A 65,215-nucleotide genomic window follows, 5' to 3' on the forward strand; every position below is an offset into this window, starting at 1 on the left:
TCTTCTATTTCTTCTTCTGTATCTTCTTTTCTGTTTTTCTCCTCCTCCTCTTCTTCTTTTCCTTCTCCTCTTTCTCCTTCTCCGCCTTCTCCTCCTCTTCTTCTGTTTCTTCTTCTTTTCTGTTTTTCTTCTCTTCTCCTCCTCTTCTTCTTCTTCTTTTCCTTCTCCTTCTCCTTCTCCGCCTTCTCCTCCTCTTCTTCTGTTTCTTCTTCTTTCTGTTTTTCTTCCTCCTTCTCCTTCTCCTCCTCTTCTTCTGTTTCTTCTTCTCCTCCCCTCCCCTCCTGCTTCTACTCCTCCTCCTCTTCTTCTCGTTCTTTCTCCTTCTCCTTCTCCTGCTCTTCTTCTTCTGTTTCTTCTTCTTCTCCTCCCCTCCTCCTCCCCTCCTCCTCCTGCTTCTGCCCTCCTCCTCTTCTATTTCTTCTTCTGTATCTTCTTTTCTGTTTTTCCTCCTCCTCTTCTTCTTTTCCTTCTCCTCTTTCTCCTTCTCCGCCTTCTCCTCCTCTTCTTCTGTTTCTTCTTCTTCTTCTTTTCTGTTTTTCTTCTCTTCTCCTCCTCCTCTTCTTCTGTTTCTTCTTCTCCTCCCTCCTCCTCCTCTTCCTCCTCCTCATGCTTCTGCTCCTCCTCTTCTTCTTTTCTGTTTTTCTCCTCCTCCTCCTCTTCTTCTGTTTCTTCTTCTTTCTGTTTTTCTCCTCCTTCTCCTTCTTCTCCTCCTCTTCTTCTGTTTCTTCTTCTTCTCCTCCCCTCCCCTCCTGCTTCTACTCCTCCTCCTCTTCTTCTCGTTCTTTCTCCTTCTCCTTCTCCTGCTCTTCTTCTTCTGTTTCTTCTTCTTCTCCTCCCCTCCTCCTCCCCTCCTCCTCCTGCTTCTGCTCCTCCTCCTCTTCTATTTCTTCTTCTGTATCTTCTTTTCTGTTTTTCTCCTCCTCTTCTTCTTTTCCTTCTCCTCTTTCTCCTTCTCCGCCTTCTCCTCCTCTTCTTCTGTTTCTTCTTCTTTTCTGTTTTTTCTTCTCCTCTTCTCCTCCTTCTCCTTCTCCTCCTCCTCTTCTTCTGTTTCTTCTTCTTCTCCTCCCCCTCCTCCTCCTCTTCCTCCTCCTCATGCTTCTGCTCCTCCTCCTCTTCTTCTCGTTCTTTCTCCTTCTCCTCCTCCTCCTCCTCTTCTGTTTCTTCTCCTCCTCCTCCCCCACTCCTCCTTCTCCCTCTCCCGGGGCAGCGGATCCGGCAAGCGGGAGGCTTGATTAAAAAAAAAAAGAAACCGGCCAAGCGATTTGTCTCCAATGCTGTAGTAGGCTCTCCTGCTTGAGCAGGGAGGGGTTGGACTAGAAGACCTCCAAGGTCCCTTCCCAACTCTTGGTTTATTTCATTCTTCTCTAGAGGTCCCCCCGCCTTCCCAGCCCATCCGCCCGGCTCGGGGGAGGAGCCAAAACCCTTTCCCCCACCCCCGCCCCTGCGCAACGCCCTCCCGGGCCCCGCCCGCCGTCTGCCGTAGCCTCCCCTCCCTCCCCTTTTCCCTCCCTCCCCTTTCCCCTCCCGCTCGGCTGTCACTCACGTTGGAGCCCCGGCCGCCGCCGCTGCTGCTGCTGCTGCTGCCAGCTCTGGCTCTGGATCACCTGCCCGGCGGCGGCGGCGGCAGCGGCAGCGGCGGGGAAGGGGAAAGGGCTTCCTGGGCTCCCCGCCGGTGGTGCCAGCCCGGCCGCCTTCCTCTTCTGCCTCTTCTTCCTCGGCCGCCAGCGCCGCCAGCCGCGGGTATATGGAGAGGAGCTCGCTGCGGCAGCTCATCCAGGAGCAGGTGAGCCCGCGCAACGGGACCACAGGGGTGCCACAGGATTGCCTGGCAATCGGAGGGGCCGGGGGTTGGGGTGGGCTGCCTGGGGCTGAGTCGGGGGCGCCCCTCCCCGGCCCCCCTCCCAAAGACAACGGGGGGTGCCCGGTGCGGCTCTCCATCCCGTGCTAAAAAAATGCGTGCCAACCTTCATCCGAAAGGGATGGCGGGGGAGCTCCGACTTCTCTTACCTTGCTGCGCGGATCCAGGATGGGATGCGCGCAGCCGGGTAGGGAAGACGGACCCCCCCTCCCCTCTCTCACCCACCCCAATCCGGCTGAGGGTTGGCCGCGGCAGGCATTTAGGATCAGGTGGCTCGATCGAAGTCCAGCTGGAGGCGGCTGGATCGGGCGCATCAAGAGAGGGGGGAGCCACGCATGTAGGCTTACCGTTGCTCCCAATGGTCGGGTTGGAGGGGTTTTTTTGTGGCGGGGAAGGGGGTGCCCTCCGAACCTGGGGAGCCGGTGCCAAGGGAGAAGCGCCGGGGCTGCAACTCGCTGCCCTTCAGGATCAGGTTTGGAGGATGGTGGCTATGCGCGGGGCAACGTGCAGCACAGCAGTGCCACGCCGTGCCCGTCACCCCGCATCTTTGTAGCCTAAGTCATTAAGTGTTGTATCATTAAGTGTTAAATTTGTAGCCTATGACTATCATTAAGGGTTGTAAGTGTTGTACCTTGATGAAGGCATCTTTTATGTACACTGAGAGTTTATGCACCAAGACAAATTCCTTGTGTGTCCAATCACACTTGGCCAATAAAGAATTCTATTCTATTCTAGTCTAGTCTAGTCTAGTCTAGTCTATTCCTATTCCTATTCCTATTCCTATTCCTATTCCTATTCCTATTCCTATCCTATTCCTATTCCTATTCCTATTCCTATTCGTGTTTTCTTCTCTTCTCTTCTCTTCTCTTCTCTTCTCTTCTCTTCTCTTCTCTTCTCTTCTCTTCTCTTCTCTTCTCTTCTCTCCTTCTCTCCTAGTCCTAGTCCTATCTTATCCTATTCTTGGCACGCTTGGCCTGAATCCAAAATAACAGATGCAAGAGTTTGAGATGGGGACAGGGACTGGGGGGCGAACTCCGGGCTGGGGGTGATGCCACAGGCTTCCAAGAATGAGCTTGGGAGTCCCCAGTAATGCATTAACCAAATGCCACCCCTGCCTGGCAGAATCGGACCGCCAGGTTGGGCTGCCTTCACCATGACGCTCAGAGCATCTCTCTGCTGGTTGAGAGCCATTTCCTCTGGATTTGGCACCGACCAGAAAGAGGGAGAATTTGCCCAGTCTTCGGATTGCCAGCCTGGGGAGAAGAGGTTCGGGTGAACCCTGGCTGGTACCCTTTTCCCCTTGAAACTGGCATCTGATGGTAGAAACCATCAAACAAGAAATGCTTTTTCAGAATTTCAGGGATAGGCGAGGAAGTGAATGTCATAGTCTGCGGTCCAATTTTATTTCCCACTGGGCTCCTTTGGGGCAATCTTGGACCACCCTGTTCTTAACTGGGAATAACCATGCCAGCCTGCTCTGCAGGGCTGTGGGACAGACTTCAGTTATTTATCTACTTATCAAGTTGATCTAGCCGCCCGTCTCACAAATGTGACTCCGGGGGGGGGGGGGGCAATACAATTACAGGTTGTAATTGTAATTGGTTAACAACAGTTCATTTAGTGACGGTTGAAAGTTAGCACAGCACTGAAACAAGTGACTTATGACCGTTTTTCACACTTATGACCGTTGCAGCATCCCCGTGGCCAGGTGATCAAAATTCAGATGCTTGGCGGCTGACTCATATTTATGACGATTGCGGTCGGTCGCGTAAATCCGCTTTTGCGACCTTCTGACCAGCAAAGTCAGCGGGGGAAACCAAATTCATTGAACAACTTAACCATCCATTTAACTGTGGCAAAGAAGGTCATAAAAGGGGGCAAAAACTCAACAAATGTTCCGCTTAGCAACATAAATTTTGGGGCTCAATTGCGTTCGTAACTCGAGGATTGCTTATAACACAAAACGAGCAAAAAACACGTCTGAAATAGCCATCGGAAGCCAGGAAATTATAAACAAAATCACGAGGGAGGGTTTTGAAGGCTCACCCGTCGTGAAACCATCTTGTGGGCTCCCCTTTTTTGAGGTCTGCTGGGAAAAAACCACATTTAGAGAGATTTCCAAAAGGTTAGTACAGTTCCTGCCGAGCTGTAAGGAATCCTTGAAGCTCTTACTTAGTTAGTGACTGAATTCTTGGACCGAAGCGCAGAGGAAGGCACAGCTTTGAGTGAGGTGGCTGAATCCACGCAACACAAAATTAGTCCAGTGGCAACTTTTACGATGTGGCTGGGAGCTGGTCCGCACTTGGTCTTAAAAAAAAACCAAAGGTGCTTTTTCGCGAGGCAACGGGACTTTTTTATTTTTCCGTAAAGGCGTCTCGCTTCTCATCCAAGAAGCTTCTTCAGATCTTCTTCAGAAGCACCTTTGAGACAACCCTGTCTTGAGAATTTCCACAGAGCAGGGATGTCAAACTCAAGGCCCGTGGACCGGATCTGGCCCATAGGGTGCTTAAATCCAGTCCATGAGGCTGGCCTGGAAATATCAAAGGACCAGTGTGCGATGCCTCTGCCGGCCAAAATGGGCCGCATGCTGGGGTGGGGGGCTGCGGCCCGTTTGCAGCTGGCAGAGTGCTGCTGGAGGCCCGAAAGGCCGGAAACGGGCCATGTGGGGGGCTCGGGAAGCCTCTGCGCAGCTTGTTTTCGTCCGGCAGACTGCTGCTGGAGGCCCGAAAGGCCGGAAACGGGCCATGCGGGGGGCTCAGGAAGCCTCTGTGCAGCTTGTTTTCGTCCGCAGACTGCTGCTGAAGCCCGAAAGGCGGAACGGGCCATGTGGGGGGCTCGGGAAGCCTCTGCGCAGCTTGTTTTCGTCCGGCAGACTGCTGCTGGAGGCCCGAAAGGCCGGAAACGGGCCATGCGGGGGGCTCAGGAAGCCTCTGTGCAGCTTGTTTTCGTCCGGCAGACTGCTGCTGGAAGCCCGAAAGGCCGGAAACGGGCCATGCGGGGGGCTCGGGAAGCCTCTGCGCAGCTTGTTTTCGTCCGGCAGACTGCTGCTGGAGGCCTGAAAGGCCGGAAACGGGCCATGCAGGGGGCTCGGGAAGCCTCTGTGCAGCTTGTTTTCGTCCAGCAGACTGCTGCTGGAAGCCCGAACGGCCGGAAACGGGCCATGCGGGGGGCTCGGGAAGCCTCTGCGCAGCCCGTTTTCAGCCGGCAGACTGCTGCTGGAGGCCCAAAAGGCCGAAAACGGGGCAGAGGGAACTGCGCGTGGCTCCCTATGCCCCATACTGCAGGAGGGGTCCGTCCTGTCTCCCCCACCCCCACCCCGGCCTGCGGAGGAGAACTACAGTGCTGATCCGGCCCTCAAAGAAATCCAGTTTGACATCCCTGCCATAGACGCACATTTTAAAAGTTGCCACGGTTGAGAAACTCTGCATTAATCTAACCAACATTGGAGAGGAATGGGTGGTAGCTCAGCCTGTTCCTTTATCGTGGTATAGTGTATGAATCGGGATGTCTTGGATAATTTCTGACTTTGAACTGTGTCAACTTAGCACTTGTTTATGCTGTTTATCAGGGTTTAGAGCTTGTGTGAACTCGGCCACGAGGTGCTGATAGCTAGAGAGCACTCTTGATGGCTTCAGAGCAGATCTGTGAAAAGTAAACAATTGCAACAGGCGTAAGTCCAAAACTTGGAAGAAGTTTGAATTGAGAGAAATCTCAATTCTTTGTTGGTTTTTGCTGCAATCCTGTTTATATTTACTCAGCGGCGAACTTCTCCGCTGGATAATTCAATAAAGGGAGTGAATCCGTTTGCCTTTACTTAGAAATTAATCCCTTCAGACTTAGTTGAGTTTATTTTCTTGTAAGCATACTCAGCTTCCCAAACCAGACATGTAGGTTTTTAGGAAGTCCATAGAGTATCAGTCTTTACATTCCCTTCAGTGAAATGGGTAGAGGAGTAACATTTTTCTTGAGTCAAGACAGCCTCGTTGAGTTCAAAATTCAGCTCTGGAAATTCACATTTGCTTGTAAATTAGCTCAGCTAATCAAAACCCTCTTAATTCCTGGCAAATAGATTTATTTATAATTTTTATTTATAATTTAATTTCTATACCGCCCTTCTCCCGAAGGACTCAGGGCGGTTCACAGCCATATTAAAACACAGAATATACAAAGTACACATCACAAATTTAAAACAAATTTAAAACGAAATATTTAATAGGCCTAATTAACTAAAACGGTCAACGTGGTGCTCCCTCAATTACCCGCGCAGCCGCATTCTGGACTAGCTGGAGCCTCCTGGTGCTCTTCAAGGGGAGCCCCATGTAGATGGGGAAGAAAGGGAGGTAGAGACAGATTTTATTTTCCTGAAGCCAAGAAATTAAAAGACATTTGCTCCTGGGGAGGAAAGCTATGGCAAAACTAAACAGCATACTAAAAAGCAGAGACATCACCCTGCCAACGAAAGTGCGCATAGTCAAGGCTATGGTTTTCCCAGTTGCAATGGATGGCTGTGAAAGTTGGTCCTTAAGGAAGGCTGAGCATCAAAGAATTGAGGTCTTTGAACTCTGGTGCTGGAGAAGACTCCTGAGAGTCCCTTGGACTGCAAAGTGATTCAACCGGTCAGTCCTAGAGGAGATCAACCCTGACAGTCTTTAGAAGGCCAGATTCTGAAGAGGAAACTCAAATATTTTGGCCACCTAATGAGAAGGAAGGACTCCCTGGAGAAGAGCCTAATGCTGGGAACGATGGAGGGCAAAAGAAGAAGGGGACGACAGAGAACGAGGTGGCTGGATGGAGTCACTGAAGCAGTCGGCATGAGTTGAAATGGACTCCAGAGGATGTTAGAGGACAGGAAGGCCTGGAGGAACGTTGTCCATGGGGTCGTGATGGGTCGGACACGACTTCGCAGCTAGCAACAACAACAACAAATCAGAACCATAATGTACCTGGTGAGCCCATAATGCAGCTTGGCTCTCTTGCTAGAGAAGCCAGCGATGAATGGGATTCTTTGGCATCGCGTCCTGCGTGCTACTTTTGTGACGAGAGACTTCGATTTGCACTGAAGGAAAAAACTGGCATGGGCATTTGTTCTCCTTAAAATAACGCAACTGTATCTTGCCCATTTTGTTGCACGCATCAGAACAGAAGTGTGTACACTGCGTCAGGTTTTTGCACATGTAAAGAGCAGGGTGTTTAACAAATGCCTGCTTCGTGTTGTTGCTAGGGCAGCAACAGATACTATATTTTCCGATGCTTACGTGTAGACGTAAACCTAAGAAATGAGCTAGCAAGGAGGAGTTGGTGGTTCCCTGGCTAGGAAGACCTGCGCTCCCCTCAAAAATAGCCAAGGATCTGTTGGCACTGAGTTGTAGAAGGAAACAGCCTCACATTTAAACTCTGGAGCGCAAACCTTAGTGGACAGCCAGCTAAATATGAGCCAGCAGTGTGCAGCGGCAGCCAAAAAAGCCAATGCAATCCTAAACTGCATGAACAGAGGGATACAATTGGGTGGGCATCAAAAACTTTAGCAAGGGATTCTCTGCCCGGTTGTTTGGTGGGCATGGCCTGGTCAGCCTCCTGCACCACGGCGGGTGGGGGCACGGTTTTTGTCCTCCCCGGGCTCCGGAGGCTTTCCTCGAGCCTCCAGGAGGACGAAAACGCCCACCCCAGGCTCCGGAAGCTCTCTAGAAGACGGAAACAGGTCCATTTCCAGCCTTCTTGAACTTCCAATAGGCCTGTATTTTGCTCTCCCAGAGCCTCCAACTGCACCCTGCACTTACCTGCATCCAAAACGGGCCGCGAGGGGACTCCTGGGAGGGGAGGGGCAGGGTGGCCAGGGCCAGCCAGGTGTGGGATTTGGGGTTTCTCCGAACTGCACAGAATCTTAGCTAGAGGTTCTCCCGAACCCCTGCGAACCCACAGCAGCCCACCCCTGGCTACAATCAAGATCAAGTGAGGTACTAATACCACTCTATAAAGCCTTAGTAAGGCCACACCTAGAATACTGCGCCCAGTTTTGGTCACCACACTATAAAAAAGATGTTGAGACTCTAGAAAAAGTGCAAAGAGCAACCAGGATGATTTGGGGACTGGAGGCTAAAACATATGATGAACGGTTGCAAGAACTGGGCATGGCTGGTCTAGGGAAGAGAAGGACCAGGGGAGACAGGATAGCAGTCTTCCAATATCTGAGGGGCTGCCACAGAGAGGAGGGGGGTCAGGCTATTCTCTAAAGCACCCGAAGGCCAGACAAGGAATAACAGATGGAAACTGAACAAGGAGAGATTCAACGTGGAAAGAAGGAGGAATTTCCTGACAGTGAGAACTATCAATCAGTGGAGCAGAATTGCCTTCTGAAGTTGTGGGAGCTTCATCATTGGAGGCTTTCAAGAAGAGACTGAACTGCCATCTGTCAGAAATGGTGTAGGGTCTCCTGCTTGGGCGGTGGGTTGGACTAGATGTCCTACAAGGTCCCTTCCAACTCTGTTAATCTGTATCTGTAAAACTGGTCCAAAAGTTTTAACATCTGGATTCTACAGTGGACAGATATCCTATGTATATGATTCCCTTTGTCTCTGCAAGAGAGAGGCGTATTGGTATGAGATTTTTGCCAGGTGAGCCACTTTCTGAATAAGAATCTAAGTTTTATTTGAGGAGCCTGTTTGGTGCAGTGGTGAAGAAGCTGGTCTAGAAACCAGGAGATTGTGAGTTCTAGTCTCACCTTAGGTCTGAAAACTAGCTGGCTGAGTTGGCCCAATCACCAGGAGACAGTGAGTTCTAATCCTTCCTTAGGCATAAAAGCTGACTGGGGGACTTTGAGTCAATCGCCAGGAGACTGGGAATTCTAGTTCCAATTTAGGCATGAAAGCTAGTTGACTGACTTGGGCCAATCGCCAGGAAGCCGTGAGTTCTAGTCCCGCCTTAGCCATGAAAGCTGGCTGAGTGACTTTGGGCCAATGATCCTCTCTCTCAGTCCAACTGCCTCACGGGGCAGCTGTTGTGGGGAAAATAAGAGGAGGAAGAAATCTTAGATATGTGCACCACTTTGAATTATTTATTTAAACTATAAAAGCTGGATCAAAATTGAATAAATAAATTTCAGCCCAGCTGAGATTTGCAGCTGGGCTGGTGAGAAGAGTGCAAGAAATGCATTGGACCATAAATGCATCCGTAATGCTTTGACGCATGCAAGACCGCAGGTCACACTTCCCAAAAGGTTGTGTTGTTGTTGTTTTTTGCCTCTTCTTGCCTCGTGTTCATTGGACTGTTTGAGAGAGAGGGACCAGGTTGGGCAGAACAGGTATCCTCTTTGTCTCCAAGCAGAAGAACAGAGTTGGAAGGGACCGTGGAGGTCTTCTAGTCCACCCCTCTGCTCAAGAAGGAGAGCTTACTCCATTTCAGACAAACGGCTGCCCCATCTCTTCTTAAAAACCTCCACCCACAACTACTGCATCCAGTTTTGGTCACCACACTATAAAAAAAGAGACTGTAGATAGAGTGTAGAGAAGAGCAACCAGGATGATTAGGGGACTGGAGGCTAAAACATAAGAAGAACAGTTGCACGAACTAGCCACTTTCTGTGAAGAGTGAAGAGTGAAGAGAAGGACCAGGGGAGACATGATAGCAGTCTTCCAATATTTGAGGGGCTGCCACAGAGAGGAGGGGGGTCAGGCTATTCTCTAAAGCACCCGAAGGCCAGACAAGGAATAACAGATGGAAACTGAACAAGGAGAGATTCAACGTGGAAAGAAGGAGGAATTTCCTGACAGTGAGAACTATTAATCAGTGGAACAGAAGTTGCCTTCAGAAGTTGTGGGAGCTTCATCACTGGAAGCTTTCAAGAAGAGTCTGGACTGCCACCTGAATGGTGTAGGGTCTCCTGCTTGGGCGGTGGGTTGGACTAGATGTCCTACAAGGTCCCTTCCAACTCTGTTAATCTGTATCTGTAAAACTGGTCCAAAAGTTTTAACATCTGGATTCTACAGTGGACAGATATCCTATGTATATGATTCCCTTTGTCTCTGCAAGAGAGAGGCGTATTGGTATGAGTTTTTTGCCAGGTGAGCCACTTTCTGAATAAGAATCTAAGTTTTATTTGAGGAGCCTGTTTGGTGCAGTGGTGAAGAAGCTGGTCTAGAAACCAGGAGATTGTGAGTTCTAGTCTCACCTTAGGTCTGAAAACTAGCTGGCTGAGTTGGCCCAATCACCAGGAGACAGTGAGTTCTAATCCTTCCTTAGGCATAAAAGCTGACTGGGGGACTTTGAGTCAATCGCCAGGAGACTGGGAATTCTAGTTCCAATTTAGGCATGAAAGCTAGTTGACTGACTTGGGCCAATCGCCAGGAAGCCGTGAGTTCTAGTCCCGCCTTAGCCATGAAAGCTGGCTGAGTGACTTTGGGCCAATGATCCTCTCTCTCAGTCCAATCCGCCTCACGGGGCAGCTGTTGTGGGAAAAATAAGAGGAGGAAGAAATCTTAGATATGTGCACCACTTTGAATTATTTATTTAAACTATAAAAGCTGGATCAAAATTGAATAAATAAATTTCAGCCCAGCTGAGATTTGCAGCTGGGCTGGTGAGAAGAGTGCAAGAAATGCATTGGACCATAAATGCATCCGTAATGCTTTGACGCATGCAAGACCGCAGGTCACACTTCCCAAAAGGTTGTGGTGTTGTTGTTTTTTGCCTCTTCTTGCCTCGTGTTCATTGGACTGTTTGAGAGAGAGGGACCAGGTTGGGCAGAACAGGTATCCTCTTTGTCTCCAAGCAGAAGAACAGAGTTGGAAGGGACCTTGGAGGTCTTCTAGTCCACCCCTCTGCTCAAGAAGGAGAGCTTACTCCATTTCAGACAAACGGCTGTCCCATCTCTTCTTAAAAACCTCCACCCACAACTACTGCATCCAGTTTTGGTCACCACACTATAAAAAAGATGTGGAGACTCTAGAAAGAGTGCAGAGAAGAGCAACCAGGATGATTAGGGGACTGGAGGCTAAAACATATGAAGAACGGTTGCACGAACTAGCCACTTTCTGTGAAGAGTGAAGAGTGAAGAGAAGGACCAGGGGAGACAGGAGGCAGCCTTCCAATATTTGAAGGGCTGCCACAGAGAGGAGGGGGACAAGCGATTCTCCAAAGCACCCGAAGGCCAGACAACGAATAGTGGATGGAAACTGATCAAGGAGAGATTCAACTTGGAAATAAGGAGGAATTTTCTGACAGTGAGAGCAATCATCCAATGGAACAGAAGTTGCCTTCAGGAGTTGTGGGAGCTTCATCCCTGGAGGCTTTCAAGAAGAGACTGGACTGCCCTCTGTCAGAAATGGTGTAGGGTCTCCTGCTTGGGCGGGGGGTTGGAATAGATGACCTACAAGGTCCCTTCCAACTCTGTTAACGTGTGTTAGTAGATGAAGAGAAATCAGGCTTCTGAAGCCAAGCAGTACCTCTCATAAATTGTTCTCACTGTCAGGAAATTTCTCCTTACTTCTAGATTGCATCTCTCCCAAGCAATGCAGCCCAAGGGAGAAAACCCAGTTCTCCCATTGTTTCCCATGTCATGTGCCGAGCATCTGTGCTGGTAAATGGGCTTGCCTTTTCCTATCGTTCCCCTGCCTGGTCCTTGACGCACGTTTGAGGCTGCGCTGGTGTTGGGCAAGAACTCACATAAGAATCCACTTCTGTAAATGTGCGACCTAAATAATCCACGGGAAAAGCTTTGCTTCTCTCCCACCGACTTGCCGAGGGAGAGATAAAGAGCAGCTGCGCGGAGAAGTGAAGCTTTAATTGTAATCCTTCTGGTATTTACAAAGGGAGGGCTGCACCCACGTCTGCCAACACCCAAGTTTTTGGGTTTTCACTTCTTTGCTAAATCAGGTTCTATGAAGTCTGGAGCTCCCAAATGTTGCACGTTTTATACTGTGATGAAGAGAAGAGAAGAGAAGAGAAGAGAAGAGAAGAGAAGAGAAGAGAAGAGAATATGGAATAAGAATAGAGTAGAACAGAACAGAACAGAACAGAACAGAATAGAATAGAATAGAATTCTTTATTGGCCAAGTGTGATTGGACACACAAGGAATTTGTCTTTGGTGCATATGCTCTCAGTGTACATAAAAGAAAAGATACATTCATCAAGAATCATAAGGTACAACACTTAATGATAGTCATAGGGAACAAATAAGCAATCAGGAAATAATATCAATATAAATTGTAAGGCTACAAGCCACAAAGTTACAGTCATGCAGTCATAAGTGGAAGGAGATGGGTGATGGGAACCTGTATACTGTGATACAGGTGTAGTATATATGTAGTATAATATAGGTGTAGTGGGACGCGGTGGCTCAGTGGCTAAGACGCTGAGCTTGTCGATCGAAAGGTTGGCAGTCCAGTGGTTCGAATCCCTAGTGCCGCGTAACGGGGTGAGTTCCCGTTACTTGTCCCAGCTTCTGCCAACCTAGCAGTTCGAAAGCACGTAAAAAAATGCGAGTAGAAAAACAGGGACCACCTTTGGTGGGAATGGAACAGCGTTCCGTGCGCCTTTGGTGTTTAGTCATGCCAGCCACATGACCACGGAGATGTCTTCGGACAGCGCTGGCTCTTCGGCTTAGAAACAGAGATGAGCACTGTCCCCTAGAGTCGGGAACGACTAGCACATATAGAATAGAATAGAACAGAATAGAATAGAATAGAATAGAATAGAATAGAATAGAATAGAATAGAATAGAATAGAATAGAATAGAATAGAATAGAATAGAATTTATTGGTCAAGTGTGATTGGACACAAGGAATTTGTCTTGGTGCATATGCTCTCAGTGTACATAAAAGAAAAGATACGTTCATCAAGGTACAACATTTACAACACAATTGATGATCAATATATCAATATAAATCATAAGGATTGCCAGCAACAAGTTATAGTCATACAGTCATAAGTGGAAAGAGATTGGTGATGGGAACTATGAAACGATTAATAGTAGTGCAGATTCAGTAAATAGTCTGACAGTGTTGGGGGAATTATTTGTTTAGCAGAGTGATGGCCTTCGGGAAAAAACTGTTCTTGTGTCTAGTTGTTCTGGTGTGCAGTGCTCTATAGCGTCGTTTTGAGGGTAGGAGTTGAAACAGTTTATGTCCAGGATGCGAGGGGTCTGCAAATATTTTCACATGTGCGAGAGGAACCTTTACCTTTACCTTACAGGTGTAGTCCTCAACATACGACCACAATTGAGCTCAGAATTTAGGGTCAATTGCTAAGCAAGACAGTGGTTGAGTTTTGCCCCATTTTGCAACCTTTCTTTCTCACCACAGTTGTTGAGTCCCCTGCGGTTGTTAAATTAGTAACTTGGTTATTAAACGAATCTGGCCTCCCCATTGCTTTGTCAGAAGGTCACAAAAGGGGATCACATGACCCTGGGATATCGCAACTGTCATAAATATGAGTCGGTTGCCAACTGTCTAAATTTTGACCACATGACCCTGAAGATGCTGCAATGGTCGTCAGTGTGAAAAATAGTCATAAGTCACTTTTTTCAGGGACATTGTAACAGTCACTAAATGAAGTGTTATAAGTTTTTTTTTTTATTTGCATTTATATCCCGCCCTTCTCCGAAGACTCAGGGCGGCTTACACTGTGTTAAGCAATAGTCTTCATCCATTTGTATATTATATACAAAGTCAACTTATTGCCCCCAACAATCTGGATCCTCATTTTACCTACCTTATAAAGGATGGAAGGCTGAGTCAACCCTGGGCCTGGTGGGATTAGAACCTGCAGTAATTGCAAGCAGCTGCTGTTAATAACAGACTGCATTAGTCTGTTGAGCCACCAGAGGCCCTAAGTTGATATTTCCTGTATGTTGCCATAGTTCCCAACCCTGCTCTAGCTTACTAATTCCCTTAAGACCATGTTCCTCAACTTTGGCCGCTGGAAGATGGGTGAACTTCAACTCTCACAATTTTCCAGTGGCTAGGTGGCTCAGTGGCTAAATAATAATAATAATAATAATAATAATAATAATAATAATAATAATAATAATAATAATAATAATAATAATAATAATAATAATAATAATAATAATAATAATAATATATTTTAATTTTTATACCGCCCTTCTCCCGAAGGACTCAGGGCAGTTAACAGCCAGCTAAAATACAGTACAATACAATACAATAAAATCACTATTAAAAAACTTATTCGATATGGCCAATAAATTTATAAAATACATAATATAATATAAAACGCCATTTAAAATCCAATTTAAAAACCCATTTTATGCCAGTCCTGCTCAGAAGAATAAATACTTCAGCTCGCGGCGAAAGGTCCGGAGGTCAGGAAGTTGTTGAAGTCCTGGGTGAAGCTCATTCCAGAGGGTAGGTGCCCCCACAGAGAAGGCTCTCCCCCTGGGGGTCGCCAGCCGACATTGTTTGGCTGACGGCACCCTGAGGAGACCCTCTCTATGGGAGTGCACCGGTTGGTGGGAGGCATGTGGTAACAGAAGGCGGTCCCAAAGACCGCTGAGCTTGTCAATCAGAAAGCTTGGCAGTTTGGTGGTTTGAATCCCTAGTCTCCTGCGTGAGCAGGGGGTTAGACTAAATGACCTCCAAGGTCCGTTCCAACTCAGTTACTCTTATTATTATAATTATAACTCGGAGTCCGCAAGGATTGAGGAGACAGATGCATGTATAGATTTATACCAACCTTTCAACCTTGGCCAACTTTGAAATACCTGGACTTCAACTCTCAGAATTCATGGTGGCCGGGGAATTCTGGGAGTTGAAGTCTAGACACCGTAACGTTGCTTGGGTTGAGAAACAAGCTGGAAAACACGCATTTTGTTCCAGCCAATACCTTGTTTTATTGCCTTTCTCTTTATTAAGGTAAAGGTAAAGGTTCCCCTCGCACATACTTGCTAGTCGTTGCTGACTCTAGGGGGCGGTGCTCATCTCCGTTTCAAAGCCGAAGAGCCAGCGCTGTCCGAAGACGTCTCCATGGTCATGTGGCCGGCATGACTCAACGCCAAAGACGCACAGAACGGTGTTATCTTCCCACCAAAGGTGGCCCCTATTTTTTCTACTTGCATTTTTACATGCTTTCGAAACTGCTAGGTTGGCAGAAGCTGGGACAAGTAACGGGAGCTCACCCCATGACATGGCAGCACTAGGGATTCAAACCGCTGAGCTGCCGACCTTTCGATCGACAAGCTCAACGTCCTAGCCCCTGAGCCACCGCGTCCCCTTCTCTTTATTATGTTTAGTTATTTTTACGAGACCACCAGCAAAATGATTACGACTCGTTGAAGGCTCCAGTGAGGCTTAACGCTTTTTAGCAATAAAGCATTTTTTACTTAAGACAGGTCTGTTGTTGTTGTTTTTTAAAGCACAATGCTATTGCACGCTTTAATAGACTACAGTATAACATACCCGTCATTTTTATATGCACTGCGAAATCAAAACATTTGTCTGCCTCACTTTATTGCAATATTTGCTTTATTGCATCGGTCCAGAACCAGCAACGTCTTTGACATAGGCCTGTAATTTTGTCCTTGTTGCAGTTGGAGGATTAATGCTAGACTAAGATGAGCTGTTCGCTTGGTCCAGCTCTTATGTTCTTAAATACGAGGGTAATACGATTGAAGAAGGAATGCTGCCAATAAGATAATAAGGACACATGTGGAAAGGGGTGGGGTTTTTTTTATTTGTAATTAAAAAAAATAGAGTGTTTACAATGCTGTCTTTAGTCAGGGGTCTTCAAAAGATCTAAGTCCCAGAACTCACTGTAACATCATTGCAAAAAAGGCATTAAGAGTTGTCATTCTTATTTTACGAAGTTTTCGCTCTGGTAAATGCTATACTTCAAACTAGGGCATATTAAAAACCTTTGCAAGACCTATCCTTGAATGCTGTTCACCTGCCTGGAATCCTCACTGTATTTCAGACTTCAATACATTAGAGCGGGTCCAGAGCTATTTTACTAGAAGAATTCTCAAATCTTCTGCTTTAAATAAAATTCACTATACCACCAGGCTTGAAATTTTAGGTCTGGATAGTCTCAAACTACGCTGTCTACGTTCCGACCTAAGCTTAGTTCATAAGATTATTTATCAAAACATTCTACCTGTAAATGAGTACTTTAATTTCAACCGCAATAACACAAGGGCTATGAATAGATTCAAACTCAATGTAATTCTCTCTAATCTTGATTGCAGGAAATGTGACTTCTGCAATAGAGTAGTAAATGTCTGGAACGCTCTACCTGATCCTGTTGTTAATCTCTTTAATCCCCAGACCTTTTATCGTAAACTGTCTACTGTGGACCTTTCATGTTTCTTAAGAGGTCCCTAAGGGGCCGTGCATAAGCGCACCAGTCCCTGTCCTACTGTCCCCAATTATATGTAATCATTCTACGTGGCTATGTTTTGCCTATTTATATCCTTTTATTTGGGCCAATTTTTTTCATATGTCCATGTCTATGTCAATACTGTCACTTGTTTCCTTGTACTTGTTGATAGATAGATAGATAGATAGATAGATAGATAGATAGATAGATAGATAGATAGATAGATAGATGATAGATAGATAGATTTATTTATTTATTTATTTATTTATTATTTAAATTTTTATACCGCCCTTCTCCCGAAGGACTCAGGGCGGTTCACAGCCTGGTAAAAATACAAAATAATACAATATACATACGATTAAAATATAATTAAAAAACTTATTGAATTGGCCACCGTTAAAAATTTAGAATAAAACCCATTAAAAAACCCATAAGTTTAAAAACTAACCCAGTCCAGCGCAGATGAATAGATGAGTTTTAAGCTCGCGACGAAAGGTTCGGAGGTCCGGAAGTTGACGGAGTCCTGGGGGGAGTTCATTCCAGAGGGCGGGAGCCCCACCAGGGAAGGCCCTTCCTGGGCGCCGCCAGACGACACTGTCGCTACCGACGGCACCCTGAGGAGTCCCTCTGTGAGAGCGCACGGGTCGGTGAGAGGTATTCGGTAGCAGCAGGCGGTCCCGTAGATAGCCCGGCCCTATGCCATGGAGCGCTTTAAAGACGTTCACCAACACCTTGAAGCGCACCCGGAAGGCCACAGGTAGCCAGTGCAGCCTGCGCAGGATAGGTGTCACATGGGAGCCACGAGGGGCTCCCTCTATCACCCGCGCAGCTGCATTCTGGACCAACTGCAGCCTCCGGATGCCCTTCAAGGGGAGCCCCATGTAGAGAGCATTGCAGTAATCCAGACGAGACGTCACAAGGGCGTGAGTGACTGTGCATAAGGCATCCCGGTCTAGAAAGGGGCGCAGCTGGCGCACCAGGCGAACCTGGTGGAAAGCTCTCCTGGAGACGGCCGTCAGGTGGTCTTCAAAAGACAGCCGTTCATCCAGGAGAACGCCCAAGTTGCGCACCCTCTCCATCGGGGCCAATGACTCCCTCCCAACAGTCAGCCGTGGACTCAGCTGACTGTACCGGGATGCCGGCATCCACAGCCACTCCGTCTTGGAGGGATTGAGCTTGAGCCTGTTTCTCCCCATCCAGACCCGTACGGCTTCCAGACACCGGGACAGCACTTCGATAGCTTCATTGGGGTGGCCCGTGTGAAAAGTACAGCTGGGTGTCATCAGCGCACAGCTGGTACCTCACACGAAGCCACTGATGATCTCACCCAGCGGCTTCATGTAGATGTTGAACAGAAGGGCGAGAGAATCGACCCCGCGGCACCCCACAAGTGAGGCGCCTGCGACCGGTCGGAGAGATAGGAGGAGAACCACCGATAAACGGTGCCTCTCACTCCCAATCCTCCAACCGGCGCAGCAGGATACCATGGTCGATGGTATCGAAAGCCGCTGAGAGGTCTAATAGGACCAGGGCAGAGGAACAACCCTATCCCTGGCCCTCCAGAGATCATCCACCAACGCGACCAAAGCCGCCTCAGTGCTGTAACCGGGCCGGAAGCCGGACTGAACGGGTCTAGATAGACAGTTTCCTCCAGGTGCAGGGGAAACTGATATGCCACCATATTTCTACAACCTTCGCCGCGAAGGTTGGAGACCGGACGATAATTACCCAAAACAGCCGGGTCCAGGAAGGCTTCTTGAGGAGGGGCCTCACCACCGCCTCTTTCAAGGCGGCCGGAAAGACTCCTCCAACAAGGAAGCGCCAGAATCCCCTGAGCCACGCGTCCCTTCTCTTTATTATGTTTAGTTATTTTTACGAGACCACCAGCAAAATGATTACGACTCATTGAAGGCTCCAGTGAGGCTTAACGCTTTTTAGCAATAAAGCATTTTTTACTTAAGACAGGTCTGTTGTTGTTTTTTTTTAAAGCACAATGCTATTGCACGCTTTAATAGACTACAGTATAACATACCCGTCATTTTTATATGCACTGCGAAATCAAAACATTTGTCTGCCTCACTTTATTGCAATATTTGCTTTATTGCATCGGTCCAGAACCAGCAACGTCTTTGACATAGGCCTGTAATTTTGTCCTTGTTGCAGTTGGAGGATTAATGCTAGACTAAGATGAGCTGTTCGCTTGGTCCAGCTCTTATGTTCTTAAATACGAGGGTAATACGATTGAAGAAGGAATGCTGCCAATAAGATAATAAGGACACATGTGGAAAGGGGTGGGGTTTTTTTTATTTGTAATTAAAAAAAATAGAGTGTTTACAATGCTGTCTTTAGTCAGGGGTCTTCAAAAGATCTAAGTCTCAGAACTCACTGTAACATCATTGCAAAAAAGGCATTAAGAGTTGTCATTCTTATTTTACGAAGTTTTCACTCTGGTAAATGCTATACTTCAAACTAGGGCATATTAAAAACCTTTGCAAGACCTATCCTTGAATGCTGTTCACCTGCCTGGAACCCTCACTGTATTTCAGACTTCAATACATTAGAGCGGGTCCAGAGCTATTTTACTAGAAGAATTCTCAAATCTTCTGCTTTAAATAAAATTCACTATACCACCAGGCTTGAAATTTTAGGTCTGATAGATAGATAGATAGATAGATGATAGATAGATAGATGAATAGATAGATAGATAGATGATAGATAGATAGATGATAGATAGATGATAGATAGATAGATGATAGATAGATAAATAGATAGATAAATAGATAGATAGATGATAGATAGATGATAGATAGATGATAGATAGATGATAGATAGATAAATAGATAGATAGATAGATAGATAGATAGATGATAGATAGATAAATAGATAGATAGATGATAGATAGATGATAGATAGATAAATAGATAGATAGATAAATAGATAGATAGATGAATAGATAGATAAATAGATAGATAGATGAATAGATAGATAGATGATAGATAGATGAATAGATAGATAAATAGATAGATAGATGAATAGATAGATAAATAGATAGATAGATGATAGATAGATGATAGATAGATGATAGATAGATAGATAGATGATAGATAGATAGATGATAGATAGATGATAGATAGATGATAGATAGATAGATAGATAGATGATAGATAGATGAATAGATAGATAAATAGATAGATAGAAAGATGATAGATAGATAAATAGATAGATAGATGATAGATAGATAAATAGATAGATAGATGATAGATAGAGAGGTGATAGACAGACAGACAGATAGATAAACAGATAGATAAATAGATAGATAAATAGATAAATAGATGATAGATAGATGAATAGATAGATAGATGATAGATAGATGATAGATAGATGATAGATAGATAAATAGATAGATAGATAAATAGATAGATAAATAGATAGATAGATGAATAGATAGATAGATGAATAGATAGATAGATGAATAGATAGATAAATAGATAGATAGATGAATAGATAGATAGATAAATGATAGATGATAGATAAATAGATAGATAGATGATAGATAGATGATAGATAGATAAACAGATAGATAAATAGATAGATAAATAGATAAATAGATAGATGATAGATAGATGATAGATAGATAAATAGATAGATAGATGATAGATGGATAGATAGATGATAGATAGATGATAGATAGATAGATGATAGATAGATAAATAGATAGATAAATAGATAGATAAATAGATAGATAAATAGATAGATAGATGAATAGATAGATAAATAGATAGATAAATAGATAAATAGATATATAGATGAATAGATAGATAGACAGTTTCCTCCAGGTGCAGGGGAAACTGATATGCCACCATATTTCTACAACCTTCGCCGCGAAGGTTGGAGACCGACGATAATTACCCAAAACAGCCGGGTCCAGGAAGGCTTCTTGAGGAGGGGCCTCACCACCGCCTCTTTCAAGGCGGCCGGAAAGACTCCTCCAACAAGGAAGCGCCAGAATCCCTGAGCCAGCCTCGTGTCACCTCCTGAGTGGCCAGCACCAGCCAGGAGGGGCACGGGTCCAGTAAACACGTGGTGGCATTCAGCCTACCCAACAACCTGTCCATGTCCTCGGAGCCACAGGGTCAAACTCATCCCAAACAATATCACCAAGACCACCCTCAGACGCTCATCTGAATCGCCACAATTTTGGTCCAGACCGTCCCGTTGAACGATTTTATCGTATAGATAACCGTTAAACTCTCAGCACGCCCCTGCATCGGGTCATCCCGCCCCCTGGTGAAGGAGGGAGCGGGCCACCAAACAGGGCAGCTGGGCGGTTATCTGCCGACGCAATGAGGGAGGAGGCGAGCAACGCCGCTTCCTCAGTGCCACTAGGTAGGTCCTAGTATAGGATCTAACTAGTGTCCGATCAGCCTCTGAACGGCTGGACCTCCAAGAACTCTCTAGGCGCCTTCTCCGGCGTTTCATCCCCTCAGCTCCTCGGAGAACCAAGGAGCCGGTTGGGATCTGCGCCGGGTCAGAGGTCGCAGAGGCACGACACGGTCTAAAGCCCCAGCCGCAGCCCGCTCCCAGGCTGCAGCTAGTTCCTCTGCCGTGCCGTGAGCCAGACCCTCAGGAATGGCCCAAGCTCCATCCGAACCTCTCTGGGTCCATCAGGCGCCTGGGACGGTACCAACGTAATGGTTCCGCCTCCCTGCGGTGTTGGGTGGCGGTCAGAAAGTCCAGGCGAAGGAGAGAGTGATCTGACCATGACAAAGGCTCTGTGACTATATCTCCCAAGTCCAGATCCTTCAACCACTGACCAGAGATAAAAATCAGGTCCAGTGTGCCTCCCCCAATGTGAGTAGGGCCATCCACTACTTGAGTCAGGTCCAGGGCCGTCATGGAGGCCATGAACTCCCGAGCTACTGTCGATGACGAGCCAGCAGATGGCAAGTTAAAGTCCCCCATGACTAAAAGTCTGGGGGTCTCCACTGCCACCCCGGCAAGCACCTCCAGGAGCTCGGGCAGGGCGCTGTCACGCAGCAAGGAGCCAGGTACGCCACCAGCAAGCCCATCTGACATCTATGACCCCCACCTCACAAAGAGGGATTCACACCCGCAATCTGAGGTACAGTGGTCTCCCTCGGCTCTAGACTCTCTTTAATAACAACCGCCACCCCCACCCCTACCCTGGGCCTCGGCTGATGGAATGCACGGAAACCCGTGGGCACATCTCAACCAGGGCACGCCTTCAGTGCCCAACCAGGTCTCCGTAACGCCTATAATATCCGCTGCACCCCTGAATCAGATCATGTATTAGGGGGCCTTATTGGCCACGGACCGTGCGTTGTATAACATCAGACGAAGGCCCAGGCTCTGAGGGTCTTGACCATCCGGGAACGGGAGAAGTCAGGGGATCGGGCACGCGATCGCCTGTATACATCGAACGCGTGACCCCTAAACCGATGCGATCCCCTTCCGCCATATCTGCCCTCCCACTTACCGTGCAGATGGACTCACCTCACACAAAGGAACACACTCCCCCATAACCTCCGAACCCATTTGATAGTCGCCACGAGCATGCGCTGGAACTGGTTTCTCCCGACGGGCTACCCCATCACCCACCCTAACCCTCCCACCCACCCCAACCCAAACCCGCCGGTTTCCTCCCCTTAAAATTTCCATTAAAACTCCCACCCGCGGGTTTCCCCAACACCCGCCCTACCCTCCCACCCTTAAAATCCTCCCCTTAAAATCCCCATTAAAACTCCCTTAAAAATCTATTAAAACAATTAGTTAAAATCCCTAAGTCTCCTGGATTTAGCATGCCAACTCGGGTTCCAAAACCTGCCTCAAAGTGGGCCTCGGTAGTGTGGAGGGCCAAACCTGCGAGAGAGGGGAATCTCGCAGGGCAAGAAGGTCCGCAGTTGAAAATCTTCGCATATCAAAAAGTACGGTAAGCAGCCCATCGAAGCCGGTCAAGATGTCAACCACAGCAGAACGGGCTCTCAGGCTGGCAGGACGGATCATGGACATCTAGGGCTCCATTGGGCCGCTACTCCATCTCCAGACCCAGAGGCCACCACTCGTCCTAGGTCCAGATGACACCCAGTCGAATCAGTCACTCTCCTCTGAGCCAGTCTAGTCAACCAATGATGTTTAAAAGACGGTATATGGTCTTAATCACAGTCTTAATCTTGATCTTAGTCTTAGTCTTAGTGAGGGACACGATCCAGGACAAGCCCATCAGATGATAAGGCCATCGTGTCGCCGACAGCCAGGATCCCCAGCTGACGCCGACGCCGCCACCATGGGCCATCCTAGTCCAAACTGCTGAGGGTCCGAATGAGGGCCAACCTCACCTCCAGCTCCAACTCCCTTTCAAGGGATTGGGCCCTCCAGATGACTCTTCGGGCCCTCTGCCTCTCATAAGTCCGACCCTCTGCCTCTCCAGCGTTGATGGAAAAGAAACCTCTGTCCCATGAGGAGGTCGCTGCTGCCGCCGCCGCCGCTGCAGCCCGAAAGCTACACCGCGACCGCCGCGGCCAGCGCCCCAGCACAAGGGCCCAAAGAGAACGCTGATACCTGCCACTCATCCCCGGCCTCACCAGCACAGATGGCAAAAGCGCTGGTGGACAAAAGGCTCCAGCGCCGAAGCTCAAAGGCTCTCCAGTAACAGAGAGCGATGACAGAAAAGCTCCCAGTCCCCTGAGGAAGCCGCCGCCGCCGCCGCCGCCGCCGAGAACCCGGAAGTTCGGAGGCCCAGCCGCAGCCGCCGCAGCAGCATCCGCCCCAGCAGGAGCCTGGAGAACGCCAGCCGGCCCGATCGTCCCCAGGCCACTAGCTCGTCCAGCCTTACCCCGTTCGCCGCTCCTGATGTTCCCCCGGCCGGGGCTGGGACCGGAAGGTAAAAAATAGCCATCTCCCGGTCCCAAGCCCCCGAAAAGGCCGCTCCCCCGTTCCTACGAAGATATTTCACTGCGCCATCTTGGACATGCGCAGAAAAAAGATGATAGATAGATAGATAGATAGATAGATAGATAGATAGATAGATAGATAGATAGATAGATAGATGATAGATAGATAGATAGATGATAGATAGATAGATAGATAGATAGATAGATAGATAGATAGATGATAGATAGATAGATAGATAGATAGATAGATAGATAGATAGATAGATAGATAGATAGATAGATAGATAGATAGATGATAGATAGATAGATAGATAGATAGATGATAGATAGATAGATAGATAGATGATAGATAGATAGATAGATAGATAGATAGATAGATAGATAGATAGATAGATGATAGATAGATAGATAGATAGATAGATAGATAGATAGATAGATGATAGATATAGATAGATAGATAGATAGATAGATGATAGATAGATAAATAGATAGATAGATAGATGATAGATAGATAGATAGATGATAGATAGATAGATAGATAGATAGATAGATAGATAATAGATAGATAGATGATAGATAGATGATAGATAGATAGATAAATAGATAGATAGATAGATAGATAGATAGATAGATAGATAGATAGATAGATAGATAGATAGATAGATAGATAGATAGAAAGAAAGAGATTTTAAAAAAAACCTGGCATAAAAAACGACGTGGAGACTAGAACAGTGATGGCGAAAGTTTTTGTCATCACGTGCTGAAAGTGCACGCATGTGCTTGCACCCATAAGGCAATGCGTGCACGACAGCACCCCCCCCTGCACCCCCCATGCATGCGCGCATGACCACCATCACCCCGGCCTCATTTTGGGCCTAGCAGGTTTCCCTATAGCCTCCGGGGATCAAAAACAGGCCACGGGGGTGTGGCAAGCACCCTCCTTCCCCACGGCCCATTTTTGGTCCCAGGAAGCTGCAAGGAGGCCTGCTAGGCCTAAAACGGGCTGTGGGGGGGCACGCTGCACCCCCCCATGCACCCCCCTGACCCCCTGCGCATGCATGCATGACCCCCCACCGCACATGCACCCCAACCCCCCTGCATGCACGGCAGAGACCCAAAAATCAGCTGGCTGGAGGGAGGTACGCACACATGCGGAGCTGAGCTGGATGATGGCTCGCGTGCCCGCAGAGATGGCTCCATGTGCCACCTGTGGCACACGTGCCATAGGTTAGCCATCACGGCTCTAGAAAGAGTGCAGAGAAGAGCAACAAAGATGATTAGGGGACTGGAGGCTAAAACGTATGAAGAACGGTTGCAGGAACTGGGTATGTCTAGTTTAACAAAAAGAAGGACTAGGGGAGATATGATAGCAGTCTTCCAATATCTCAGGGGTTGCCACAAAGAAGAGGGAGTCAAGCTATTCTCCAAAGCACCTGAAGGCAGGACAAGAAGCAATGGGTGGAAACTCATCAAGGAGAGAAGCAACTTAGAACTAAGGAGGAATTTCCTGACAGGGAGAACAATTAATCAATGGAACGACTTCGGATGTTTTGGGCGATCCATTGCTGGAGGTTTTCAAGAAAATATTGGACAGCTATTTGTCTGGAATGATATAAAGTCTCCTAGCTTGAGCATGGGGTTGGACTATAAGACCTCCAAGGTCCCTTCCAACTGTAATTCTGTTAAATTCCCCTTAAGCCACCATTCCTGAGAAGTAGACAGTGCATCTTCCTAATTCATACGATTTGCAGAAAGTGGGGGTATGTATCTATCTTTCTTTCTATCTATCTGTCTATCTATCTATCTATCTATCTATCTATCTATCTATCTATCTATCTATCTATCTATCTATCTATCTATCTATCTATCTATCTATCTATCAGTGGTGGGATTCAAAAATTTTTACTACCAGTTCTGCTGGTGTGGCTTGGTGGGCATGGAAGGGGAAAGATACTGCAAAATCCCCATTTCCTCCCGATCAGCTGGGACTTGGGAGGCAGAGAATAGATGTGGGAAGGGGCCAGTCAGAATTTTTACTACCGGTTCTCCGAACTACTCAAAATTTCCGCTACCGGTTCTCCAGAACTGGTCAGAACCTGCTGAAACCCACCTCTGGTATGTATGTATGTATGTTCTATATCTGACATCTTGCATAGAGGCGACTCTGGGCAGCTTCCAAACATTAAAATCCAATCAAACATTGAAGCAATAAATAATCCTCATCATAGACTCGGAGTCTGATAAAAAGCCCGGTTGGAGACGGGAGGGGCCCGGCTGAGGAGAGGAGGGAGGACGAGTCGCAACATATATATATATGATCCTCTGCATGAATGGATGGCTGGGGCCGTGCAGGCCCATCGCCGAAGTCTTCCAATGCCCCGTAACTACTATCTGTGCGTCAAGATTTGCTCGGGAAGAGCTGGTGGGTGAGACGAAGCGCTAAGTTGCCTGCAGCTGGTGATGACTTTCGCGGTGCGTGTTTCTTTTTCTCAGCAGCCTCCCAAAGCCTCCTTTTGCCCCTCCATGTTCTAAACATGGAGATGTTTTCTTCCCTGGAGATAATAAGTGTGTGTGTGCATTTGTGTGTGTGTGTGTGTGTGTGTGTGTGTGTACACTAGTTCTGCCACATCTAGAAATCTTTGGTTATTGGGCGCCATCAGCCATCAGGTGTTGGCAATCCTTTTAGGGCATTGCAGCCTTGGCAACACACACACACATACACACACACACACACACACACACACACACAGAAGCTGCATGTTTATTAAGGCAAAAGTGCCACTTTTCATCAAACATTCATCAAAGCCCCTCGCTCCCTATTTCGCAGGCCCTGCATGGCCCGGCTGCTCTCTGTCTTACCAAGAAGAGTGTGAAAAAATAAAAACAAAAACTGATTTCTTCAACCCTCAGCGTGGCTTGCTTATCTCTGTTTAGCAGGGAGAGATTTGGGGTGGCTACTGTGTGCCCCATAGATGTGGGGACACTCAAAGGGCTGAGATTGTTCAGCCAAAACTGAGATTCCTGTAAGAGGGTAAGGAAAATATCTGGTTTGGGTTCCTACAGAGGAAAAAGGAAGCACGATTGGGAACAAATATAAGGTCTTCTGGCTTGGGCAGGGGGTTGGACTAGAAGACCTCCAAGGTCCCTTTCAGCCCTGTGATTCTATTCTATTCTATTCTATTCTATTCTATTCTATTCTATTCTATTCTCCTCTCCTCTCCTCTCCTCTCCTCTCCTATTCTATTCTATTCTATTCTATTCTATTCTATTCTATTCTATTCTATTCTCCTCTCCTCCTATTCTATTCTATTCTATTCTATTCTATTCTATTCTCCTCTCCTCCTATTCTATTTTATTATATTCTATTCTATTCCTAATTTCATTCTATTCTATTCTATTCGTCTTGAGTTATACTCAATTCATATTAACTTCATGAACTCATCCATGCGTGGCTCCCTTACAGGTAGTTCTCAATTTGTAAACACAACTGGGGGCCAGAACTTCCATTGCTAAGCACGGTGATTATTAAATGACTTGCATCCAATTTTACAACATTTTTTTGGTTACGGTTGTTACGCAAATCACTGCGGGTTGTTGAGCGAATCATGTGGTGGTCAGAATCCAGCTGGGAAGGTCAGAAACAGGGATCCCATGACCCTGGGATGCCGCAACCCTCGTAAAGATGTGCCAGTTGCAAATCATCCAAATTTTCATCACATGATCATGGAAATGCTTGGATGGCTCTAAGTGCGAGGATTGTCCCTCCACAGTTTTGTTTTTGTTGTTGTTGTTGTAACTTTGAATGGTCCCTAAATGAATGATTGTAAATTGAGGACTATCTGGGGTTGAAAATGTATCTTACACCTGATTTATAAAAACCCTGATCTGTCCTTAACTATGCTTGAGATGCTGACATTCCTGTTTGGTGCCAAACATCGCATTTGTGCAGAAGAAGATGTTTCTGAGATGGATCATAATTCGTGATTCAAATGAATTCTTTGCGGCAAACGGCCTGGTGGCCCCGTTGCTGATCCTCCCCTCTCTCCTTTGACAGCTTGATCCCAAAAACACCGGTTTCGTTGGGGTGGAGACCTTCGCCAGCCTGGTCCACAGCCATGAACTCCCTCTGGACCCTGCGAAACTGGAGATGTTGGTGGCCTTGGCACAAAGCAACGATGAGGGTCAGATCTGCTATCAGGAGCTAGTAGATCTGGTCAGTGGCGTGAGTACCAGCAGCTGTACGGTGGCTGGATCAGAGTCTGTTGAGCATGGACGGCCTACGTTTTCCACTTCTGTAGACCAACATTTCTCAACCTCAGCAGCTGTACGACGCGTGGACTTCAATTCTCAGAGTTCCCCACTGATCTTTGAGCTGCTACGGTTGAGAAATGCTGTTCTAGGTAATTTGCTTTCTTGTGGACATTTCATTACCTGACTACGGATCATCGGTGCCAGAATACTGCTAAATCTCTTTTTCTAGCACTGATGATGTTGCCTAGTTGGGTCATGAAATGTCTGAAACATCAAGTCAAGGTTGGCTAGGAGCTGCTACTTCTGGAGACAATTCTGGAGAAGTAGTATCCATTTTTCTACAATTGGTCAATAACAGGTATTTCAGAACCTGGGAGAGCTCCCACAAGCTATGAGACTCGCTCATTCGCTCCAGAACAGGGGTCTCCAACCTTGTCAACTTTAAGACTTGTGGACTTAATTCCCAGAATTCTGTTCTGGGAGTCCACAAGTCTTAAAGTTGACAAAGTTGGAGACTCTTGCTCCAGAAAACAAGTCACCTTGAAAGAAAACTGGGACAGGTTGACATCTGAAAAAGCAAAGAAGGACCTTATTTATGGACAGTTGCAGAGACAGCTTGTGTAGTGGTTAAGGTATTCACTTAAACTACGGATACCAGGCTTAATAGCAGTACCTGTGAGAGGGATCTTGGAGTCTTAGTGGACAACCAGCTAAATATGAGCCAACAGTGTGCAGTGGCAGCCAAAAAAAGCCAATGTAATCCTAAATTGCATTAACAGACGGATACAGTCAAGATCAAGTGAGGAACTAATACCACTTTACAAAGCCTTAGAAAGACCACACCTGGAATATTGCGTCCAGTTTTGGCCACACACTATAAAAAAGATGTTGAGACTCTAAGAAAAAGTGCAGAGAAGAGCAACCAGGAGGATGAGGGGACTGGAGGCTAAAACATACGAAGAACGGTTGCAGGAGCTGGGCCTGGCTAATCTAGTGAAGGACCAAAGGAGACATGATAGCACCCTCCCAATACTTGAGGGGCTGCCACAGAGAGGAAGATCAACCTGTTTTCCAAAGCACCTGAAGGCCAGACAAGTAACAATGAATGGAAACTGATCAAGGAGAGATTCAATCTAGAAATAAGGAGGAATTTCCTGATGAGTGAGAGCAATCAACCAATGGAACAGAAGCTGCCTTTGGAAGTTGTGGGAGCTTCATCCCTGGAGGCTTTCAAGAAGAGACTCAACTGCCATCTGTCAGAAATGGTGTAGGGTCTCCTGTTTGGGCAGGGGGATTGGATAAATCCACTCCTCTAACTTCAGTATCTGTCGATTAACCGTTTGTAGAATAGTTCCCATGTTATAAAATATTCGTAGTCTTCTTTTCCTTTGATTTTTAGGGTTAACCTATCCATTTCTGCAAATTCCAGAATTTTTTTTTATTATTATATTAACACCTGTAGGGGTTTCTAGATTTTTCCAGCCTTTTACCAATTCCTGATTGAGGGAGGGTCCCAGGCTCCCTATGATAGAGGTCTCCAACCTGGGCAACTTTCAGCCTGGGGGACTTCAACTCCCAGAATTCTCCAGCCAGCTTTGCTGGCTGGGGGATTCTGGGAGTTGAAGTCCACCAGGTTGAAAGTTGCCCAGGTTGGAGACCCCTACTCTATGAAGTCCATGAGCTTAGCAACCCCAACTTAGGCAAACCCTGAGCAGTGGCTGGACTAATTTGCCTTAGCTGATCATCTTCCCCAGATTCATGGACTTGGAGATATCAGTTGAGGAGATATTGTCAGGCAAATGTCTGTGGAGATTCTCAATCATCCAGCTCATGGTTGTTCCAAAGGTGCTTTTTCCAAAAGGCAATGGGCTTTCTCGGGTTTTTTTTCCCCTTGAAAACGTTTCACTTCTCATCCCGGAAGCTTCTTCAGTTCTGAAGTTCTTCAGAAGAAGCTTCTCGGATGAGGAGCAAAATGTCTTCAAGGGGAAACCCTCCCCCCCCCTCAAGAAAGTCCAGTTGCCTTTTTGGAAAAGCACTTTTGAGATATTGTCAGGCGCAAATAACTAGGAGCGTTTCTTGAGTTCAGAAGACAGAAGAGTTTATGATTGCTACCTGTAATACAAGAATCTGGCCAACTAACAATCAAAGCTAAATTGGCGTTAGATAAAAATGGAATTCATGGGAGGCAGGGCTTGGTTTTTCTTGTGGCTGTTGTGACCCAGCACAACTAGACGCAATCAGTTCAAAAACAAACAGACTTTATTAGAACAGCTGAGAATTAACTCATTCTCAACATCGTCCAAACTAAATCAAAGCAAATGCTTCCTAACACAATTCTTCAGTCTTATCACCAACCTTGGTCTAATTAGGCAAACTGCCAAAGGCTTTTCATGGCAAAAGTTCAAAAGAAGAAGACGCTGACAAGAAATAAATGGAGCAAGGCTATCAACATTGTTTTCCAACGAAGAGCCCAAATGCCGTTGCTGGTCTTTTAAGCCTTATGGGAGGGGCCAATCGTCTCTTGGCCCTACTCCTGAGTCATCCTCTTTGCTTGAGCTGCTCTTGCCTTCTGGCAGCTCTTCTCATGCTTGCATTAGGAACAGGCTCCTCCTGTTCCTTTGCTTCACTATTGTCAGCCTCTGGAGGCTCCGGAGTCCGCACATCATTCCCAAATGGCCCTGGCCCCATCTCTGCCTCTGACACAGAGCCCTCATCCGGGCCTTCCCCAGCCTCCAGGACTGGCCCGTGTTCTTCCTCAGCCTCATCGCTGTCTGACTCCGCTGCCAGCTCTGCAGGCTGCTGGCAGACCACAACACTGGCAATGCAATGACTCCAAACGGATGACATGTTTAACCCCACCTTCCAGTTCAGCCTGATATTCTCCTGTACATATCTTGCCAGGGAGATATTTTTGGCTCAAAAGCAGGGTTGGGAATGGGGGTGGTGGTGAAAGGGGTCTCTAGGAGGCAGTTCATGACGAAAGATGCAGTGGTGAATTTCCTGCTGTTGGGGTCACTGTTTCTTTTTGCAGATCAGCAGCAAACGTTCCAGCAGCTTCAAGCGGGCCATCGCCAACGGACAGAGGGCCCTGCCTCAGGATGGCCTCCTGGATGAGACCGGGCTGGGTTTCTACAAACGCTTTGTGCGCTACGTGGCGTACGAGATCCTCCCGTGTGAGATGCACCGACGGTGGTACTTCTACCAGCACCGTGCCTGTCCTCCACCGGTCTTCATGGCTGTGGTCACACTCACCCAGGTGTGCAAAGAAGCCGCTTGCCAAGGGTTGGAGTGCACAGCACACTTGGGGGGAGGGAAAGGAGTTCCTTAAAAGCAGACGGGTCAGTTCTCCCATTCTTTGACTCGTGCATCTTGATTTCTAGGTTAGAAGCAGCTGCACAATCTGATGCTTTGGTCAAGGTGATGAAAGTATGTGTGTGTATGTGTTAGAATTTTTAAATATAGATAGTCTTCAATGTATTATCACAATTGGGACCAGAATTTGCATTGCTAAGCAAGGCAGGAGACATGGCATGAGGGTTCAGCTATTAAGACCTTGAGCTTGTCAACTGGAAAGGTGGTAGCCCGGGGTTCGAGACCAAAACACCACGCGATGGGGTGAGCTCCTATCCTCGCCCCAGCATGCAAATAAATGCGAGTAGACCAATAGGTACCACTTTGCTCAGAAGATAACAACGTTCCGTGCGCCTCAACACGCTGGCCACATGAGCACAGATGCATCTTCAGACAACACTGGCTCCCTTAGCTAAGAAACAGGGATGAGCATCGTCTTCTTCTTGTTGTTAGTTGCGAAGTTGTGTTTGACTCATTGCGACCCCATGGACAACGTTCATCCAGGCCTTCCTATCCTCTACCATCCTCTGGAGTCCATTTAAGCTCACGCCGACTGCTTCAGTGACTCCATCCAGCCCCCTCGTTCTCTGCCGTCCCCTTCTTCTTTTGCCCTCCATCGTTCCCAGTATTAGGCTCTTCTCCAGTGAGTCCTTCCTCCTCATAAGGTGGCCAAAGTATTTGAGTTTCAACTTCAGAATCTGGCCTTCTAAAGAGCAGTCAGGGTTGATCTCCTCTAAGACTGACCAGTTGGATCGCCTTGCAGTCCAAGGGACTCGCAGGAGTCTTCTCCAGCACCAGAGTTCAAAGGCCTCAATTCTTTGGCGCTCAGCCTTCCTTATGATCCAACTTTCACAGCCATCCATTGCAACTGGGAAAACCATAGACTTGACTATACGCACTTTTGTTGGCAGGGTGATGTCTCTGCTTTTTAGTATGCTGTTTAGCTTTGCCATAGCTTTCCTCCCCAGGAGCAAACGTCTTTTAATTTCTTGGCTGCAGTCCCCACCTGCGGTGATCTTGGAGCCCAGGAAAATAAAATCTGTCTCTACCTCCATTTCTTCCCCATTCTACCTGCCAGGAATTGAGAGGGCCGGAGGCCATGATCTTAGTTTTCTTAATGTTGAGTTTCAAGCCAACTTTTGCACTCTCCTCCTTCACCCACATCAAGAGGCTTTTTAGTTCCTCTTCGCTTTCTGCTATCATCTTCTAGACTCGGATATAACCAGACAAGGGAAACAGGACAAGGCAATTGTTAAATGAGCTGCACCCAATTCTGCAACCTTTTTGCCACTGTTAAGTGCAATTGTTAAGTGAATCATGAGGCGCTTCTAGGTTCTCTCACTGACTTTTGCTTGCTGGTTTCCTTCTAGAACTGTCTCTTGGCCAAGAATCCAGAGATTCTGCAGCAAACCAAGATCTTAGACTTCAGCAATGCTAACGAGGCCTTCGGTGCAAATGTGCCTGAAGGACATCAATTTACCGAAAACCATCGCGGTCATTATTGTTTTCTCTCCTTTCTACTAGATCATCGTTTTCCTTTGCTATGGAGCGCGGCTGAACAAGTGGGTGTTACAGACCTACCATCCAGAGTACATGAAAAGCCCTTTGGTCTACCATCCTGGACATCGCGCCCGGGCCTGGAGGTTTCTCACATACATGTTCATGCATGTAGGGTAAGTATCTACAAGATCTTCTCCCGGCTCCTTTCCCGTTTATTAATAAAGCAGGATTGGAGGAAGCTGGTTTGCCAGCCACACCTGGTCCATCGCGCTGGTCTCTTGGGGCTTCGAGACACATCAACCTTGCGTTACAGTTTGTGTTACACCTTGTGTGACTTCATCCCGTTTCTGGGGTGGAATTGGGTCAAAACATCTGCAATCTAAACAGTGACCTGCTTTACTTTTGAAGCTCCACGGGTCTGCAAGTTCAGGTCACTGATGATGTTATCTAGTTTGGGTTATGAAACGACTGCAAGAAAACAAGCAAGCTCAGAGAGCACCAAAGTTCCCATAGACGACATCCTCCTCCTCCTCCTCCTCCTCCTCCTCCTCCCCCTCCTCTCTTCTACTCCACAAAGCTCACTTCCTTCTAGCATTGATGATATTACCTAGTTAGGTAATGAAATGGGTGCCAGAAAACAAGCAAGGTCAGAGAGCACCAAGGATCCCACATTCCTTCTCCTTCTTCTTCTTTTCCTCCTCCTCTTCCACCTCCTCTTCTCCTCCTTTCTCTTCCACTCCACAAAGCCCACTTCCTTCTAGCATTGATGATATTACCTAGTTAGGTAATGAAACATCTGCAAGAAGACCACCAGGCTCAGAGAACATCAAGGACCCCACATTCCTCCTCCTTCTCCCCCCCCTCCCCCTCCTCCTCCTCCTCCTCCTCCTCCTCCTTTCTCTTCCACTCCACAAGCTCACTCCCTTCTAGCATTGATGCTTTTTACCTAGTTAGGTAATAAAACATCTACAAGAAAACAAGCAAGCTCAGAGAACATCAAAGACCCCACATTCCTCCTCCTTCTCCTTCTCCTCCTCCTTTCTCTTCTACTCCACAAAGCTCACTCCCTTCTAGCACTGATGATGTTACCTAGCTTGGGTAACGAAACATCTGCAAAGAAAGCCACCAAGCTCAGAGAACACCAAGGACCCTTCATTTAACCCTGAGTTACAAATATCCTCCTTTATTAGTCCAGATCTTGCCACTTACCACCAGGGGTGCAAAGCAAATGAGCTCGGAACGGGTGTGTGTACAAGCACTCGGATTATTTGCCCATCACTGATGTGGCTCCATGTCCTGGAAACGGAGCTTTTGCTGGTGGTTGTCTAGACTCACGTATAGTAAGAGGAGGACATGAATCTTCTTCAAGACTTGGTGGGCCAAATCCAGCACAATGGTGAAGTTTTAGCCGGCAGTTAATATAGGATTGTCAGGAGGAAGTTTTTGTGTGTGTTATGTTTCACAACTCTTATTTTCTCTGGCCTCGAGTGGGGAATTAGAGGCAATCTTTTTATATGTCATAATGTTAGAGAAGCGGATGTAGATTTTTATAACTTGCTGACGAGTGACATCTGGCCATGTTGAGACCAGCTGTTGAGTTTGTTTCTGGTGTATCTATGATACCCTGCAATGTTTCTCTCTCTCTCTCTCTCTCCACTGTACAAAGCCCTTTATGTACATTTTTTTTACCGTCTCCCAAAATAAAACAGATCTGTTGCTGGAGCTCTTGAAAGCAGCTCACTGGAACGGAATTGAATCCCCAGATTTTACTGCATTTCTGTGGGGGAAAAAAAAAATCAAAGAGAAATTCCTGAGCATGCTAGACAGAATGCTAGTCCTCAACTTACAGCCATAATTACAGCCAACATTTCCATTGCTAAGCGAAAGATTTGCCAAATGAACCTGGTGTTCGGGTTAGGGTTGATGTAACCAAACACCAGGTTCATATTATCACATGTGGTGGAGGTGCCCCAAAGCAAAAAAAAAAAAAAAATGGAAGAAAATGTGCATATGGCTACGATGAAACAACACATAGACCAGTGGTTCTCAACCTTTATAGTGCTGAGACCCCTTTAATACAATTCCCCACGATGTGGCGACCCCTAACCGTAAAATTATTTTCGTTTTGAATTTATCGCGCCTGAAGCCATATTGGCTAGCAATCTGAACTGCTTGCGATTGCCTTGAGGACGAAGGCATTAAAGCGGAGACTCCTCCCCTATTAAGTTTAAGGCGCCTGAAGCCAGATTAGGCTAGCGATTGGGAGTGATTGCAGCTGGCTTGAGAGGGAGACATCAGAGCAAAGAGTTCTCTCTTTTTTAATTGATCGCGCCTGAAGCTGAATTCGGCTAGCGATTTGAAGAGCCTGCAGCTGGCTTGTGGAGTCAACCATTGGAGCACGATTCTTCAACTCGCAAGTATACTTCCCATATTTCTGATGGTCTTAGGCGACCCCTGGCAAATCGTCATTTGACCCCCAATGGGGTCCCGACCCACAGGTTGAGAACCGCTGACATAGACTTAAACCTGTGATATTCTTGCTGGGCATGCTTCAGAAAAGTATAATAAGGGTAATATATATTTTAATTTTACATATTTTAAATGCAGCCAAAGATCCTATACCCAAAATATTGGAAAAAATGAACTAACAAATGAGAATATAATTAAAAAAAATGGAATGTGCAGAAATGGATAGCTTAACACTAAAAATTAAAGAAAAGGAATAGTCTGAATATTTTATGACATGGGAACTTTTTTTACAAATGATTACTTGATAGATACAGAGGTCAGAGGGATGGGTATCTATGAAATATGGATTATATGAGAAAGAAAAATCAATTAGTTAACATTTTGATGCTTATAGAATTGCTGTTAATATGGAAGATAGTACACCTTATAATAATGATTGATACTATCTACTATATGTTGTATGATGATAGGATCATAATGATTATGAGGGTCTTTCAATTTTAACACTTCTGTTGCCTAGAAAACACACTGTTCAATTTAGAATTTGCGATATCAAAACAATAAAAGCAATATTTTTTTAAAAAAAGATTTGCTAAATGAATTTGTCCCATTTTACGTCCTTGCCACCGTTGCTAAGTGAATCACTGCAGTTGTTAAATTAGTAAACGTGGTTGCAAAGCGAATCTGGCATTTCCCATTGACTTTGCTTAAAAGAAGGTCACCAAAGGAGATCATGTGACCCCGGGACTCTGTGACCGTCATAAATACGAGTCAGTTGCCATGACCCTGGGGATGCTGCAACGGTCATAAGTGTGAAAATCGGTCCTAAGTCACTTTTTTTCACTGCCTTTGTAACTTCAAACGGTCACTAAGTGAACTGTTGTAAGGTGAGAACTGCCTGTAGCTCTTTCCCTTTGAGGCGAAAGACAGGTAATCCTCAATTTACAAACATACGTTTAGCAACCATTTGGAACTACGACGGAGCTGGAAAACTGTGACTTACAACTGGTCCTCGCACTTACGACCGTTGCAGCATCCCCATGGTGATTTGATCAAAATTTGAACCCTTGGCCACTGGTATGTAGTTATGACGGTGGCAGTATCCCGGGGTCACATGATCACCATTTGTGACCTTCCCAGCTGTCTTCAAACAAGCAAAAAATAGAATAGAATTTTTATTGGCCAAGTGTGATTGGACACACAAGGAATTTGTCTTGGTGCAGATGCTCTCAGTGTACATAAAGAAAAGATACGTTCATCAAGGTACAACATTTACAACACAATTGATGGTCAATATATCAATATAAATCATAAGGATTGCCAGCAACAAGTTATAGTCATACAGTCATAAGTGGAAAGAGATTGGTGATGGGAACTATGAGAAGATTAATAGTAGTGCAGATTCAGTAAATAGTCTGACAGTGTTGAGGGAATTATTTGTTTAGCAGAGTGATGGCCTTCGGGGAAAAACTGTTCTTGTGTCTAGTTGTTCTGGTGTGCAGTGCTCTATAGCGTCGTTTTGAGGGTAGGAGTTGAAACAGTTTATGTCCAGGATGCGAGGGATCTGCAAATATTTTCACGGCCCTCTTCTTGATTCGTGCAGTATACAGGTCCTCAATGGAAGGCAGGTTGGTAGCAATTATTTTTTCTGCAGTTCTAATTATCCTCTGAAGTCTGTGTTTTTCTTGTTGGGTTGCAGAACCGAACCAGACAGTTATAGAGGTGCAAATGACAGACTCAATAATTCCTCTGTAGAACTGGATCAGCAGCAAGTTAATGAGGGAAGCCAGATTCATTTAACAACCTCACGATTCACTTAACAACGGCATCAATTCGCTTAGGGCCCATGGCAAAAAAGGTCATAAAATCAAGGGCAACTCGCTTAAGAACCTCCTTGCTTTGCAAGCGAAATTCTCAATTCCCAACTGCAGTAAATGAAGAACTTGTCTACAGAACAACTTTCTTAATTAACTCGATAGGCTGAGAATCTCACACTTCTATCTTCCTTTTAATAATAATTTTATTAAATTAATTAAGTGGAAGTGATAAGGACAATTCTGGACTGTGCCGAGATGGATAAATTAACAAAGGAGATAAAAGAAAAGGAAGATACGGAATATTATATAGCATGGAATAAATTGTAGAATTGGATAGAAATTAGAAATGGTAAGTGATGAAAAGGGGGGAAAGGTCACAAAAAAAAAAAAATAGTGCATGAAAGAAAATGAATTGTTTATAATGATAGGTATGATGAAATATATTTATTTTATTTTATTTATTTATTTTTATTTAATCAAATTTATATACCGCCCTATCTCCCGAGGGACTCAGGGCGGTTAACAGCCACGTAAAATATACATAAATACAAGTTAAAACCCCAATTAAAAAACTTATTACATACGGCCGAATATTAAAACCCCTTATTTACAAAAATAAGGGATAATGGGACAAAAAGATAAGTATAATTAAAGAAACCGAGAGGGGGAAAATGTAACTAATAGAGGAATACCGATACGAAGCTGAGGTAAAGAAGGAATATATGTTTTACGTTAGTGTTTGTTATGTCTTCTTGTTTTTTTAAAAAAAATAAAAAGTATTTTAAAAATAATAATAATAATTTTTTAAAAAATCCCGACTAGTTTTAAACGTCTTTCTTTCATTTTTTTTTAAAGGCAGCTAGTAGGGAATGTTGAAAAGAACAGATGTAAAGTTTACAAATTAGGTGGGTGGCAGACCAGAAATATCGTGGGAAGTTTGGCAGACAACAAATCTAACAACCAGGCAAATGGCCAAACGTGGTTATTTCGTATAATTAAGAAAAAGAATTGCGCCTTTCAACCCCCTTATTTTTCTGTAGCTATTTTTGCCCAGGATATGTAGTGTATGAATGAGTGATGGGGTAGCCTAAAGCTGGAGCTCTCGCCTCGCAATCAGGAGGCTGTGAGTTCGATCCTAGGTAGAGGCAGATATTTCTCTCTCTGGGCACAATGAGGATACATCTGCTGGGGAAAAAAAACCTTCTCATTGGCGACAGGAAGGGCATCCGGCCAGTAAACACTCAGTTCCATTCAGTTGCCCAGACTTCATCCCTCAAGGGATTATGGAGTTGTTAAAAGAGCATTATGATGATGATATGTAGTATATGAGTATGTGGAGGGAAAGGATTGATAGACATCAAAAACAGCAGCAAGGATTTTGATCTGAAGAGGCTGTTGGTAAAGGGATTGAAAGGCAGATTTGGGCAGGTTCTTTGGCGGTGATGAGGACTAGGAACTTGGAGTTGTTGTTTTTTAATGTTAAAAGACTTTTTAACATGAAAAGACTTTTAATGTTAAAAGATGTGCCCGATTTGGAATATGTTTTTCCTTTCTATGGAAGCAGGATGGGGGCTCTGGGGAGGCAGGCACCAAACTGCAATCAAATAATTGCAAATGTGAGATTTCCTTTTCCTGAAAGCTAGCAAGCAGTTTAGACCTGGAGGAAATTATTTCATGGGATGGGCAGTTGTCATATAAAGTAGAATTCAATAATTCAAGGGACCGGATGGAAGGCTTAGCGGCAGTCATATCAGAACAGTATGATCCAAAGATGATCTAAAGGTAAAGGTTCCCCTCGCACATATATGCTAGCAGCTAGTTGTTCCCGACTCTAGGGGGCGGTGCTCATCTCCATTTCAAAGCTGAAGAGCCAGTGCTGTCTGAGGACGTCTCCGTGGTCATGTGGCTCAATGCCAAAGGCCCAGGGAACGCTGTTCCCTTCCCACCAAAGGCGGTCCCTATTTTTCTACTTGCATTTTTTACCTGCTTTCAAACTGCTAGGTTGGCAGAAGCTGGGACAAGTAACGGGAGCTCACCCCGTTACGCGGCACCAGGAATTCAAACTGCTGAACTGCCGACCTTTTGATCAACAAGCTCAGCGTCTTAGCCACTGAGCCACCATGTCTCCTTCAAAAGATGATATACAAAGAGGTTAATATTTTGAGTTTCACCCTGTGTTTAAATTTAAGGCCTCCATGGGCAAGGGAGTGGGATGGCTCCCACTCAGGTTAAAGACCTTGAGCTTGTCAGCTGGGAAAGCTGAGAGCCTGGGTTCGAGTCCCGAGCACTGCACGATGGAGTGATCTCCCGTTCTCACCCCAACTCCTGCCCACCTAGCAGTTAGAAAGCATGCAAACGCGAGTAGTTTAATAGGTACCACTCTAGGCAGCTCCACTGACAAAATTCAAAGCGTGTAGGAAAATCGAGATGAAGTTTGGCAGACAACAAATCTAACAACCAGGCAAATGGCCAAACGTGGTTATTTCGTATAATTAAGAAAAAGAATTGCGCCTTTCAACCCCCTTATTTTTCTGTAGCTATTTTTGCCCAGGATATGTAGTGTATGAATGAGTGATGGGGTAGCCTAAAGCTGGAGCTCTCGCCTCGCAATCGGGAGGCTGTGAGTTCGATCCTAGGTAGAGGCAGATATTTCTCTCTCTCGGCACAATGAGGATACATCTGCTGGAAAAAAAACACCTTCTCATTGGCGACAGGAAGGGCATCCGGCCAGTAAACACTCAGTTCCATTCAGTTGCCCAGACTTCATCCCTCAAGGGATTATGGAGTTGTTAAAAGAACATTATGATGATGATATGTAGTATATGAGTATGTGGAGGGAAAGGATTGATAGACATCAAAAACAGCAGCAAGGATTTTGATCTGAAGAGGCTGTTGGTAAAGGGATTGAAAGGCAGATTTGGGCAGGTTCTTTGGGGGTGATAAGGACTAGGAACTTGGAGTTGTTTTTTTTAATGTTAAAAGACTTTTCAACATGAAAAGACTTTTAATGTTAAAAGATGTGTCCAATTTGGAATCTGTTTTTTCTTTCTATGGAAGCAGGATGGGGGCTCTGGGGAGGCAGGCACCAAACTGCAATCAAATAATTGCAAATATGAGATTTTCTTTTCCTGAAAGGTAGCAAGCAGCTTAGACCTGGAGGAAATTATTTCATGGGATGGGCAGTTGTCATTTAAAGTAGAATTCAATAATTCAAGAGACCGGATGGAAGGCTTGGCGGCAGTCAAATTAAAACGGTATGATCCAAAGATGATATAAAGGTAAAGGTTCCCCTCGCACATATATGCTAGCAGCTAGTTGTTCCCGACTCTAGGGGGCAGTGCTCATCTCCATTTCAAAGCTGAAGAGCCAGCGCTGTTCGAAGACGTCTCCGTGGTCTGTGGCTCAATGTTCCACCAAAGGTGGTCCCTATTTTTCTACTTGCATTTTTTACCTGCTTTCAAACTGCTAGGTTGGCAGAAGCTGGGACAAGTAACGGGAGCTCACCCCGTTACGCGGCACTAGGGATTCGAACTGTTGAACTGCCGACCTTTTGATCAACAAGCTCAGCGTCTTAGCCACTGAGCCACCATGTCTCCTTCGAAAGATGTTATACAAAGAGGTTAATATTTTGAGTTTCACCCTGTGTTTAAATTTAAGGCATCATTGACCTCCATGGGCAAGGGAGTGGGATGGCTCCCACTCAGGTTAAAGACCTTGAGCTTGTCAGCTGGGAAAGCTGAGAGCCTGGGTTCGAGTCCCGAGCACTGCACGAAGGAGTGAGCTCCCGTTCTCACCCCAACTCCTGCCCACCTAGCAGTTAGAAAGCATGCAAACGTGAGTAGATTAATAGGTACCACTCTAGGCAGCTCCACTGACAAAGTTCAAAGCGTGTAGGAAAATTGAGATGAAGTTTGGGGCGTTAAGAATTTCAGATGCATCATCTCAAAAGTTCTAGTCCTCATGACAGGTAGCCCAGTTTCTCTAAAGCACAGATGAAGTAGACCTTATGGAGGGTTGAAGCTGTTTCCTCCCTTTCCAGGTTAGAACAGTTGGGGTTCAACGCGCTCCTGCAGCTGATGATCGGGGTGCCCCTGGAGATGGTCCATGGCGTTCTTCGCATCAGCTTTCTCTACCTCGCAGGAGTCCTGGCAGGTGAGTCGAGAACCACAGGTATTTTGGCAGGACACCGATCTCTTTGTCTTCCAGCTCAGCTACCAAATTTGATTCATCTATGTATATATATATATAAAAGCGAAAACCACTCATGCATTAATCACGAAATCTCCAGAACCGTAAATCCTATAAACTTGAAATTTGCCACGTAGGTTCCTCTTGGCTTCTAGGTGCTCACTAAGAAAGGATTTTTCAGAATGACCATCAGAGCATTAGTATTTCCTATATTATTATTATTAACACGCTCTGATGCTAAGGAGTTCTACTCCCCCTCCCCACCTGAAAAGAAATCTGTTCCAAATGCAAAACACAAGCAGAGGAGAGGAGTTTCACTTTCAGTTTTGCTTTCACAGCAGCAAGCAACTTTACTACAGAACAGTTGAGCTAAGCCACGCCCAGCCTCCTTCCTGTCTCCTTCTTGCTCACACAGCAAATACTGTTTGAGTTTCCAAACATCTCTCAACTCTCTCACACACTGACAGTATGCTAGCCAGATGAATACCGATGGATGCTGTGGGTTGGGACATTCTACTCCCCTCCCCCTATGTTCCAACTGCCAGTTGCATTATATTAACACACTCTGATGCTACGGAGTTACACATTCTACATTAAGTTTCAGGCTGCAAGTGTCAATTTATCAAACCCAAGCATATAGTTTCGTAGTGAAGCACGGGTGTCCAGCAAGTCTGTTATAAGCGGAAGTCAGCCACAGAGGGCCAGCCTTTTGGGGTTCAACCATACATGCCAGGTTCTTTTTGAAAAACATGGATGATTTTTTAAAAAAACATGTAGCACTCAGGAATCACTATCTGATCCTTTAAAACAACAACAACAACAAAAAAACCTCTAAAAAAACTGCTAAAGCAACTTTCCTGAGCCTGATACCTACAAAGCAGGGGTGAAATCCAACAGGTTCTGACAGGTTCTGGAGAACCAGTAGCGGAAATTTTGAGTAGTTCGGAGTTCCGGCAAATGCCACCTCTGGCTGACCCCAGAATGGAATGGGAATGGAGATTTTGCAATATCCTTCCCCTGGGGAGGGAATGGAGATTTTGCAATATCCTTCCCCCAGGAGTGGTGGGAATGGAGATTTTGCAGTATTCTTCCCCTGGAGTGTAGGGGGAATGGAGATTTTTCAATATCCTTCCCCCAGGAGTGGGAAGGGAATGGGAATTTTGCAATATCCTTCCCACCAAGCCACACCCACCAAGCCACACCATGCCCACCAAGCCACGCCCACAGAACCGGTAGTAAAAAAAAATTGAATTTCACCATTGCTACAAAGGTGTTGGGATTGCAGCACCCATAAGCCACGACTACTCAGATCAATGAGAACTGGAAGGTCCCCAGTCTCTGGAGAACTGAAACGGAGAGTGTGGGTGCATTATGGCATTTTTTTTTCATTACAGTTCTTCCCCAACTCTTTGTTTCTCCAAGAATTCCAGGGAGCCTGGATGAAAAAAAAATAATCTGATTTTATTGCTGTTAATTCACGAAAAAAAAAGGGGGGGGGATGAATGGGATTTTCACCAGGTGATGGACAAGCAGGAGCTTTTCAAGTAGGAAAGGAAGGTTTGTAGCTCAGCAACAGCGGGTTATTTTTAATGCAGGAAGCTTTAGTTTAATCCTTGGCAGCGATGGGCTACAAGGCCATTTCCTCCGTTTCTAAGAAATGGAAGGCTTCATCAGGTAGACGAGGATGTGCGTCGAACATCTTCCGCAGATGGGGAGTAGAAGAACGACAGGGTTGGGAGGGACCTTGGAGGTCTTCTAGTCCAACCCCCTGCCCAAGCAGGAGACCCTACAGCATTTTGGACAAGTAGCTGTCCAATCTTTTCATAAAAACCTCCAATGATGGAACACCCACAATAATAGCATAACAGGGTTGGAAGGGAGCAAGGGTAGGCTTCAAAATTTTTAGCAAGAGGTTCCCTGCCTGGTTGCTGGGTGAGTGTTGCCATGGTTGGCGTGGCCTAGTTGGCCGCCTGCAACATGGTGTGTGGGGGGGTGTTTTTGCCCTCCCCAGGCTCTGGAGGCTTTCCTCGAGCCTCCAGGAGGGTGAAAACAGTCTCCCCAGGCTCCGCAGGCCCTCTGGAAGCCGGCTGGAAATGGGCTGTTTCTGGCCTCCCCAAACTTCCGGTAGGCCCATGTTTTGCCCTCCCCAAGCCTCCATGCGCTCCATGCACTTACCTGCATCCAAAACGAGCAGCATGGGGACTCCTGGGAGGGGCGGGGAGGGGAGGGGTGGGTGAGGCCAGCCAGGAGTGGGATTTGGGGGTTCTCCGAACTGCACAGAATCTTAACTAGAGGTTCTCCTGAACTCCTGCGGAACCTCAGGATCCCAGCCCTGGAAGGGAGGTCTTCTAATCCAACCCACTGCCCAAGCAGGAGACCCTACACCATTCTGGATAAATGGCTGTCCAGTTTCTTCTTAAAATCTTCCAGTGATGGAGCACCCACAATAAAGGAATAACAATGTGGGAAGGTCCCTCAGAGGTCTTCTAATCCAACCTTCCTGCTGAAGCAAAGACCCTGACCATTTCAGACACAAAATTCTCTGGTCTCTTCTTGAAAACCTCCAGTGATGGACCAGCGCCACAATGTCCAGAAGCAAGCTATTTCACTGTTTATGTTGTGACCCAGGCCCAAGTAGGTAGTAGTAGATGCAATCAGTTCAGAAGCAAACAGACTTTATTAGAACAACTGAGAATTAAACTCATTCTCAACGTCATCCAAACTAAATCAAAGCAAATTCTTCATAACACAATTCTTCAGTCTTATCACCAACTTTGGTCTAATTAGGCAAATTACCAAAGGCTTTTCTTGGCAAAAGTTCAAAAGCAGAAGACGCCGACAAGAAATAAATGCAGCAAGACAAGGAGCAAGCCTGTCAATGTTGTTTTCCGACAAAGAGCCCAAACGCTGTTGCTGGTCTTTTAAGCCTTATGGGAGGGGGCAATCATCTCTTGGCCCTACTCCCAAGTCGTCCTCTTTGTTTGAGCTGCTCTTGCCTTTTGGCAGCTCTTCTCATGTGTGCATTAGGAACAGGCTCCTCCTGTTCCTCTGCCTCACTACTATGAGTTTCTGGAGGCTCCAGAGTCTGCACATCACTCCCCGATGGCCCTGGCCCCATTTTTGCCTCTAATGCAGAGCCCTCATCCGGGCCTTCCCAGATGCCTCCAGGACTGGCCACTGTTCTTCCTCAGCCTCATCGCTATCCAACTCCCTTGCCAGCTCCGCAGGCTGCTGGCGGATCACAACAGTTTAATTGTTCTCACTGTCAGGAAATTTCTCCTTAGTTCTAGGTTGCTTCTCTCTCTCTAATGATCTTCCACCCATGACTTCTTGTCCTGCCCTCAGGTGGTTTGGGGAATAGAGTAGGCCTCTGCAATGGGGTCTGATTTGGCAGCGTTGAGCCAAATGAAGAGAAGGAAGTTTGACTTAAACAGAAGGTACTTTTCTTCCTCTTTTTCTCTCATCTCCCCGTCTTCCATTTTCTTGCAGGTTCGCTGACCGTCTCCATCACCGACATGAGAGCCCCTCTGGTTGGAGGTTCGGGAGGCGTCTACGCCCTCTGCTCGGCTCACCTGGCCAATGTCGTCATGGTGAGAATTGGGCAAATCGCCGCTGTCCTTTGGAAATAGGCGATGCTGCATTTGCATCGTCTTATTATTTCCTCGCCGATATTTTGAGGGCCAGTCAAAAGAGTGGAGATAAAAAATATCGCCGAGAGAAGGACGGTCCCGTAGCCAAAACTGAAGCGGAGAATTTTGGGGGCCTTCCAAGCCAACTTGTTGGTTATTTTGGCACCAGCATTCCAGGGTCGCAGCCAAGTTAAATCGGGAAAAGTATATACACAACCCCGCAGCGGTGAGAGTTGAGAGCGTGGCAGAGTTATTTTCACAATTCACCGGGCCTGAGTTGGGGGCTTGGGTGTGAGGCGCCTGAAATAGGCCAGTTTGCAGCTGCAGAGGGGAGAGGGTGGGAGGGGAAACTGAGTCACGGAGGCATCCTTTTCTTCTCTCTCCCTCCACAGAATTGGGCTGGGATGCGTTGTCCCTATAAACTCCTCCGTATGGTGCTGGCGTTGGTGTGCAGTAAGTGTGTTTGCCTCCTTCATTTTTTTTCCTCATGCGCTTCCTCCATCTCAGGGGTCTCCAACCTTAGTAATTTTAAGGTTTGTGACTTCAACTCCCAGAGTTCCTCAGCCAGCAAAGCTGGCTGAGGAATTCTGGGAGTTGAAGTCCACAAACCTTAAAGTTACTAAGGTTGGAGACCCCTGCTCCACCTGACAAATTTATCAGCTTGACAGAACATGACAAACCATGGGTTAACCATTGTTTATTACACAAACTACAATCGCTGGGTTTTTACAATCACATATCCTAATTTGTGAACTGCAAGCGTTCATGTGGAGACCGGTGGTCCTCCAGATACAGCTAGTTCTTGCTTAAAGACCGGTTAAAGACAAAGATACGAGAGCCTCCCCCACCCCCCGCAACAGGGTCATTTATAACCTGATTTTGGAGTTCTGACAGCAGCAACCCACCCTCTGAAGTCACAGGACTGCATTTGGGGCAGTTGGCAACTGTCTCGCATTTACGGCCTGCAGTCAGAGAGTCACAGTTTTTGACATGTTTTGCAGGTTTCTACATTTACTTCTGGTTTCCAGCAAAAAATGCCATTGGATAAATATATTCAGTCAGTCGGTCAGTTAATCACTTGGTCAGTCAATCAGTCAGTCAATCACTCAGTCAGTCAGTCAGTCAGTCAGTCAATCACTCAGTTAGTCTGTCAGTCAATCACTTAGTCAGTCACTCAGTCAGTTCGTCAGTCTGTCACTCACTAACTCAATAATTAGTCAGTCTGTCAGTCAGTCAGTCAATCATTTAATCAGTCAGTCAATCACTTAGTCATTAATTACTCAGTCAGTTTGTCAGTCTCTCATTCACTCATTAGTCAGTCATTAGTCAGTCATTAGTCAGTCACTCAGACAGTCATTAGTCAGTCAATCACTTTGTCAGTCAGTCAGTCAGTCAGTCAGTCAGTCATTAGTCAGTAAGTCAGTCAATCAATCACTTAATCTATCAGTCAGACTCACTCAGTCATTAGTAAGTCTGTCAATCACTTAGTCAGTCATTAATCAGTCAGTCACAGTCAATTTATTTGCCACCCATCTCACTGAGGGGTTTAATAAAATAACATTTGTCTAATGGCCCGCATAAAAGAAGTTGTAAAATCAGCTGTGGTCACCTGGTAACCAGCTTAACAATTGCAATGACTTAACAACCGTAATTCCAGGCTTAATGATGGTCATAAGTCGAGGACTGCCTGCGCTGTTAAAAGACCTCTCTTAGCATCAAGGTCCTTTGTACAGTTTATACCATTTAGCTCTGCTGAGGCAGCAGAGATTTATCCTTTCTTGTGTAAATTCGACAACAATAGCAACAATGACAGCAACATGGTGTTAGCAAGATGGGGGAACCAGAGATTCCGTTTCCATCAATGCTTCTTTCTGATCAAAGCCCTGCCTCCTTTTTTACATACCTATCATCCACGACTGTTTTGAACCCCATGGATACCCCTGCCTCCCTGGTTACCTTCTTGTTTATTCCTTCCTTCCTTTCTTTTTTCCTTCCTTCCTTCCTTCCTTTGCTTCCTAACACGAAAGGCAACCGAGGCGGAGGTTTTGTAGTGACAGATGCCCTGAGGACTAGAAACTTGACCTTCCACCCACGTTGTCATGTCCCCCTCCCCCTCCGACGACTGGGTCTAGGAAGTCCGTATCAAGCGTGGCAACGAAGCCTCTGCAGCTTTGCCAAATTCTTTCGAGGTTTCTCAGGGCAGGCAGGAGTCCAAGTTGTGACTTCAGCAAACTAGATGAGACTTTGCTTGACTCAAGGTTGGAATGCCAAAAGCAGGTCCTTTATATAGCAGGTCTCCGGGCATGGGGCTGGAGGCATGACAGGCCGTTCATCTTCATTATCAGACTCGGAGTCTGATAACAGGCCCGGGAGGAGACGGGAGGGGCCCGGCTGAGGAGGACGAGGCACAACACACATTCTCTCTTTCTCTCTCTCTCTCTCTTTCTCTCCCTCCCCCCTTCCGCTTTCCTGCAGTGAGTTCCGAAGTGGGCCGGGCCGTCTGGCTGCGTTTCTCCCCGCCGTTGCCCTCCGCCGGCCCCCAGCCCAGTTTCATGGCCCACTTGGCCGGGGCCATTGTGGGCATCAGCATGGGGCTGACCATTCTTCGCAGCTACGAGGAAAACCTGCAGGATCAGTGCGGGTGGTGGGTAGTGCTCCTCTCCTACGCCACCTTCCTGGTTTTCGCCGTCTTCTGGAACATCTTCGCCTACGACCTTCTGGGCACGCAGATCCCGCTGCCCCCGTAGCCCTCGGCCCGGCCCTGGTTCTCTTGGCATCTGGCTGACCCCTGCAGGGCCTAAAACCTTGCAGGGTTTCAAAATCGGGTGGGGGGGAAAAAGGGGCTGGGCTGACAGACCACCCTCGAGAGGGGTGAATCCAGAGCGCGCCATGCCATGCCACGCCTCACCTGGCAGGGCACAGCGCCGATCCCATCGGATGCTGGAAAAGCAAAGCCAGGCTAGAGGCCGGCGGAGGCCGGAAGGCTGGGAGTTGGGTCGGTGAGCGCAGCGGTGGGTGGTGGGTGGGTGGGAATGGCGCCCTCCATGCCCCTAACCCCGCCTGCAGAACGGGTGCTTTTCTCCCCGAGAAGAAACAAACAAACAAACAAACAAATCTTTCGGCGTGTGCACTGGGTGACTCTTTTCAAGACATGAGGATCTCTAGGGTTTGGAGGGGGAGGAGGGAGGTTACTGCCCCTACAATCAACTTGGCCATTTGAGGGAAGGGGGCTTTCCCAGCCAAGCCCAGGCTGCGTCCAGCCTTGGTGACCCACTTCGGTTGCAAGGCTGTAGGGGATGCCCTCAGCTGATTCCCTAGGGTGGTTGTTGGACTGAATTGTTTCCTTTGCCTTCTTCCTCTTCCTCCTCCTCCTTCCCTTTCGGATCCTACAATCCTCCTTGTCTCCCTTCTCTTCCTCCTCCTTTTTCTTCTCCTTGTCTTCCCTCTCCTGTCCTTTTCCTACTCATCTCTCTCCTTCTCCTTGTCTCCCTTCTCCTTCTCCTATCTTCTTCCTCCTTCTCCTCCTCCTTTTTCTTCTCCTTCTTCTCCTTCTTCTTCTTCTTGTCTCCCTTCTCCTTTTCCTGTCCTCTTCCTCCTTTTCCTCCTTCGCCTCCTTCTCCTCCTTCTTTTATTTTTCCTTGTTTCTCTTCTTCTGTCCTCTTCTTCCTCATCTCACTCCTTCTCATGGTCTCTCTTCTTTTCCTCCTCCTTCTCCTTCTTCTCCTCTTTGTCTCTCTTCTTCTGTCCTCTTTCTCTCTCCTCCTCTTCCTCCTTTTTCTTCTCCTTGTCTCCCTCCTCCTGTCCTCTTCCTCCTCATCTCTCTCCTTCTCGTCCTTCTTCTTCTCCTTGTCTCTCTTCTTCTGTCCTTTTCCTATTCATCTCTCTCCTTCTCCTTGTCTCCCTTCTCCTTTTCCTGTCCTCTTCCTCCTTCTCCTCCTCCTCCTCCTCCTTTTCTTCTCCTTGTCTCCCTCCTGCTGCCTCTTCCTCCTCATCTCTCTCCTTCTCCTTGTCTCCTTCTCCTTTTCCTGTCCTCTTCCTCCTTCTCCTCCTCCTTTTCTTCTCTTGTCTCCCTCCTCCTGTCCTCTTCCTCCTCATCTCTCCTTCTTCTCGTCCTTTTCTTCTCCTTGTCTCTCTTCTTCTGTCCTTTTCCTATTCATCTCTCTCCTTCTCCTTGTCTCCTTCTCCTTTTCCTGTCCTCTTCCTCCTTCTCCTCCTCCTTTTCTTCTCCTTGTCTCCCTCCTGCTGCCTCTTCCTCCTCATCTCTCTCCTTCTCCTTGTCTCCTTCTCCTTTTCCTGTCCTCTTCCTCCTTCTCCTTCTCCTTTTCTTCTCTTTGTCTCCTCCTGCTGCCTCTTCCTCCTCATCTCTCCTTCTCCTTGTCTCCCTTCTCCTTTTCCTGTCCTCTTCCTCCTTCTCCTCCTCCTTTTCTTCTCCTTGTCTCCCTCCTCCTGTCCTCTTCCTCCTCATCTCTCTCCTTCTTCTCGTCCTTTTCTTCTCCTTGTCTCTCTTCTTCTGTCCTTTTCCTATTCATCTCTCCTTCTCCTTGTCTCCTTCTCCTTTTCCTGTCCTCTTCCTCCTTCTCCTCCTCCTTTTTCTTCTCCTTGTCTCCCTCCTGCTGTCGTCTTCCTCCTCATCTCTCTCCTTCTCCTTGTCTCCCTTCTCCTTTTCCTGTCCTCTTCCTCCTTCTCCTCCTCCTTTTTCTTCTCTTTGTCTCCCTCCTGCTGTCCTCTTCCTCCTCATCTCTCTCCTTCTCCTTTTCTGCCTTCTCCTTTTCCTGTCCTCTTCCTCCTTCTCCCTTCCCTTCCCTTCTTGATAAAAGTCTCAGCTTGGGCTCTAGGGAGAGCTGAGGGGAACCCCTGTCTTCAACCCTAACTCAGAAATCACGGGTCAACGCATGGTATCCGATATTTCCGAACTTGTTCCATAGCCCGATTTAGCACGAGGACACTTCCGGTATTGGCTCATGGTCTCCACAGTTCTAGCTCTAAAGTGGCTTGTCCGATGGGCGTCTCATCCATCGAAAGGCCTCTGGTTCCGGTACTTGCCGCACCCAATCTCATCATGTCCTTGTCCCCCCCACCCTCCTGCAAATCTCACCACAGAGGCCATCGGCAAACCACCTGTACGATCCTGACGGAATAGCGACCGAGCCATTATTCCCATGCAGGCTAAGAGTTTGGCTTGCGTCGCCTGCTTTTACAATCAGGGATTGTGTCTCATCAGGGATAGCCAATTTCTAGATTTTTTTCCCTCCCCCCGGGGTGGGGGGTGGGATGGATGTTGTGTGTATAGATGGGGCGGGCGATATTCTCCAAGCAGTTGGAAAGGAGCGCGTCTAAAGTGTTATTTATTTATCTATCTATCTATCTATTTATTTATTCTCCCGTATGAATTCTCCCCTTATTGACAATCTGGCTTTGAAAAAGAAAAAGAAAAAAAAAACGAAAGCACAAGCACTTTGTTGGCGGTGGATGGAGAGGCTCAAGTGGCTAAGACGCTGAGCTGGTTGATCCGAAACGTCGTTCGGTGGTTCGAATCCCTAGTACAGGTTTCCTGCGTGAGCAGGGGGTTGGACTAGATGACCTCCAAGGTCCCTTCCAACTCTGTTACTGTTATAGAGCTTGTTCTGTCTCCTTCCCCACTTCAGACCCACCAGCTGGCCTTCAGCCGGCGGAATCATGGCTCTTATCAGTCCTGGCAGAGAAATCGCAGCTGCCTGCCAAAGTTCAAACAAATGACTCACGTAGCAAGACTTTCAGCTCTTTTTGAAACGGTTCAGCTAAACTTTTGCTTCCCGTAGGAGTGAGAGCAGTCCCAAAGCTCCTTATATATCCTGTGGGGTGGGGCTCCTGCCCCACCCTTCCTTTTGATGACGCCGCCTCTCTAATCTTCTGAAGCGCGGGTCAAACCAAGCTTGATTATTATTATCAGCTGGGTCTGAAGGCGTAGCCTGGGGAAGGGAGGAATCAGGGGATGACGGCCTCATTACGTCCTCCGACTGGTCTGGTTCTGGCTCCTGGAGCCGAGCCACAGGAATCGGTGCTCCCGAGGTAAGCCTTACCGGCCCTTCCCCCTCACTTTCGGAGTGACTTTCGGGCATGGGGCCAGGTTCGGGAGCTGGAGTCACAACAGAGCTAAGGAGTTTGGCTTGAACCAAAAGGTCAGCCTCCTTCAAGCCCTCCCAATCATTCCAATCGCCTGATTTTTGGAGCGTAACAGGGTTAAGGCCGCGTTCTCTCTCTCTCTCTCTCTCTCCCCCAGTGGCCACTTTCTCCTTGACGTTCAGGATGGCCTTCTGATCTCTAGGGGAGGCTTGTAGCAATGCTGCGGGCAAGGTCAGGTCAATTAATCCTGCAGCAATATCAGCAGCACTTGTAACTTCCTCACTGAATGGAAACGCTGGTTTTTCAGCCGTGATGTGCAGGGTTTGTCCGTGGAGGGAGGACGCAGGGCCTGGAAACTGCTAAAAAAAAAAAAACATCTCCAAGCCAGCCAATTAAACACTGTGGCCCAACTCACCTTTGAAACGATTCACGGAGTGTTTTAATTCACACTCTGGTTTCAAACCCAGCTTGGGTACTTCTGCCCCCTCCAGGGCAGTGCGAAAACCAGGAGTAAGAAAAGAGGCCGGTGGCTGGCAGATTTTTTCTCTGCGTCCTCCACCCTCTTTGCTCTTTCTTCTCACAGCTGGCTCGGTCTGATGGAGAAGGAGACACTGGCGAGCGGTTGGTGGAAGAAATGGAGGGGAAGGGAAGGGCCCGGGGTGTGTGTGTATGTGGAAAGGGAGAAGTTGTTAAAAAAGCAATGCACTAATCCAGATTAAAAATGTGACTGGGGGCTGGTGGAGAGGAAGATGTATGTACAAATAAATATTTTGCACACCATCTGCCTGTTTGTTTTCTTGTCACTCCTAAATTTCCGAAGCTGGCTAAACGGATGGGTTACTCATAGTTAAAAGGCAGCAGATGGTTCCGAAACCCTTTTCTTCTTCCAAAAAAAAAAGGGGTGGGTAGAATGGGGAAAATATATAAACGGCTTCGCTTCCGAAGCATCCTGAGCCGATGGTGGTTGGTTAATTCAGGTGGCTGCTGAATTTGATTTTTGCTGAATTCATCCCGTTTTTCTGCCTTTGCAGAATACCCTAGATCAGTGTCTCTTGATCTTGGCAACGTTAAGACACCTCCCAGAATTCCCCAGCCAACTTTAAGATGGGTAGACTTCAACTCCCAGAATTCCCCAGCCAGCTTTAAGATAGGTGGACTTCAACTCCCAGAATTCCCCCATCAGCTTTAAGATGGGTGGACTTCAACTCCCAGAATTCCCCCATCAGCTTTAAGATAGATGGACTTCAACTCCCAGAATTCCCCCATCAGCTTTAAGATAGGTGGATTTCAACTCCCAGAATTCCCCCATCAGCTTTAAGATAGGTGGATTTCAACTCCCAGAATTCCCCCATCAGCTTTAAGATGGGTGGACTTCAACTCCCAGAATTCCCCCATCAGCTTTAAGATGGGTGGACTTCGACTCCTAGAATTCTCTAGCCAGCTTTAAGATGGGTGGACTTCAACTCACAGAATTCCCCAATCGGCTTTAAGATGGGTGGACTTCAACTCACAGAATTCCCCAGCCAACTTTAAGATGGGTGGACTTCAACTCACAGAATTCCCCAATCAGCTTTAAGATGGGTGGACTTCAACTCACAGAATTCCCCAATCGGCTTTAAGATGGGTGGACTTCAACTCACAGAATTCCCCAATTGGCTTTAAGATGGGTGGACTTCAACTCACAGAATTCCCCAATCAGCTTTAAGATGGGTGGAATTTAACTCCCAGAATTCCCCGGCCAACTTTAAGATGGGTGGACTTCAACTCACAGAATTCCCCAAGCGGCTTTAAGATGGGTGGACTTCAACTCACAGAATTCCCCAGCCAACTTTAAGATGGGTGGATTTCAACTCACATAATTCCCCAATCGGCTTTAAGATGAGTGGCCTTCAATTCCCAGAATTCTCCAGCCAACTTTAAGATGGTCGGACTTCAGCTCCCATAATGCTGGGGAATTCTGGGAGTTGGTCCACACATCGTCAAGTTGTCAAGCTGGAGAAACATCCTCTTGACCATAACTTCGTCAAACTGGCATCAGTCACCATCAATGGTGCAGCCAGAGGAGGGTTGAAATGCCTACCTAGTTAAAACTGCAAAACCTCTTCCAAACTGGGATTGAAAAGTAGGAGAAAGATTGATATTATTAGAAGACATTCCAATGGGTATTGGAATACCCTAACAGGAACCTGCATGCTTCAGATTACAAAGGCATCTGATAAGCAAAAATCACTGCTTTGTACCAGTATGGTTGCGTTGATTGTGTGGGAGGACAGCCATGCATGTTCGTGCATATTCACACACCCTGCCTGCCCCTCAACATGCACAGTCTCAAATTATAGTTTAGTTTTGTGTTATTGTAGGCGGTTGTAGGGGGGTAGTAAGACAATACGGATTTTGAGAGATTCTTGGTGACTGGTAGAAATTACACAAGGCTGGACTTCACTCAACGCCCACAAAATATCTTATCAGTAGAGGCCAATGTGTTTGGATCCAGCAGTTTGTGCCACATTAACGGTGATGAGACTTTAATGGGAAACAATGGGAAAAAACAGCCCATATTCAACTGCCCTATTAAGAAGGATGAAGCCAAATTAGCATTATTTCATCCTATGTACAGAACTATGAAAAGACACTACCAAAACTACAAGCCAGGGGTGAAATCCAGCAAGTTCTGACAGATTCTGGAGAACCGGTAGCGGAATTTTTGAGTAATTCAGAGAACTGGCAAATACCACCTCAGGCTGGGCCCAGAGTGGGGTGGGAATGAGGATTTTGCAGTATCCTTCCCCCTGGGGTGGGGAGGGAATGAGGATTTTGCAGTATCCTTCCCCTGGAGTGGGGTGGGAATGGAGACTTTGCAGTATCCTTCCCCTGCTGCGCCCACCAAGCCATACCCACAGAACTGGTAGCAAAAAAAATTGAATTTCACCACTGCTACAAGACTTTCATCATATAATGTTTTTAATCACTCGGGCAAGCCAAGAAAGAAAAGAAAAAGAAAAGAGGACAGGAAAGGAAAGGAAAGGAAAGGAAAGGAGGGGAGGGGAGGGGACAGGAGAGGAGAGGAGAGGAGAGGAAAGGAAAGGAGAGGAAAGGAAAGGAGAGAGGAGAAAAAAGGAAAGGAGAGAAGAGAAGAAGAAAGAAAGAAAAGCGAAAAGGAAAGGAAGAGAAAAAAGGAGAAAAGGAAAATAGAAGGGAAGAGAGAAGAGAAAATACATAGAAAGGAGGGAGGGAAGAAGGAATGATACAAAGAAGGGAGGAAAGGGAGAGAGAGAAAGGAAGCAAGGAAGAGGAAAGAAGGGAAGACTCTCCTGTTTGAGCAGTTGGTTGGACTAGAAGACCTCAAAAATCCCTTCCAACTCTGTTACTATTGCTGAGAGCTAGTTTCTCAAAATATCCCAGCCTGTATTTCAACCATCTATCTTCCCATCAAAACCACACATTTCCTTTCCGTCTCTTGCTGGCTTCCCGCTGTTTCCTCATCACTCAAAGGTGGCCAATATGTTTATTTTCAGCTGCTACTCCCTCCTTTCCCTCCCTCTCCTTTAGAAAATTAGTCAACGATTCTGTTTTTATGAAGGGCTTAAAATATAGCCGAATGGTTTGCAAGTCTTTTTTTTAATTATTATTATTCTTTTTTTTTTTCCCTTCAAATTGCAGCTGGGCAGAAATGCAACCGACATATTTTTAACTTCTGAAGCTGGTTGGTTTTTTTTTAATCACATAAAAAATAAGAAGAGACAGAAGGTGGCCTTGAAAAGGCAGATCCTGATAGCCTTCGCTTCCTGAACGCCCTTATTTCTTCTTCTTAGAACTTTTCTCCGCCACCGTCATCCAAGAGAGGATTTCACGTACTTTATGAGCCTCTCTTGAGATGTTCTGTGAGGGGAGGGAGGGGGGCAATCTTGCAGAAACGGCAGTGGATAATTTTGGAAGCTGGAGAGCACTTCATGTTTGATGTATTCTGTTTCCAGATACTTTTAAGAGGTGTCAATTAGACATATCTGACGTAGCTTGAAACTCAAACTAAATGCAGGTAAAGGTAAAGGTAAAGGTTCCCCTCACACATATGTGCTAGTCGTTCCTGACTCTAGGGGGCGATGCTCATCTCTGTTTCTAAGCCGAAGAGCCAGCACTGTCCAAAGACGTCTCCGTGGTCATGTGACCGGCATGACTCAACGCCAAAGGCGCACAGAACGCTGTTCCCTTCCCACCAAAGGTGGTCCCTATTTTTCTACTTGCATTTTTTTTACGTGCTTTCTCCCTCTTTTAAGATTTAAGGGATGTTTTTCCCACTTCTGCTTTGATAATGTTTGGTAGATATTCGCCTCAAGGCCTCTTCCTTTTCTCTCCAAGGACATTTCTGAACCAAAACACATCCCAAACTGCATCTCCAAGAACAGACTAATCTCGGCAGCCTGAAGATAAGTGGACTTCAACCCCCAGAATTCTCCAGACAGCATGATGTCTTGCCTTTAAGGTCAAGGTTCCCCTCGCACATATGTGCTAGTCGTTCCTGACTCTAGGGGGCGGTGCTCATCTCTGTTTCTAAGCCAAGGAGCCAGCACTGTCTGAAGATGTCTCCTTGATCATGTGGCCGGCATGACTAAACACCGAAGACGCGCAGAGCACTGTTACCTTCCCACCAAAGGTGGTCCCTGTACTTGTATTTTTATGTGCTTTCGAACTGCTAGGTTGGCAGAAGCTGGGACAAGTAACGGGAGCTCACTCCGTTACGCGGCACTAGGGGCTCGAACTGCTGAACTGCCGACCTTTGAATGCATGTAGCCAACACATCAAAGCTCTTTCGGTGTTAATGAAGCCTAATTCAATCAGAACTTTATCTTGGTAGAACCACAATAAACTCTGCTCTGCACATTCAAGGTAACTACTCAAGGTAGCTCAGGATGACACCTTAGTTTAGCTTTCATTCCCTATGAAATATAGGATGATTTAAGAGCCGTGGTGGCACAGTGGTTAGAGTGCAGTCCTGCAGGTTACCTCTGCCTGCAATTTGGCAGTTTGAATGTCACCAGGCTCAAGGTGGACTCAGCCTTCCATCCTTCCGAGGTGGGTAAAATGAGGACCCAGATTGTTGGGGGCAATAGGCTGACTCTGTAAACCGCTTAGAGAGGGCTGTAAAGCACCGTGAAGCAGTATATAAGTGCTATTTTCTTTCCTTCCTTCCTTCCTTCCTTCCTTCCTTCCTTCCTTCCTTCCTTCCTTCCTTCCTTCCTTGAGTCAGGCAAACCTTCCTTGGTCAGGATCAAACTCCTGGCAGTGGGCAGAATCAGCCTGCAATACTGCAGGCTGATTCTGCCCACTGCCAGGAGTTCGATCCCGACCAACTCAAACGTGATTCAGCCTTCCATCCTTCCGAGGTGGGTAAAATGAGGACCCAGATTGTTGGGGGCAAGAGGCTGATTCTGTAAACCACTTAGAGAGGGCTGTAAAACACTATGAAGCGGTATATAAGTGCTATTTTCTTTCCTTCCTTCCTTCCTTCCTTCCTTCCTTCCTTCCTTCCTTCCTTCCTTCCTTCCTTCCTTCCTTCCTTCCTTGAGTCAGGCAAACCTTCCTTGGTCGGGATCAAACTCCTGGCAGTGGGCAGAATCAGCCTGCAATATTGCAGGCTAATTCTGCCAACTGCCAAGAGTTCGATCCCGACCAACTCAAACGTGATTCAGCCTTCCATCCTTCCGAGGTGGGTAAAATGAGGACCCAGATTTTTTAGGGCAATAAACAATCTGTAAACCGCTTAGAGAGGGCTGTAAAGCACCGTGAAGCGGTATATAAATCTAAGTGCTATTGCTATTTACACCCACAGTTGTGTCCAAAATTTCCACGGCTGAGCAAGGCATGGAACCAACCGTTGAGTTGGTATGACCAGTTTAGAGAATATAGCCAGGGGTGACATGAGTGACAGCAGTGTTCCAGTATCTGAAAGGCTGCCACAAAGAAGAGGGGCTCAATTTATTTTCCAACGCACCAGAAGGCAAGATGTATTGTATTGGATGGAAAGTAATCAAGGAGAGAAGCAACCTGGAATTAAGGAGAAACTTCCTAACAGTGAGAACAATTAACCAGTGGAACAGCTTGCCACCTGAAGTTGTAAGTGCTCCATCACTGGAGGTTTTCAAGAAGAGATTGGACAGCCATTTGTCTCAAATGGGCCTCCTGCTTGAGCTGGGGGTTGGATTAGAAGACCTTCAAAGTCCCTTCCAGCTCTATTCTGATCGATTTCACGGCTTTTCTCCCCACAGGTGTAAAGTTAGTAACACGGTTGTTGAGCGAATTGGGCTTCCCCATTGACTTTGCATGTCAGAAGGTGAACATCGCATGACCCTGGGACACTGCAACCGTCATAAATAGATGCCAGTTGCCAAGCGACTGAATTTTGATCACACGGGAATGGTGCAATGGTCATACGTGCGAAAGACGGTCATAAGTCATTTTTTTTCCAGTACTGTTGTGACCTTGGTCACTAAACGAATGGTTGTAAGTAGGGGTGGGCTTCAGATCCTTTAGCAACAGGTTTGTCGTGTCCCACTCCTCCTCTGACGGCCGGGTCGGGGAAGTCCGTATCAAGCATGGCTGCAAAACCTCTGCAGCTTTGCCAAAGTTCTGTCAGAGTTCTCAGGGCAGGCAGGAGACCAGGATGTGGCTTCAGCAATCCAAATTAGACTTTGCCTGACTCAGAGAATGCCAGAAAGCAGATCCTTTATATAGGCCATGGGGTGTGGCTCCATGACTCAGCACTTATCCAGGCCTGCCCCTCCCTTCCTTTTGCTGACGTTGCCTCTCCACTCTCCGGAAGCGTGGGTCCCTCCAGCCTCCAGCTGTCGGCAATTCCAGCTCGTGACTGGCTTCACATTCCCCAGGCTCACATGCTGTGGGGGAGGGGCCCAGCTGCTCCGTTTGTCCGGGCATGGTGCCAGGACTGGGGGCTGGAGGCATGTCAGGCCATTCGTCTGAACTATCAGTGTCTGGCAGGAGATGAGAGGGGCCCAGCTGTGGAGGGGGGGCCGAGCGAGGCACAACAAGGTTCACTGCCCCATTGCTGGGTGGGCATGGCCATGGTGGGCATGGCCTAGTTGGCTGCCTGCACCTCAGTGTGGGGAGGGGAGATTTTTGCCCTCTCCAGGCTCCGGAGGGCAAAAACTGCTTCCCCCGGGGTCCAGAGGCCGGAAACACGCCTGTTTCCGGATTTCCGGAACCTCTTGTAGGCCTGCCTCCTTCCTTTGCTGACGTTGCCTCTCCACTCTCCGGGCGTGGGTCCCTCCAGCCTCCAGCTGTCGGCAATTCCAGCTCGTGACTGGCTTCACATTCCCCAGGCTCACATGCTGTGGAGGGCCCAGCTGCTCCGTTTGTCCGGGCATGGTGCCAGGACTGGGGCTGGAGGCATGTCAGGCCATCTGTCTGAACTATCAGTGTCTGGCAGGAGATGAGAGGGCCCAGCTGCTCCGTTTGTCCGGGCATGGTGCCAGGACTGGGGCTGGAGGCATGTCAGGCCATCTGTCTGAACTATCAGTGTCTGGCAGGAGATGAGAGGGCCCAGCTGCTCCGTTTGTCGGGGCATGGTGCGAGGACTGGGGGCTGGAGGCATGTCAGGCCATTCGTCTGAACTATCAGTGTCTGGCAGGAGATGAGAGGGGCCCAGCTGTGGAGGGGGGGCCGAGCGAGGCACAACAAGGTTCACTGCCCCATTGCTGGGTGGGCATGGCCATGGTGGGCATGGCCATGGTGGGCGTGGCCTAGTTGGCTGCCTGCACCTCAGTGTGGGAGGAGATTTTGCCTCTCCACTCTCCGGGCGTGGGTCCCTCCAGCCTCCAGCTGTCGGCAATTCCAGCTCGTGACTGGCTTCACATTCCCCAGGCTCACATGCTGTGGGGGAGGGGCCCAGCTGCTCCGTTTGTCTGGGCATGGTGCCAGGACTCTCATCTGTACTATCAGTGTCTGGCAGGAGATGAGAGGGGCCCAGCTGTGGAGGGGGGGGCGAGCGCGGCACAACAAGGTTCACTGCCCCATTGCTGGGTGGGCATGGCCATGGTGGGCATGGCCATGGTGGGCATGGCCATGGTGGGCATGGCCATGGTGGGCATGGCCATGGTGGGCGTGGCCTGGTTGGCTGCCTGCACCTCAGTGTGGGAGGAGATTTTGCCTCTCCACTCTCCGGGCGTGGGTCCCTCCAGCCTCCAGCTGTCGGCAATTCCAGCTCGTGACTGGCTTCACATTCCCCAGGCTCACATGCTGTGGAGGGCCCAGCTGCTCCGTTTGTCCGGGCATGGTGCCAGGACTGGGGCTGGAGGCATGTCAGGCCATCTGTCTGAACTATCAGTGTCTGGCAGGAGATGAGAGGGCCCAGCTGCTCCGTTTGTCCGGGCATGGTGCCAGGACTGGGGCTGGAGGCATGTCAGGCCATCTGTCTGAACTATCAGTGTCTGGCAGGAGATGAGAGGGCCCAGCTGCTCCGTTTGTCCGGGCATGGTGCCAGGACTGGGGCTGGAGGCATGTCAGGCCATCTGTCTGAACTATCAGTGTCTGGCAGGAGATGAGAGGGCCCAGCTGTGGAGGGGGCCGAGCGAGGCACAACAAGGTTCACTGCCCCATTGCTGGGTGGGCATGGCCATGGTGGGCATGGCCATGGTGGGCATGGCCATGGTGGGCGTGGCCTAGTTGGCTGCCTGCACCTCAGTGTGGGAGGAGATTTTGCCTCTCCACTCTCCGGGCGTGGGTCCCTCCAGCCTCCAGCTGTCGGCAATTCCAGCTCGTGACTGGCTTCACATTCCCCAGGCTCACATGCTGTGGAGGGCCCAGCTGCTCCGTTTGTCCGGGCATGGTGCCAGGACTGGGGCTGGAGGCATGTCAGGCCATCTGTCTGAACTATCAGTGTCTGGCAGGAGATGAGAGGGCCCAGCTGCTCCGTTTGTCCGGGCATGGTGCCAGGACTGGGGCTGGAGGCATGTCAGGCCATCTGTCTGAACTATCAGTGTCTGGCAGGAGATGAGAGGGCCCAGCTGCTCCGTTTGTCCGGGCATGGTGCCAGGACTGGGGCTGGAGGCATGTCAGGCCATCTGTCTGAACTATCAGTGTCTGGCAGGAGATGAGAGGGCCCAGCTGCTCCGTTTGTCCGGGCATGGTGCCAGGACTGGGGCTGGAGGCATGTCAGGCCATCTGTCTGAACTATCAGTGTCTGGCAGGAGATGAGAGGGCCCAGCTGCTCCGTTTGTCTGGGCATGGTGCCAGGACTCTCATCTGTACTATCAGTGTCTGGCAGGAGATGAGAGGGGCCCAGCTGTGGAGGGGGGGCCGAGCGAGGCACAACAAGGTTCACTGCCCCATTGCTGGGTGGGCATGGCCATGGTGGGCATGGCCATGGTGGGCATGGCCATGGTGGGCATGGCCATGGTGGGCATGGCCATGGTGGGCATGGCCATGGTGGGCATGGCCATGGTGGGCATGGCCATGGTGGGCATGGCCATGGTGGGCGTGGCCTGGTTGGCTGCCTGCACCTCAGTGTGGGAGGAGATTTTGCCCTCCCAGGCCCTCCACGTGGTCCCTGCACTTACCTAGAATGATGAACGGGCTGCAGGGAGACTCTTGGGAGGGGCGGGGCTGGCCAGCCAGGAGTGGGTGTCAATACTGACCACTTGCGTCATCCTGAGAGATGACTTAGCTGCTTTAAAGAGGTGCAGGAAGGACAGCGTCCAGGCCCCTGTGCCTGCTGAGAACCGACAGCGTTGGTCTTGTTAATGCAATTAACGAATCCACGAAATAGTCACTTTTATTCAGCTTATTAAAGTGATTACTCTATGGGAAAGAAGGTAATTGGTTCTAGCTTGATGGAAATAGATGGCTCCACAGTGGGCGATCTCATGGAGCGGTGCGATGGCCTAGAGGTGGAGCTCTCGCCTCACAATCAGGAGGCTGTGAGTTCAAACCTAGGTAGAGGCAGATATTTCTCTCTCTGGGCACACTGAGAATTTATTTATTTATTTTTATTTTGTCACACAGTATATATAAGCATAAGCATGAAATAATTATACTATATATAAGCATAAGTATGTCATAACTATATTAACTGGATACAATCAAAGGGGACATTGGGACAGGAACGGTAGGCACGCTTGTACTCTTTTGCACGTTACAGACTTCTTAGAAATGGGGTGAGGTCAATAGTAGGCAGTTTTTGGTTGAAGCTTTTGGGATTTTGGGAAGAGACCACAGAGTCAGGTAGTTTATTCCAAGCAGTAACTCTGTTACTGAAGTCATATTTTCTGCAATCAAGATTGGAGCGGTTGACATTAAGCTTAAATCTGTTGTGTGCACGTGTATCGTCTATCGTGTATTCTCTATACATATATGTGTATATATATATATATGTATATGTGTGTGTGTGTGTGTGTGTGTGTGTGTGTGTGTGTGTGTGTATATATATATATATATGTAGGTCTTTGGTTAGAAAAACAAATATATATATATATATATGTATATATGTATATATGTATACATATGTATATGTATATATGTATATATATATATATATATGTATATATACATATATATAGGTCTTTGGTTGTTCGGGTTTTCTCCCGTGTAAAATTGGAAGTGTCTTGGCGGCGTTTGACGAAGTCTCATTCGTCATCTTCAGGCTTCAAGAAAACAAATACATATGTATATATGTATACATATATCGTGTATCCTCCCTCCACTCCCTTCCCCATAATCTTCTGTAGGAAGTTAGCACCTCTCCTGGTGTTGGAAAAAATATCCATCTGGGTTCAGTTCCAAGTGGGGACAAAGACACTGGAAACATGGAGGCTGCTTGGAAAGATGGTTTAATGGTGGTCACGATCACATGGCTTGAGTTCCTGAACAGAAAAGGGCTGAGATCCTGTGTGCTCCCTGGCTTTATGCTTTTTCTGAGCTTTGAACTTTCTGGGGCACAGGAAGAGTATCCTGATTGGTTGTCAAACTCCCAGGTGGTCTAGGGGTCTTAGCTAACGTTGTAGGTTGTCTCTCAAGCTTGCTTGAGCCTTGCCAGGTGGTGAGTTTCTGTTGCTAGATGAGTCCTATTGTGTTGCAAATGATGGTCCATTGACAAAGGTGGGGGGATTGAGTGAGCTTGGCTGAAGCCTTAATTGCCCATTGACAAAGGTGGGGAGAATGAGTTTCTACCTTTGACCCATTGACAAAGGTGGGGGGAGTCAGGAAGCTGCTTTGTCTTTAAAACATGTTTCTCCATTTCTCATCCAGGGAAATATATTCTGCCTTTTAAATATTTTCTAAAATATTTCATTCTTCTAGGAGGGGGGGGTGCTAAATTCCTACCCTAGGAAAAATGAGATATTTTGGGAAATATTAAAAGGGCAGAATATTTCCCCTAAAAGGGAGCCAGAAACAGCCCCTCCACCCACCTTTGTCAATGGGCCATTAAGGCCTGGGCCAGCCTATTCTACATAACAAAGATCTACCTCCTTCAGGCAGAGCCATAGTAGGAATTGCCCAAAGCCCTTTCATTGCATCTGTCAGGGTTTTGTTGTGGTCCGCCAGCAGCCTGCAGAGCAGGCAACGAGTCAGTGCATCTCACACGGGAGGATCTCGTACGCCACGTAGCGCACAAAGCGTTTGTAGAAGCCCAGCCCGGTCTCATCCAGGAGGCCATTCTGAGGCAGGGCCCTCTGTCCGTTGGCGATCGCCCGCTTGAAGCTGCTGGAACGTTTGCTGCTGATCTGCAAAAAGAAACAGTGACCCCAACAGCAGGAAAATCACCACTGCATCTTTCGTCATGAACTGCCTCCTAGAGACCCCTTTCACCACCACCCCCATTCCCAACCCTGCTTTTGAGCCAAAAATATCTCCCTGGCAGGATATGTACAGGAGAATATCAGGCTGAGCTGGAAGGTGGGGTTAAACATGTCATCCGTTTGGAGTCATTGCATTGCCAGTGTTGTGGTCCGCCAGCAGCCTGCAGAGCTGGCAGCAGAGTCAGACAGCAATGAAGCTGAGGAAGAACATGGGCCAGTCCTAGAGGCTGGGGAAGGCCTGGATGAGGGCTCTGTGTCAGAGGCAGAGATGGGGCGACAGCCATTGGGGAATGATATGCAGACTCGGAGCCTCCAGAGGCAGACAATAGTGAGGCAGAGGAACAGGAGGAGCCTGTTCCTAATGCACACATGAGAAGAGCTGCCAGAAGGCAAGAGCAGCTCAAGCAAAGAGGACGACTCGGGAGTAGGGCCAAGAGATGATTGACCCTTCCCAAAAGACCAGCAATGGCGTTTGGACTCTTTGTCGGAAAACAATGTTGATAGCCTTGCTCCTTGTCTTGCTGCATTTATTTCTTGTCAACGTCTTTTGCTTTTGAACTTTTGCCAAGAAAAGCCTTTGGCGGTTTGCCTAATTAGACCAAGGTTGGTGATAAGACTGAAGAATTGTTTTATGAAGCATTTGCTTTGATTTAGTTTGGACAGCACTGAGAATGAGTTTAATTCTCAGTTGTTCTAATAAAGTCTGTTGGTTTTTTTTTGAACTGAGTGCATCTACTACTACCTACTTGGGCCTGGGTCACAACAGGTTAAGTTACACCCCCAAGGAAAGAATACTCAAGAGGCTTGAGTTTCCTCAAAGTTCCTTTTTATTGAAGATGGTACGTCTGGGAAAACTTGAATCTGAAAGTTTCCAATTTTGCAGGGTCACTAAACAAATACATCCTCGTAAGTTGAGGATGCTGGCTGGGGAATTCTGGGAATTAAAGTCCACGTATCTTCAAGTTGCCAAGATGGCTATGTACACCTGACAAGTCCCCCCAAAAAAGGATGAATCTAGCCACCTGGTGCCCTCTGGTGGTCAATGTTAGCGATTTTGTTGTTGTTTTTAAATTTTCCACTGCAGCAGGGCTTCATTTTATCCAGTGTTCCAAAATCTTGCTTCTATCTTTTTTGGCTGCACCAACAAACAAACAAACAAACTCTAGAAATTATTTCAGCTCTAAAGTATCACTAATGAGAGTAAAACCAATTTAGAAGGGCCAAGTTAAAATCGGATGTAAATATATGACGATAATGCAGAGGATTTGGGTTACAAATATGGTTACAAATTCTAAATTACCTGCATCCAGAACATGATGTCTGTTTACTACTTAGTTGTGGGTGCCTAAATAATTTACTGAAATATAAACATCCCACTTTTGTTAAGCCCTTCACGGTGCTGTAAATAACATTAAGATTTTATTTTCCCTGAAGGACTCCTAGGTAAAAATGTAACAGAATGCCTACAGTTTTGGGAACACGGGGCACAGACTTAGAAAAGATGTGGGAGGAAGTTGGGAAAACAGGACAAAGCATTCACGATAGGAGAATAAATGTGCCATAATTGCAGGAAGACAAAAACTAGGCCAACACCTCTTCTGCAAGGGGAAAAAAAATAATAATCACGATACGGATGAATTTCACCCAGCCGGTTTTCCCTGTACCAAGGTATGCTCCTTCTGCATCTTTTTTATAAAATTTGCTTTTTATAAAAATTTGCTGTTTGTAAGATAAGGTGTGGCGGTGATAATGTGGGAATGACCTGGGAAATAGAAGGAAGAACCACACAGCCAGGGGAACGGTTGGACATTAGAGGCAGCCGAGCCCACAGATAGAATGTCAAAGAATCTTAGAAGGCACCCTCCCTAGTTTCTTAGGCCTGTGATGGCGAACCTATGACACGCGTGCCACAGGTGGCACATGGAGCCATATTGGTGGGCATACGAGCTCAGCTCTGGCAAGCATGCGCGCACCGGCTAGCTGATTTTCGGGCCTTCTGGGCCCACCGGGAAGGCCCGTTTTTCACTCTCCGCAGGCTCCAGAGCCTTTCTAGGAGACTGGGGAGGGCAAAAATGGCCTTTCCCACTATCCCTGGAGGCCGGAAACAGCCCGTTTCCCAACTAGGGGGAGGGAAAAACGGGCCTATTGGACGCACCGTGCCATCGTGTGCCAAAAGCGGAGGGAGCGCATGCAAGGGGAGGGCGGTGGGTATAGAATTATGGGTTTGGGCACGCACACGTGTGACCCACCCCCCCGCGCTTCCCCCACTTCTGGCACGCGATGGCAAAAAGGTTAGCTATCCCTGTCTTAGGCTGTAAAGGTGAGTAGGGAAAGAGGGACTTTCAGATTTGCAAAGGCACCAGAGGTGGACTTCACATAATTTAACAACCAGTTCGCCCAGCACCGAAAATGTGACTGTGCGCCTTCCACGCATGTGCTTTGTTTGCGCACATGCGCATGCGCGCAGCTTAGAAAACGTGGCTAAATAGGACGGCATAGCGCCGGGGTGGATGGACGGACCCACAGGTTGTTACTACCAGTTCACCAAAACCGGCTGAATCCCACCTCTGAATAGCCCTTAGACTTATATACCGCTTCACAGTGCTTTCCAGCCCTCTCTAAGCACTTTGCAGTGTCAGCCTATTTGCCCCCAACAATCTGGGTCCTCATTTTACCCACCTCGGAAGGATGGAAGGCTGAGTCAACCTTGAGCAGGTCAGGATCGAACTGCTGGCAGTGGGCAGAGTTTGCCTGCAATACTGCACTCTAACCACAGTGCCAGCAGAGCTAACCTTACAATAAAGTTAGGGCTAGTACTTTTGGATGTGCTTCTTGCCCTGGCCAACCTCACAAGACTGACATAAATCTTGCAAGTCTAAAAGTACATTTCTCCTCTTCAGATGTCTTTTATTCGTTTATTCCGTTGGCTGCAGCTCTTCAAGTCTATTCGCACAATACTCTTCCCCCCACGAAAGGGGAAGTTTCTGCTTTTAGTGTACATCCTGTGTT

At 47.2% G+C, this 65,215-nt stretch overlaps 1 protein-coding gene across 1 annotated transcript; it reads left to right on the forward strand.

Moving 5' to 3' along the window:
* Window positions 1-1,563: 1,563 nt before the first annotated feature.
* On the forward strand, window positions 1,564-47,044 carry RHBDL1 (rhomboid like 1). Its single transcript, XM_058156958.1, has 8 exons — window positions 1,564-1,783; window positions 27,147-27,314; window positions 30,375-30,599; window positions 32,219-32,367; window positions 40,520-40,632; window positions 44,158-44,258; window positions 44,690-44,750; window positions 46,773-47,044. Exons 1-8 carry the CDS (start codon window positions 1,745-1,747, stop codon window positions 47,042-47,044), a joined length of 1,128 nt encoding a protein of 375 aa, XP_058012941.1. The 5' UTR covers window positions 1,564-1,744.
* Window positions 47,045-65,215: the final 18,171 nt, after the last annotated feature.

The sequence above is a fragment of the Ahaetulla prasina genome, chromosome 14 (assembly GCF_028640845.1).
Source record: "Ahaetulla prasina isolate Xishuangbanna chromosome 14, ASM2864084v1, whole genome shotgun sequence".
Lineage (NCBI taxonomy): Eukaryota > Metazoa > Chordata > Lepidosauria > Squamata > Colubridae > Ahaetulla > Ahaetulla prasina.

Excerpts from the sequence above, each read along its gene's own strand:
- RHBDL1 (XM_058156958.1), top strand. The coding sequence starts at position 1,745 with ATGGAGAGGAGCTCGCTGCGGCAGCTCATCCAGGAGCAG. Across the intron at positions 1,784-27,146 it reads GGCAGCTCATCCAGGAGCAG|CTTGATCCCAAAAACACCGG; the intron begins GTGAGCCCGCGC and ends CTCCTTTGACAG. Across the intron at positions 44,751-46,772 it reads GGTGCTGGCGTTGGTGTGCA|TGAGTTCCGAAGTGGGCCGG; the intron begins GTAAGTGTGTTT and ends GCTTTCCTGCAG.